The sequence below is a fragment of the Zootoca vivipara genome, chromosome 15 (assembly GCF_965207765.1).
Source record: "Zootoca vivipara chromosome 15, rZooViv2.hap1.1, whole genome shotgun sequence".
Lineage (NCBI taxonomy): Eukaryota > Metazoa > Chordata > Lepidosauria > Squamata > Lacertidae > Zootoca > Zootoca vivipara.
This window is the reverse complement of record NC_142598.1, coordinates 20,295,496-20,354,883: the sequence shown is the minus strand read 5'-3', so window position 1 is coordinate 20,354,883 and position 59,388 is coordinate 20,295,496. Positions and strand designations below refer to the sequence as shown.

The window sequence follows — 59,388 nt, the reverse complement described above, 5'->3', positions numbered from 1 at the left end:
TCCCCAAAGGCAAAACAGGGACAAAACAGAGATTGTGATTCATTAGAATCAAGATAATACAGACTCTGCTTAAGAGACAATTCTTTAGTGATTGAACCTGTCAGATTGTGTACAAAGATGATTGTACTGTGTCATTGCAATGGACACATATATAATCAGTTTGGGAAGCGCTGCTAGCCTTTGTCTGCACAGTCTTTGGAGTTAGGTACACACTCACACTTCATGGATTACTTCTGCCAGCCATCTGCTAACCTGGTGGCCAGCCCAGCTGTGCTTGCTGGGACAGATGAGAGCTGTGGCCCAGAACATTTGCAGGCCAGCTGGCTGGGCAAAGGCTGCCTTATATTCCGCTGGGTTGCATGGATGAGATGTGAGCTTAAAGTTGTATTTTATACTGCTAAAAGATGATGTCTTTTTTATCTGGTTTGGAAATGACTATGGTATCATTCTTTATTGGTATAAGAAGGAACAAGACAATACAGACTGATATACATTACTTGGGAACTTTACAAGATTTGTATTCCTTGTTGGATTACGTAGCAGAAGTTTCGTGTTTGCTTTTATACCTGCTTGTTTTTATTATCTACTAGCTGGCCCTGCACACGTTGCTGTGTGTTAGTCTGTGAAATGGAGGGTAATAGTCCCCCTTCAGATCCCCCTGAGACTCAGAGTCCCCCTGTTTTACAGGTGTTATGTTTAAACAGGGGTATCCCTGTTAATCCCCCCCACTTGAGGGCGCTGTTTTAGTTTGTGGCCATCTAAACCAGGTGAGGGAAGCCAATGGGTCTCAAACCCTCCATGAGTTAGGGACTTGGCCTGCATTCGAAGACAGGCACTGATGGATTGAGCAGGCAAGACCAACAGTCCAATGGTCAAGAAGGCGGTTTCTGCACATGCCGTAGAGGGAAGTGAGAGGCAGGTGGGGATTGTCAACCTGGGAAGGTAGCCCAACTAGGAGAAGGAAAACTCTGGTCCTAAACATCCACTGCCTTTGGAGATATCTTCGGGAGAAGAAAAAGCTAAGGAGTAAACCCTACGCACAAATCCCGAGTGGAGTCCCAAAGATGGTTGGGTGGTGCCTTGTGCATCTCCTTCCAGTAACTCCAGCAGCCAAGCTGGTGCCAAACGTATTGCTCTTGCTTTCCTTTGGACCATATCAGTGAAGCCTGGGACCTCCATACATGCTGCCCAGGCTTGCGCCCCAGAGAGGTCACTTTGCTGCTGCTAACACAACAGTTTGACCTCACCCCTGGAGGCATACTCCATTGTCTGCCGAGACAAACCAGCAATAAATGTGGCTAAAAACCTGGTGGCTGAGCCTACGAGTCTGCCCCTTTATATACTCCTAGAGTAGACTAGAGGTAGGCAGCTTTCAGCCCAAGCTGCTTCAACAAGCCCTGTCCCTGTGTGGTCCTTGGCCACCAAATTCTTCATTCTTCCTCTGGCCTGGCCTGCACAATATAATCCCTGCTTACAATGATTTTTTAATCATTCAGGAAACTCACCTGTGTGTAGTGTTCCTGCGCCATATGTCAGTTTAAATCATTAATTAGGGGCACTTAATTAGTCTGCTGCTGTTCTGGAGTAGGATTCAGTTTAGATTGTGCCACAAACCTACTTTGCCTCCCCCCCACCCCAAAAACCCTCCAGACTTTTTTTTTTGCAAGAAGGAAAGTGACTAGAAAGGATGCAACATCATCAAACCTCTCTGCAAACAAATTAGGATGAACTCTCAATAAACAGGTCACCTGGAAATGTCATTATGTCATTAGGAGGTGAACTGAGCTTTCTTTTATTTTATGTAATTCAAAGGTGCAATACCCCACCCATCCCACATTCTTTGCGGGGAAATAAAGAACTATATGCATAATCTGGGCTGGCTGGTCAGTCAACTCCTATGCATTAATTACACCTAATTTCAGGAGGCTAAACTACCCCAGAAAATAAGGTGTGACTGATTAAAATACCTGAGCTTAGACCACAGTCTTTGTTTGTTGGAACATATTGCCATGCATAATCTTGTTTTTCAAAGTTCAGCTGCAACCCAGATCCCACTGCTGTAGAAGCAGATGTATTTGGAACAGAACTCAAAATCTGCATAGCCGTCTTCCAAGAAAAATGAGTTGCAGCTGAACTTATCCTCTGCGTCACTCACCGCTGCAAATACTTGGGCTTGAACCGACATTTTCAGTTAAAGGAGTCTGATGAATTTAGGAAAATAGTATTGACAAGAGATGAAGCTCTAGGACTTCTTGACAAGTTAAAAATTAACAAATCTCTGGCTCTGGATTATATTCACACAAGAGGTCTTTAAAAGCTCAAACATGAACTTGCTGATCCAACAAATATAGGGGCTACTCTCTGCAATATACCCAAATGCTTTGCTCCTGTTACCCTGGACACATAACGTCTTCCTCCTAGAACGGTGTGGGTGTGTGGGTGTGTGTGAGAGAGAGAGAAAGCGAAAGAGAGAGAGAGAGCTGCTTGCCAATTTATTTTAGGAGAAAGTCAAACAGACTGCGTAAGAGCTTCAACACTGTGCCTCTGGTACAATGGCCTTGCTACATTGGTGTCACCATGATCCGCTGGCACAGGCAGATTTTGGTTCTGACCAGGGGTGGACTTTGTTCATCTTTCATAATATGGCACCCTGTGCAAGGCCAAAATGTTACGTCCCCAAATGCACCTTCTCAATTATAAAAAGGTAAAGGGACCCCTGACCATTAGGTCTAGTCGTGACCGACTCTGGGTTTGCGCGCTCATCTCGCATTATTGGCCGAGGGAGCCGGCGTATAGCTTCCAGGTCATGTGGCCAGCATGACAAAGCCGCTTCTGGCAAACCAGAGCAGCACATGGAAATGCCGTTTACCTTCCCGCTTTGTTTTTGTTTTTTGGAAGGTGGCTTTTCACTCCTTGCACTAGATGAAGAGGGATGGGGATACACTGCAACTTTCCCTTGAAAGTCTTAGAATTCATAGAATCATAGAGTTGGAAGGGACCCTGAGGATAATTTAATCCAACCCTCTGCAGTGCAGGAATATGCTGTTGTCCCATAAGAGGATCGAACCTGCAACCTTGTTATCAGCACCATGCTGTAAGTGAGCTTTTGTCTCTCCTCTGCTTCTGAATACCAGCCAGAGCCTAGAATGCTGGACTAGATAAGCCTTTGGCCTGAACTCACGGGAAGGTGGGCAGGCAGACAGGTGGGAGAACAGCAACAACATGAGACCTTGAATTGAGATAATAAAGAAGCCACTTGGGAGTTTTCGTACAAGAAATTAGCAAATAAAACTAACAAGGTACAGTATCTATGTAAGGGAATGAAAAGCTACCAAGAAACACAAGTTTAGAAAAGAAAAAGGCCCGTTCAATAATGACATGCAGAAATATTGTGCAATTTCCAGGAACTGAGGGATTACAGAAGGATCCCTTTCCACTGAAAAGCACTAGTTTGTCATAGAATAAAAAAATTCCTTCAGTAGCACCTTAAAGACCAACTAAGTTTTTATTTTGGTATGAGCTTTCGTGTGCATGCACACTTCATCAGATCTGATGAAGTGTGCATGCACACAAAAGCTTATACCAAAATAAAAACTTAGTTGGTCTTTAAGGTGCTACTGAAGGAATTTTTTAATTTTGTTTCGACTCAGACCAACACGGCTACCTACCTGTAACTAGTTTGTCATAGGATAGCTATGAAAATTCTATCTACGGTGCTTAAAATTGTAATGACCAGAGATGCAGGAAATAATGGCAGATTTGAGGTGTTCCCACTCACTTTCTGACACCTGGGTGTGAGTGCGAGCCATCTCTCTGAGGGCCTTGCCCTTAAAAAACTAAAGTCGTTCCTGGTAGAAAACTAGGACACCAACGAGAAAGGTTTAACACAGTCCCCTCCCTGATGTGCTGGCTTACTGATTGCATGGAACTTGAATGGTCATTACTTAACCGGGGACAACATTCACAAAGATGCCCGCCGCCCTGCAGTTCGCAGTACAGTACTGAAGCCGAGAACACGACTGCCTCATTCTACCCATCTCGTTCAGAGCAATGTGCACATTCGCACGTGCTTGTCGCGAGCCCCGCCAGTTGGGCGTCACAACCATAGCTGCCAAGTTTTCCCTTTTCTCGCGAGGAAGCCTATTCAGCATAAGGGAATTTCCCTTAAAAAAAGGGAGAACTTGGCAGCTATGCACAACAAGCAGCCAGCAACTCGTACGCGCGCGAGGATTTAGCGCCGGACCTGCCTGCCGGCGCGCACGCAAAGTCGCCGCCAGGGCGCGCTAGATAATTCAGGTGAGCGCGTGTACACAGAGAGCAGGTTGTGTGAACGAGGCCTTCACTGCACCAAATCCTCAAAAGTCTGCCAGCCGGCTTAGGGAGGTTCAACGCGGGTTTGCTTTCAGGGTGAGCGTGGCGGAGGGGTCTCCTCCTCGCAGCCTCCGGAAGGCTGGCAAAGCAAGTGCTCCAAGTCGGGGGTTGCCCACCGCCACATTACGTCCAGGAGGAGGAGCTCCCCAGCAGGAGCCACCGCCCCTCCGCCTGGGGGAAAGGCGGAGCCCCAGCCTGACATCACAATTCCCCTCCCATCCGCGCCGGGCAGGACAGCAGGCAGGCGGCTGCGGAGCGCCTGGGCGCCTTTGTAGCGGTGCCGTCGCTTCCCCGGCCTGCCGAGCGCGCCGCGATGCTGCGCCCTCGCACGCCGCGCTCGGAGCAGCACTGAACCAGCGGCGCGCACCATGAAGGAGTTGCCCGGCGCCTCGCTGCAGAAGGCTTGCCGCCTGCTCGTTATCTTCTGCGTCCTCCACCTCCTGGCCGTCGTCTTCTACTGCTTGGCTGGCAGCACCCTCAGTTTCCAGTGGAGCCTGGAAGCGGCGGCGCCCCGCGGCCCGGCGCCCTCCCGGAGGGGCCCCGGGGCGACGGTGCCCAATGCCTCCAAGCCGGACGCCTCTTGCCCCGAGCCTTCTCCTCATCTGGGTAAGTCCCGGGCTCGGCCGGCCTCTCACTCTCCAGTTTGCGTCCTCGTGTCCCCCCCCCCTTCGCCAGCCCCGACGGCCCTTTGCCCACCATGCTGCTGTCGCGGGTCCCCCCCTCTCCTTAACTTCTCGCCTCCTGAACCCCACGCGCTTCCCTGACTCTTCCTCCCAGCCCCCCACTTTCTTCTCCCACCCTTTCCTGTTCCTGTCTCCTCGACGGCCCGTCCTTCTTTCGGAAGCCTCTTCTCAACCCAGGCGCGGATTCTCGTGCGCCTCTACTTTCCCTTTTATAAACATCCCATTTTTCTTTCCTTTGGATTAAACGTAGCGGAACTTTCCCCCGATAATAAACAGCTAGCGCGCTGGGTTCGCAAGTTTCTTCCCTAGTATGGCTTGTTACACAAACTGGGCAATGCCTTTGCTTGGCTTGGTCTCAACTGTCTAAAAACAGTGCGCAAGCTTTTGAGTTCTCCAGAGTTCTTCGTCGGGCTAAATAGTACATGAAACGCGGTGGGTGGGTGGGTGCCGAGGGACACAATGCCTCATAGCTTTTGTATCCCGTGAAGAGGGGCATCTTTTACCCCATAAAGTCTGTCTGCGCTCTTATTTGGAAGAGGGGGGCCCAGCGGAGCTAAGCGGGACCTCTGCGTAAATACGCACAGGATCGGACTGCGTGGCTGCTTAGCTCCATTGCTCACTTTCGCGCAGGGAACTTCCTTTGAGTTCAGTGGGACTCAGTAAACGTGCCTCGAATTGGGCTGCTGCTGGTAACTTCCTCTTCTGCTACAGCCACCCCTTTCCTCCCTCAAAGCTCCCCCCACCTTTCCGGAGTCGCTCTTTATAGCTCTAGATCTGACTTGCTGAAGTGCTGCTGCTACTGAAGCAGCCCCACAGTGCAACTTCTGACAGTGTTTGTGAAAGGAATATAAGTGGATGAATCACATGTGCCACGTTGCTGAAGAGGGGGCTTCTTCCTTGTCCCTAGACAAACATGTTCTCTTCCCTTACTAAAGGAGAGGTGTCGCTGGTTGAGCTTCTTAATTTTATGCGAGGACAGCTTTCTGGACCCGCCACAGAACCCTGTGAGCAATCTCCATTTCTGTTTTGTTCCAGATCTTTCCCACTGGAAAGAGAGCGAACCTCTTTAGCAAGTGTGCCAAAAGTGGTCCAGGGTATGGCATATCGCCCCCGCTATACCGTGCACTGCTATAATATTCCCCTGCCTCTAGTCTGCTGAGCCAGGAAGCAGCAGAAACGCAGGCCTCATAGCTGAGCCAGTGGGCATGCAAATCTACCTACGTACATTTGCTGCAATACTTCCATGTTCATACAGTTTGCTTTATTATTAATTTTGCAGATTTATAAACTGCCTCCCTGAAGTTGTGTACAGTAATTTTATAACCTAGTTGTGTTTTCTTTATACCATTCGTAGCCTCCTCTTCCTCGGAATTAGTTTGTTAGGCATCATTTAGGAGCCAAACAACTTGGGGGGACGTGCTAACCCAGTGGGTATGTTTCCTTTGAATAACTGATCCCTACACAGCAGCAACAGGAACCATGTTTCTGTAATGTCTTTGCTCTCGCCTCTCACCTGCCCACGTTTCTGCATTCAGTTTTAATCTTAAGGGTGATTGCCACACCCTAGCATCACTAGGCATGCCATGGGTGAGCATGCTGGCGTCTCAGGAAAAACGAGTCAGAAGCTTTTCAGAATTGCCAGTTAGGTCTGCAGGTTTGGGGGTGCGTGTCCAAATGGTCGCCGTTCCAGTTCTAATATCCAGGGCTGTCTTAAGCCTATGCGGTGCTGAGGTGCAAAGATCCTCCTGGTGCCCCCCCCCCAGTTGCCCAGTCCCAGGCGCGCAGGAGGGTGGAGCCGCCCGCCTGCCTCAGCATCTCGCTGGCCTGGTCACCCCTGAACTCGTGGCACAGAGCAGCAGAAGAGCCCATCGTGGCGCTCTGACCAATGGGTGGGCTCTTCCCCGGATGCAACTCTCAGGCCCCGGACTCTCAGCCTGGCGCCCTACACCCCTAGTACCTATGAGTAAGACGGCTCTGCTACCGGTAATACTTTTAACACCCACATTGCTGTTTCTAGTTTCACTTCTGTGGAATATTTCCCTGATCATCATGCATGTGCCCTGGGTGTTCCTTGAGCTCAAGGGTGGCTAACCAGTTTTGGTTCGGGTGCTGCAGTCACCCTCTTCAGCTGAGCTGTACAGATCGGCTTAGGAGGAGCTATTACTGCTCCCTGCTCCTCAAATGAATGATTTGATTACTAGAGGGAGGAACATTTGCTTTCTTATCAGGTCGCTGAGCTAGGCCATGGGCATAGCCAGGATTTATTGGAGGGGGGGGGAAACAGGCTTTATGTTGGGGGGGCAGAACTGAGTTATTTGTGATGCACTTGGTCAGTTAAGTATTTTTATTGATTTGCTTGATTGGCGGGGGGCAGCTGCCCCCCTAGCTTCGCCCATGACCTAGGCTGATAGGTTTGAACTTTTCTGCTCAACCTGCTTAATTCCCCCCCCCTGCTGCCACAAAAACCAGTGGAGTCCTGGAGGGTCTGGGGAAAAAAATGGGTTGCTCTCTCTCTGTTGGGCTCATTGGGTGTGCTTTAAGCAGTCGTTTTGTAAGGTTTTCAGATACCGTCCATGCTGAATGTTTGTCCCTGACCCCAGAGACTGTGTTTTCCTTGGCAAGTGCTGGATTTGTTGCCTCGCCTTTCTTAAAGTTACTTTTTTTTGTTTAATGCCCCATGCATAGTTACAATGTGAATAGGATAGATACTGTGAGAGGAAATGTATACTGTACAATACAAATAGGATAGAAACACTGTTTTAAAGAGAGAGAGAGAGGAGGAGGAAATGTATACAGTGGTACCTTGGGTTGCGGTCCCAATCCGTTCTGGGGTGCTGTTCGCACCCCGAAAAGTCTGCAACCCGAGCGGAGCTTTCTCGCATGCGCGATAGAGCGCTTCTGCGCATGCGCGCGCGGCAAAACCCACAAGTATACACTCCCGGGTCCGCCGGGTTCGCAACCCGCAGTGGACGCAACCCAAGGTATGACTGTACATTAAAAGAAACAAGAACCCCATGTCGGATTCTAGATTTTCTAGATCCATTTCAAATAGGGTTTAGGCCTGGTTTTGGCACAGAAACTGCTTTGGCCGCCCTTTACAGTATAATGATCTCTGTCAGGAGAGGGACAGGGGGAATGTGTCTCTGTTAATTCTCCTTGACCTCTTGGCAGCTTTCGATACCATCGACCATAGCATTCTTCTGGAGCAGCTGTCTCAGAGGTGGGTGACACCACTTCGCGGTGGTTCTGTTCCTACTTGGATGGCCGTTCCCAGAGGGTGTTGCTTGGGGAGTGTTCTTCGGCGGGGCTCCTCCTCAGGGTTCAGTTTTATCCCCTATGCTATTTAACATCTATATGAAACTGCTGAGGGGGGTTAGCTGAAGGTTTGGTGCACATTGTCAGCAATATGCCGATGGCAGTCAGCTCTACTTCTGCAGGTGAGGCAGCGGAAGTGCTGGACCAGTGTCTCGCCTCAATAATGGATTGGATGAGAGCCAACAAACTGAAGCTCAGTCCGGATAAGACTGAGGCACTGTTGGTGGGTGGATCACTAGAACCGGATGGCTGGAAGGCAGCCTGCTCCTGATGGGGTTACACCTCCTCTGAAGGAGCAGGTACACAGCTTGGGGGGATACACCTGGATCCTTTGCTGTCGCTTGAGGCTCAGGTGGCCTCATTGGCACTGAGTGCCTTCCATCAGTTTTGGCTGGTGGCCCAGCTGCATCCCTATCTGGACAGGGATAGCGTAACAACTACTCTTGTCTATGCTCCGGCAACCTCTAGGTTAAATTACTGCAGTGCGTTCTACATAGGGCTGCCTCTGAAAATGGTTCAGAAACTTCAGCCAGTGGCCATGTTCCTCACTGGAACAGGAAGGTTTGAACATATTACACTAATCTTGGCCTGACTACACTGGCTGCCAGATAGTTTCCTGGCCCAATTCAAAGTGCTGCTTTTTGACCTATAAAACCTGGACCACAATATCTCAAGGACCTTGATGGGCAATTTTGAGTGCGTAAGGTGGGCTTCATCTTTTCTTTGACGCCTCAAGAGGCAATTGTCAGAGTTTTGTTCTGACACTTTTGCAGGTCTTTTCACAGCCCAAGGTGCAGCAGCTGTAACTTTGCAAACCTTGGTTGAATCCGATTCCCACCGCTGCCCCCCCCCTGTTATTGTGGGATATGGTGCTGTTTTATTTGTTGAAAACTGATTCATTGTTTCAATTGTGTGTTTATGTTTCGTTAGCCACCCTGGGAGCAGCAGCTGGGAAGGGTGCGGTTTGAATTAAATTAAGAAAGAAATATCTGGCTTAAGTTATTTTCCACTTATCCAGCTTCTAGAGATTTTATAATATATTTGTGTCCTTTATGCTGTCTCCGTTAATTGTACCCTATTGTAATTGTACCCTACGGTAGTCCCGTTCCCACCCAGCCATTACATATATGTCTAGTATCAAGGACTATATATATTAAAGTGATGCTTCTTGGGCTTCTTTTTAGCATCTTAGACAATCAGGCTCCTGCTGATCTCTCTTGCGGGCACTGTTGTGTTCCATACCCACTTCAGTAGTGGGTGTTCCCAGAACTGGGTGTTCCCAGACATTTGCTACAATTTAGGAAGCCCCTTTTCTTCTCTTGCCACAGTTCCTGAAACAACAACAACAACAACAACAATTTATTATTTATACCCCGCCCATCTGGCTGGGTTTCCCCAGCTACTCTGGGCGGCTTCCAACAAAATATCAAAATATATTGGTCTGTTAAACATTAAAAGCTTCTAAAAGTCTGGCAGATGTTTTTCTTTTTGACATCTGGTGGGAGAGCGTTCCACAGGGCGGGTGCCATGCGCTGGACCTCAGTGTCCGGGCAGAACGATGGGGGTGGAGACGCTCCTTCAGGTATTATAAACAATAATTTATTATTAATCTTTGCTTTGTTCCCAGTTACAAATGTGTTCCGGTATACAAATTTTAACAACAATAGCTTTTGGAATTTGATGGTTTATTAAGTACTAAAATTATTGGTTTCATTTAAAACTTCTGGACAGACTGGTACCAATCGAGAATGTTGCCAAGGAACTTGATTCAGCTGGCACTCTGCATGTGCCCCAGAACAATGTGATTCCTTTACCTTTAGGTAACTGTGCAATCGGCCTTTTGAGAGGAAGCAAACCTTGGCATGGACTGCTTGCCCTTGTTGATAAAGCGAGGACTTGTGTGCATGGGACTGAACTGTGAGAAATCTGGGTGTAAGAGTGTACTTGGCAGAGTTTAATGCCCAGATAATGTCTTCCCTGTACATGGAAGGTGTTTTCTTTCGGCATACATAACAAAGCTTGCATATGCAAACTGCTGAAGGGTGACTGCCTTGGCGGGGCTTGGTAGTGTCCATTATGCCATCAGGTTAGGTTAGTTCGGAGGGATTCTTCTGGAAGAACTTCTGGGGTCAGGGTGGAGAACAGCGGTGGAAACTCTGGAACATAAAGTGTTGCGGTGTAGTCTGTTGAATTGCTGTGGACATCAATTTATAGCAAAGTGTTTGGAGAACAAAAGGGATTGGGTAGGGGACTGCTTGGATGCTTGGGACTGTGAAATGTGAGAATTCTAGATAATGCTTAACTCTGCAGCTTATCATTTGTAGCAACTGCCAACACAGGCACACACCTCTGCTTCAGAGTTAAACAACAGAGTTAAACATACAGGGGTGCCAACTTGAATAAAAAATGGGGGGGAGGTAAGTCCCACCCCTCATATTTGATCACAAGACATGGCACGCACGCACCATTTGAATGGCAGTGCCCATCAACTTTGGGGAGGGTTTCCAAAGTTTTATGGGGACAGGGCTGAAGGGGCCTTGGTCCCTAGGAGTTGGCTCCTATGGTGCCATTTGTTGTTTAGTCGTTTAGTCGTGTCCGACTCTTCGTGCCCCATGGACCAGAGCATGCCAGGCACTCCTGTCTTCCACTGCCTCTCGCAGTTTGATCAGACTCATGTTGGTGGCTTCAAGAACACTGTCCAACCATCTCATCCTCTGTCGTCCCCTTCTCCTTGTGCCCTCAATCGTTCCCAACATCAGGGTCTTTTCCAGGGAGTCTTATCTTCTCATGAGGTGGCCAAAGTATTGGAGCCTCAGCTTCAGGATCTGTCCTTCCAGTGAGCACTCAGGGCTGATTTCCTTAAGAATGGAGCGGTTTGATCTTCTAGCAGTCCGTGGGACTCTCAAGAGTCTCCTCCAGCACCATAATTCAAAAGCATCAATTCTTCGGCGATCAGCCTTCTTTATGGTCCAGCTCTCACTTCCATACATCACTACTGGGGAAACCATAGCTTTAACTATACGGACCTTTGTTTGCAAGCTGGTGTCTCTGCTTTTTTTGGTGCCATATATTTGTATATTCTGGCGTATAAGGCGATTGGGCGTATAAGACGACCCCCAACTTTCCCAGTTAAAACATAGAGTTTGGGATATACTCGCCGTATAAGAAATACAACTCGGTGTATAAGACGACCCCCGACTTTTGAGAAGATTTTCCTGGGTTAAAAAGTAGTCTTATACACAGGGATATACAGATATATATATATATATATATATATATATATATATATATATATATATATATATATATACCCTGTTTCTCATATTTTAAGACATACCCATAAAATAAGCCATAGCAGGATTTTTAAGCATTCAAGGAATATAAGCCATACCCCGAAAATAAGACATAGTGATAGGCGCAGCAGCGATGCCGGCTGCGGCAGGAGGAGGAGGAAAAAAATAAGACATCCCTTGAAAATAAGCCATAGTGTGTTTTTTTGAGGAAAAAATCAATATAAGACGTGTCTTATAATATGAGAAACACGGTATATATATACACGCACTACAACTCCCAACACCTCTGACTATTGACCATACTTCCAGTTCCCACATGGGTTGTTTTTGTCATGCAAGACCAAATCCAGTCTCAAATTGAGAGACTGTATTCCGATTGGCTCTTGGCCCTCAACCCCGCCCCTTAGGGCGGCCCAAACTGTCTGCACTGGTTGTGACTCAGTGTCCCTTCCATTTAGCATCATCCTCAGTCTAAACGCATTCTGTGCTGAGGTGTGCCTTCCCCTCAGTAACTTGTGTCTTTAACAATGTGTCTCGAAGTCTCTAGGCTCATCCCCATTTCCTTTTGCGCTGGGATTTCTAGGTCCATGTCCTGTTGCTTTTTTTTTTTTTTTTGTCCCATTGCTTTCGCTGAGAAAGCCACAACTTATTATGGGCAGCTTCCAGCACACATAAAACATAATAAAATGTCAATCATTTTAAAAAAACTGCACAAAACGGAAATGTGAATGAGCTCCCTATTTGGCTTATCTTTTTGTGTGTGGAATCTCTTCTCTTTGATCCAAGCTGGTGTCTTAGTCTCCTCTGCCTTTTCTACTTCATTCTCTTGCTTATTTTCTGTTTTTCTTACTTTCCTCAGGTTAGTCAGGAAACTTCAGGGCGCGACGCAAGCCTCATGTTCTCCCTAAAGGTGTATTTTTTCTCTCACCCTCTTTTGAAAAAATGTATTGGGAGGATTCCAAAGAACCCAAGTTGTTTGTTTAGACACTGCATGGAGCTCAAGTGCAATCTCTGAGGTTTGGCATGCCTTCCGTCTTCCCATCGCAGCCAATGTCCTGAATTATCAACAGTCTGCTTTTCAGTATTGGCAGAATGCCTATACTGTATAAGTTTGGTGCCCAGTTGCTCAGAGAGGTCTGCTCTGCAGCTACAGTGAAGCTTTCTTTCTCCTCACCTTGGAATAGATAATTATTAGCATGTTGTCCTTTTCTTCCTCCCTCCTCTGTTGCTCAAGTAATGCAGTTCTTCAGCCCCTGTGGAGTGCAGACATGGTTTCGAGCAGTTACTTAAAGGACTGCTATTATCCAGCCTGCCCAGACTCTGAAGATCTACTTAAGTGTCTGTTGGTAAAGGAGATCCAGGCAGTTGCGGTAGGGACTTTTTGGCAGTGGCCCCATTCCTGTGATGGTAGGCAGGCCCCATGCATCACGGTCTTGAAGAGGGTCTTAAAAGACTTAGGTAAAGGGACCCCTGACCATTAGGTTCAGTCGTGAGTCGTGACTGACTCTGGGGTTGCGGCGCTCATCTCGTTCTATTGACCGAGGGAGCCGGCGTACAGCTTCCGGGTCATGTGGCTAGCATGACTAAGCCGCTTCTGGCGAACCAGAGCAGCGCACGGAAATGGCGTTTACCTTCCCGCCGGAGCGGTACCTATTTATCTACTTGCACTTTGACATGCTTTCGAACTACTAGGTTGGCAGGAGCTGGGAACGAGCAACGGGAGCTCACCCCGTCGCAGGGATTTGAACCGCCGACCTTCTGATTGGCAAGCCCCAGGCTCTGTGGTTTAACCCACAGCACCACCCACGTCCTAACTCTTTCCTAAATCCTTTGGTGATTGATATAAGGAGGGGCTATAAACTAGAGCAGGCACGTCCAACAGGTAGATCGTGATCTACCAGTAGATCACTGGACGCCTGTGGTAGATCACTGGCAGATCACTGGCTCCCCCCAAAGAAGCTCAACAACTTTGGCTCCCCTAAAAAAAGCTCATTTTTTTTGCCCTGCACCCCCCCAAAAATGGCGCTTTCCTTCTCCCTAAAAAAGCTCAACAACAACTTTGATCTGAATGCCTTAAAAACAGGCCTTCCTCCTCCCCAAAAAAGCTCAACAACTTTGACCTGAACCCCCAAAAAGGGGGTAGATCACAGCAAGTTTTTAAATCTGTAAGTAGATCACAGTCTCTTGGGAGTTGGCCACCCTGAACTAGAGCTATTGTGCCAGAGTCTGACTTTTTAATATATTTTCATATTTTCTAGTCTGGAATGCAGGAATATGCTGTTGTCTCATACAGAAATTGAATCTGCAACCTTGGCGCTATGCTCTAACCAACTGAGCTTTTGTTTTGGTTTACTTCTGTTTTTGATAGTGCTATGAAATGGCTATTTAAATGGTTTTGCACAGTATCTGTACTTGGGCTTTCTCTCTTATATCTATTTTGAGCTTCTTTGTGGAGCAGGGTTCTAAAAAAAAGCAAATTATAAGTCTTTTAAAAATGCAATTCATTTGGAAGCTCTAAATGAATGTTTTGGAGTTTGTTGACAAGTTTGGCAATACTGTATTCCCTTTTCTTTTTCTCTCTTACATAGTGTGCTAATAGTTGATAGGTTTTATCACTCTCCCACTTAGTTAGAAGTACAGTCATACCTTGGTTTAAGTACACCTCGGTTTGAGTACTTTCAGTTTAAGTACTCCGCGGACCTGTCTGGAACGGATTAATCCACTTTCCATTACTTTCAGTGGAAAAGTTCGCTTCAGGTTAAGTGCGCTTCAGGTTAAGTACAGACTTCTGGAACCAATTGTGTACTTAAACCGAGGTACCACTGTACAGTTGTTTATTGTAGCTCATGGCTATTAGTGTTTCTTTTTTAAAATTAAGTCCAACCAAGCTCTCTAACTTAGCTTATATTTCAAAATCTAAATTAGTTCTATATGTGGACTCATAGTTTATTCATTTTGATCAGTTTCTTTTTTATCTCTCTCCCCCCCCCCCATAATTGGGAAAATAGCTACGGTATATAATTAAACCACAAATATATATTCTGTAACGTGCCCAAAATTGTTCCCCAGTCAAATTCACCTATGAAACTGATTGCAAATCTTTATTGTTTTACTATTCCTTGTTTTATGTTAGTATTTTATCATATTAAAGTGTTCGGTTTACATTGGAAGAGACCAGTTTTTATTGTACTGTATTTGCATACTCTGCTATTACTTTGGGCCTTATCTCTATGTTATGCATCATAGCAACAGTAAATGAAACCAGAAAGACCTTATCTGCTGTAGTAACTCTGAGGGAATGTGAACTAAAAGTGCAACTCTTTACCTTAGGATTGTAAAAACGGCACTTGTTTGGGGTGTGGAAAAAAGAAACTGTAAGGAGCAGTTCCCATTTATTGAAACAGATCAATGTTAATCCACCCTTGGAAAGTAAAAGGGAGCAAGACTTTCTTAACAAGACTTGCATAAGCATGCAACACTGTTGGCATCAGACATAGGGCCCTAGTTCAGTGGTAAAACTACCGCTTGGGATGCAGAACGTCTCGGGTCCAATCGCCAGCATCCCCAGGTAAGGAGTGTGAGAAAACACCGCCTGAAACTCTGGAAAGCTGCTGCCAGTCAGTGTAAGCAATATTGAAGCAGACCTAACTTCCTAACGTTCAAAGATTAGAAACACTGCCATTAATTTGGCATTTATTGATGTGTAGAGTGGGGTGGGGTGGGCAGTGTTAGAAACTCTGATATATAAGCTAGGCAGCAAATGTCTCCTTAAACCAAGGTTGCAGCTGCCAAAATGGAATGTATACTTGCCATTTTGGGGCAAGACAAGATCTAAAGTCTTATTTTTCCAATGATGGGCTGAATGTGATGATCAGTTAAACATCTGGCTAGTTCAGGTCACAACCTTGAGCTAGGTTAAGAACTTGGGTGAACTTTGAGAAGATACACTGTTTCAGTGTATCTGAAGAAGTGTGCATGCACATGAAAGCTCATACCTATGACAAACCTAGTTGGTCTCTAAGGTGCTACTGGAAGGATTTTTTTATTTTGAGAAGAAGTTATTTGATCCAGGGACAGTCCATATATATATATATATATATATATATATATATATATATATATATATATTGCCCTGTTATTCCTACCTCTTTTTCTCAATGGTGACACCTGCAGCCAATGGAAAGCTGTGCACGCCTCCTCCGTGCCAGAAATAGCGTTTGCGCATGCACGTGCACACACACACACTCTCCCACCCACCGTGGCGTCTGCGGGACCATGAGCCGGCCCAAGCCACAAAAAAATTGCTGACCCCTGGTTAAACAAAGCAAGTTGCTTTTTCCCCTCCCCAAGATTTCCCAGTTCCCATACCCAGTGGACACTCCAACATTCTGCAGTTTTTGGGGACTTCGGAGCACACTTAATCCTCGCTGGTGATGTAAACAAAATCTGCTCCTTTTCCCTTATCGGGTATCCAAGACCCTGTACAGTATAGAATCCTTAAGTGGGTTCCCTGTCGGTAGGAGAAAATAACAGAGGCCAACCGGAGAATATTGAGAAGCAAAGCAGCTAGTAAGCCTGATCTTTTTTAAACTGTTGCAACAGGGTCCTCACCCCTCCACTCAGGAGGGAGGAGGAACCCAGAACAAAGGTGTGCACGCCCTTATATAGACTTTTGAAATTGCCCACCCTGTAGCTCAAGAACACCCCCAAAAGCATCATACATACACCCCAAAAGGAGGCGGTCTACAACAGAAATCCTGTCTGCCAGAATACCTGACAATGGCCAGTGATTGCTTACTTGGGCAGCCTGCCCATTCTTTCGTAATGGTAAATACTTTAATTCCTGAATCCAGGTCACAGGCTCACCCCATTCATACACAAAGATGCCCTAAAGACAGGTAAGCAAAAGACAATGGAGAGGCTTTTGCATTTCCTGTCTCCTTGCAGAGAAACATTTGAGGTCAATTTGGGAGAGTCAAAATGGTTTCAGGATTGTTCTCCTGTACTATTTCAGACACGTGGTTTACATACTTACGTATGTGTTTGCCGTGTAAATTTATGAACGTTTAATTTTTATATTTGAGACCGCAAATTCTTATAACACTGGGCTCTCGGGTTCCCCTCTCTCCATTAAGCCATTTTTTAATTTTAAAAACACAGGCATACCTTTGGAGTCCCTGGAGTATGTAGAAGAAGCTTGTCTCATGTGCAAGCGCTTTTTTGCCTCCAAACGGTAACCGCTTGACTGTCTGAGCATGCTGTTAGTATGCATTCCCCACCCCTACTTCCCGTTATCCTCCCTGTTATTATAAGCTTTGTGTGTTTGTGCCCGCCAGGTTGCCTGTATTGGTGTGTGCCTGTTTATACTTGCATTAAACATGTATGATGATAGATGGATGCCCAATGTGTACATCTTTTCCACTACTTTAAATTGCAAGCAATGAGAGCCATTGTTTTAGCCCATTTTTTAATGCAACAATGGTCTGGTTTTGCTAAATGTCTTGCTAGAAGGGCTTACTATGGGTGAAGTTACTACCGGTAGGTCCAGAGCTAAAGTTGCAGCCACAATAATCTTGGCTTTGCCTTTTGTGTGTTCATGTGGTGGAGATTAGTGCCTTCACTGAGCCTAGGGCTTGCTGATCAGAAGGTCGGCGGTTCGAATCCCTGTGACGGGGTGAGCTCCCGTTGCTTGGTCCCAGCTCCTGCCAACCTAGCAGTTCGAAAGCACCTCAAAATGCAAGTAGATAAATAGGAACCGCTACAGCGGGAAGGTAAACGGCGTTTCCATGTGCTGCTCTGGTTCGCCAGAAGCGGCTTTGTCATGCTGGCCACATGACCTGGAAGCTCCCTCGGCCAATAATGCGAGATGAGCGCGCAACCCCAGAGTCGGTCACGACTGGACCTAATGGTCAGGGGTCCCTTTACCTTTACCTTTTATCTTCTTGGAAGGATGCCAGCAAGAAGGTCTTTGTTAACGTCACATTTATGTAGATTGTGTTCCTGTTGTACATTTACTTTGAGCTTGATGATGCTAATGTTCTACTCTTTTCATGTATCCCCAACGCTAGTTTATCCATAATCCATTTATGCAATAACGAAGGTAATCATTAGCAACTCCCCTTGTGCTTTCCGGTCTTGCTTTCTTCCAGGCTAGAAATGCAAAAGAAATACTAAGATCTATTCCCGAAATGGCACCTCCTTCCAAAGACAGGAGTGGAATACATGAAAGTGGAAAGGAATCTAGGAGTTCAGTGTTTGGCGCAGTTTAATTCCCCAAATCTTGATTAATTCTAACTTTTATTGGACCCAGGAGTTTAGGATGTCTTGCACTCCACAAACTCATAGCAATATGCTTACAAAACAAAAATAGCACCTTAGAGACCAACTAAGTTTTGTGTGCATGCACACTTCTTCAGATACACTGAAACAGAAGTCACCAGACCCTTATGAATAGTCAGAGGGTGGGGGTGGGGGTATTGCTCAGAAGGGTGGTGGGAATGGGTGATTGGCTGATAGGAGTGGTAAACCTGTTGGTGACTGTTAATGACTGTTACCAACTGCAATTGGTCTTGCAGGAAAAAGCAAGGGGTGAGGTGCTAAAGAAAGCTTTATCATGTATAATGAGATAAGAATCCAATGTCCTTATTCAAACCAGATCTCTCCATGGTTTTAAGCTTGTTAATGAGTTGCAATTCAGCAACTTCTCTTTCCAGTCTGTTTCTGAAATTTTTCTGTAATAAAACAGCTACTTTGAGGTCTTGTATAGAATGTCCTGGGAGATTGAAGTGTTCTCCTACTGGTTTTTCAGTCTTATGGTTCCTGATGTCAGATTTATGTCCATTTATCCTTTGGCGTAGGGTTTGGCCTGTTTGTCCAATATAGAGAGCTGAAGGGCACCGTTGGCATTTGATGGCATACACAATGTTAGAAGATGAGCAATTAAATAGTCCTGAGATGGTATGTTTGATGTTGTTGGGGCCAGTGATGGTGTTGTCCGGGTGTATGTGGCAGCATACATATGCTTACAGAATCTACTCAGAAGTTCCCTTGAGTTCAATGGGATTTATTCCCAGTATGTATTAGCTGCAATCCTGTGTATGTTTGCTGATTAAACTCAATGGGACTTATTTCCAACTAGGCATGGGGTTGTGTTGTTGATCATGAATGTGAATCATTTTACAATGAACATTTTTGTTGTGAAGCAATCAAATTAATCTTTCTGATGTTTGTTCAAGGTCTACCAACAGTTATAATTTTCAGAATAATGTTTAAAGCAGAAATTGTAATCAAAATAAAGCAAAGCCGCAACTAATTTTAAAGGTACTCCTATAAACAAGCATCAGGGCATCGTGACTTTTAAGAATATTTGATTTTTGATTTGGCTGCAATCAAAAATCAGACGGACAAATATTTGACTAGCCAGTTGTCTGGTGTGCAAACACTAAATGATAGTCATAAAGTTCCTTGTTTCTGTGTTGCAGGTTTGGGACTCACAGCATCGTGCTATATCCAACCTATGTATAGCAAGCAACGTGTGTGTGTGTGTGTGTGTGTGTGTGTGTGTGTGTGTGTGTGTGTGTGAGAGAGAGAGAGAGAGAGAGAGAGAGAGAGAGAGAGAGAGAGAGAGAGAGAGAGACATTCTAAAGGAACCTAATGTAGTTATTTTCCAAAGCAATGTGGCTTTCCTTGACTTAGCTTTCCATGAATTGCTTTGCTGAGCTGCTTCTGACTGAACTCTGATACTATCGTAACTGAAATGCAGCACTGCAACTTGTTGTTTTGACCTTGTGCTGTTGAGGAGACTAAATATATCCACTGCCTGATAAGGACTCTGCAGTATGGAAATTTCAGATGGGAGGCAGGCTCAGGCCTGCACAACTTGTGAGCCACTAAGCCAAACACAGTCCACAAGTCACATATGCAGACACCCCCTCCCGTGTAGTGAGTATTCAGAGATTCTGTGCTTCTGCACATGGAGGTTCCATCTAACTATCACGAATATTAGCCATGAATTTGCCTCGTTTAAAACCAATGATGCTAGTGTGGCTGCAGCAAATTCAATATGTTAATGATGCATTGTGTGAAGTGCTGTTTTTCTCTTCTCCATCCTAAATCTGCTGCCTATTTTTCCTTGGGTGATCCCAAGTTCCAGTACAGTACAGTGGAACCTTAGTTCTCGAACCCATGGGAAGCCGTGCCTCGGTTTTCAAACGTTTCGAAAGCCGAACGGGCTTCCTGAACGGATACTGTTCGAGAGAACCGAGGTACCACTGTATCAGAAAGTGTACTTGTAACTACCCTGATTCTTTAGTCACTTTTAAGGGAGTGGACTGAGGCTCTGCATTTGCTCTGCAACCAATGCTCTCCCAGTGCTGGATTGGGAAGCGGAGTATGCCCAGTTTGCCACAATTCATACCTTGTTGTTGTTGTTGTTTAGTCGTTTAGTCGTGTCCGACTCTTCGTGACCCCATGGACCATAGCACGCCAGGCACTCCTGTCTTCCACTGCCTCCCGCAGTTGGTCAAACTCATGTTTGTAGCTTCGAGAACACTGTCCAACCATCTCATCCTCTGTCGTCCCCTTCTCCTAATGCCCTCCATCTTTCCGAACATCAAGGTCTTTTCCAAGGATTCTTCTCTTCTCATGAGGTGGCCAAAGTATTGGAGCCTCAGCTTCAGGATCTGTCCTTCCAGTGAGCACTCAGGGCTGATTTCCTTAAGAATGGATAGGTTTGATCTTCTTGCAGTCCATGGGACTCTCAAGAGTCTCCTCCAGCACCATAATTCAAAAGCATCAATTCTTTGGCGATCAGCCTTCTTTATGGTCCAGCTCTCACTTCCATACATCACTACTGGGAAAACCATAGCTTTAACTATACGGACCTTTGTAGGCAAGGTGATGTCTCTGCTTTTTAAGATGCTGTCTAGGTTTGTCATTGCTTTTCTCCCAAGAAGCAGGCGTCTTTTAATTTCTTGACTGCTGTCACCATCTGCAGTGATCAAGGAGCCCAAGAAAGTAAAATCTCTCACTGCCTCCATTTCTTCATACCTACCCCTTATGAAATACTCCATTTTGGTGGACGTGGGTGGTGCTGTGGTCTAAACCACTAAGCTTCTTGGGCTTGCCCAAGGTCAGAGGTTCGAATCTGTGCAACGGGGTGAGCTCTCATTGCTCTGTCCCAACCTAGCAGTTTGAAAGCATACCAGTGTGAGTAGATAAATAGGTACCGCTGTGGCAGGAAGGTAAATGGTGTTTCTGTGCTCTCTGGCTTCCATCATGGTGTCCTGTTGTGCCAGAAGCAGTTTAGTCATGCTGGCCACATGGCCTGGAAAGCTGCCTGTGGACAAACGCCAGCTCCCTTGGCCTGAAAGTAGAGATGAGCGCCGCAACCCCATAGTCAAATTTGACTGGACTTAACTGTCCAGGGGTCCTTTTCCTTTACCTACTCCATTTTGGTGCATTTCCCCCCAAAATGGATTTTTAACCAAATTGGAAAACCTGTCCTGCAATTATATTTAGTGTGGCTTCAGACATGCACTGGCTATGTTGGAAGACGTAGGGTAGGGTTTTTTTTTATTCATTGCTGCTAGGCACATGAACACAGATGGACCTGTGAAGAGTGTGAATACTGGAAATGTGCTCAGATGCACTCCGGTATTTAGCAACCTTGTTTGTGTGTGCAGAGCCAAGCCTGACCTTTAACATAGACACTGTATGCTCATACCTGCTCTAATTGAAGAGGGCGCCTCTCGAAAGACTCTCATCCATGTCTGTCATCATCCACTAGTTTTTCCAGAATTGTGGCTATAGGCGTTTGGTTGCAGATGGAACTGTATTTATAATGTTGAAATAGTTGAGGCTGTTGAAAATCTGCTCCGTTGCAAAAACTGGGGGGGGGAACTCCCAAATTAAGCAAGCCCACTTATCTTGGCTTTTCCTGTTCCTGGACTTCTCTGTGCTTTATATCTTGGCACATTCTAAGATTACCTTGATTTGTAGATGATTAATTATATTGCAGAAGAGCAACTGTGCAGGAGTTTGCTGCTTTCCATATTATGTATGCTGTGTCAGAGTGTCCCAGGAAGGCAAACTTTGAGCCTGAAAGAATTATCCCTGCAGAGAGGGGATGCCCCTTGTCCTTCAGGAGTTTGATGGGGTGTTCACTATTAATCAGTTCTGTCGCAGATTGGAGTATGTACAAATGTAACATTCTTTGAGTGATTTTCCTCCATGCTCTTTTACTGTCCCGGTGGTTCTAGCCCAGGGGTAGGCAACCTCAGGCCTGTGGGCAGTGGTGGGGCACGCCTCCCGGAGGGCGGGGTTTTGGGGGCGGGCGCCCGCGATGGCACCCCTTGGAGCCCGCCACTCAGGGCGGCCCGCCCCCACCGCCCCTATCTTCCTACGCCCCTGCCCGTGGGTCGGATGCGGCCCAATGGCCTTCTCAATCCGGCCCGCGGACGGTCCAGGAATCAGCGTGCTTTTACATGAGTAGAAAGTGTCCTTTTATTTAAAATGCATCTCTGGGTTATTTGTGGGGCCTGCCTGGTGTTTTTTACATGTGTGCTTTTATTTAAAATGCATCTCTGGGTTATTTGTGGGGCATAGGAATTCATTCATTTTTTCCCTTCAAAATATAGTCCGGCCCACCGCATGGTCTGAGGACCAAATCTGGCTTTGAAAGCTGGAAGCCAGACATAATAAAGGAAGCTAGGGGTGTTTCCAGGCTATCACTATGTTCACATACCAGCATATTCAGGTGGCACAAATATTGACGATTGGAAGGTCTTGTGCCACAAACCAGTGTTCGAAATTAGCCAGGTACCAGACGCATTTTGCGGCCAAGTGAAAGTGCTGGGCACCAGGATGATGCCTGACAACTCCACCATCAAGTGACTTTTCTTCTTTAAGCTCTTCACTTAGTTCAAGGTAGTCGTCTGAACTGGCCAGAGGTGTAACCTGAGACTCAATCACAGCCAGTCCATCATTTGAAAAAAAATAAAATTTTAGAGCTATCTTGCACCAAAATGGCAACAAGACATTCCATTTTGGCGACTCTAACCTTAGTTTAAGAAGCCATTTGGTGCTTAGCTTATATACCGTACAGTATCTTGAGTTTCTAACACTGCTGGCTCAATATAGGGGATCTTTCTCTGTCCTTGTTTTCCCCGCCTCTTCTGCCCTGCTGCCCCTCCCAGGCCAAATGCAGTAAGTAACTGTTTATTGCCCAATCTTTTACAGTGTATAATAAACAGTTACTTACTGCCTTTGACCTGGGAGGGGCAGCCAGGGAGGGGCAACACTGTAAAAGATTGGGCAACTTTAACCCCACTCTATGTATCAAGTCACATGTTTTTATTACAATCAATGACCAGCACAGCCTATGTAAATTTAGCTAGAGACTTGGAAATGATTAAAGAAAGAACCGGGAAGTGGAGGAAAATCTCAGCAAGATAAAAGTTGGCTTCAGTGTCATGTATGCCAAGCTCACATATGGGTTTTCCATGCCTCCATGTTCAAAATTTCCTGCTCCTTGGCCTTATCTGTGCTTGTTTTCTTTTATCTGCCCAGCTAGAATGATTCTGTGACAGCTGGTTTTATTAAACTGGCAGCCTGAACATGTGAGTGCATTGCCCTTCTTAGTTCCTTAAGATATGAAAGGAAATGCCAAGAAGCAGATTTTTATTTTTATTTAAGGTGGACAGACTTTCTTTGCTCACATCCAAGCAGAATATCAAAAGCAGTCATTTGCTTTCTACCAGTCCTACCCCATGGGGATGTGTGCCCCCTCTTTTGTGAATGACCCATTACCTCTGTCCTAAACACACGCGTGTGCAAGTCAGTGGTTGATCATCTCTGCTTTGCAGAAGGTCCAAGGCTGAAATCCTGGCAACTTTGGGTAGGACTGGGAATTCTCCTGGTCTGAGACCCTGTAGAAGTGCTGCTGAACATAAGACAGCTCCTAGGTTCCCATTTAATACCAGTAGGATTTTCCGTTAAGTAGACACACTTAGGAGTGTTCTCACAGCTTCCTAGCGTGTCGCAGAAGTGTGAAAAAAGTGGATTGCACAACTTCTTCTCTCTGTTTCTGTTTCTTTCTCTTTCTCTCCTATTCTCTCTTTCTGCCTCTTTACAGCATGAGGTCAGGCAGCCCTTTTTCGGTGATGATGCCATAATGATGGGATGTTCTTGCTGGAGGGGACCCATTCATGACCCTATTTAGGCCATGTTTAGGAAAGTTTTTAATGTTTGAAGTTTTATTCTGTTTTTAGTCCTCTGTTGGGAGCCGTCCAGAGTGGCTGGGGAAACCCAGCCAGATGGTTGGGGTATAAATAATAAAATTATTATTATTATTATTATTATTATTATTATTATTATTATTATTGTTTGTTGCACTTTAGTTAGAACCTGCCCATCACCAAGGAATTTGAAGATGTATGTGGGGATATGAAGGTGCAATGCAGTTGGTGGGTTTTGTTTTGTTTTTTAAACAACAACAACTGAGAATATTGTAGTGTTACTGACTTGGCTCATTTCTGCTAGTTCTCAATTGGTAGTTTTGTGCATACACCTGTAAATCTATTTGATTGTTAGTTGCATCTCCAGCAGTAAGGATGTGTAAGTCAAGGTAGAAGTCCTTTATTTAGCCCACTATTTCCCAGACTTCTGATTACAGAGGGACCTATATTTTGCAGTTAAAATGGAAAGTGCACCTCACTTCTGCATCTGAAAGGCTTGCTTTTAGAATGCCTTGGAGTAAGAACTACACACTTACAGGCGAATCTACCTTTTATGCAGCGGCACTCTGCGCAATGCCAAAATTTGGTGCCCCCCCACCTTTCGATGTTTGTCATTGTTGTGGCACCTCCTGCGGTGCCTCTTGGCTCGACGTCCAGTGTGGGCAAACCAGTCATATTCCCCTAAATCTGCCTGTTTTATGTCTGTGTGCATCTCTCTTTTGAGTCAACAGTGTGATGCAGCAGCTAAAAAAGCCAATGCAATTCTGGGCTGCATCAATAGGTGTATAGCATCTAGATCAAGGGAAGTAATAGTACCACTGTATTCTGCTCTGGTCAGATCTCACCTGGAGTACTGTGTCCAGTTCTGGGCACCACAGTTCAAGAAGGATATTGAAAAGCTGGAGCGTGTCCAGAAGAGGGCAACCAAAATGGTCAAAGGCCTGGAAACGATGCCTTATGAAGAACGGCTTAGGAAGCTGGGTATGTTTAGCCTGGAGAAGAGAAGGTTAAGGGGTGATATGATAGCCATGTTCAAATATATCAAAGGATGTCATATAGAGGAGGGAGAAAGGTTGTTTTCCGCTGCTCCAGAGAAGCGGACACAGAGCAATGGATTCAAACTACAAGAAAGAAGATTCCACCTCAACATTAGGAAGAACTTCCTGACAGTAAGAGCTGTTCGGCAGTGGAATTTGCTACCAAGGAGTGTGGTGGAGTCTCCTTCTTTGGAGGTCTTTAAGCAGAGGCTTGACAGCCATCTGTCAGGAATGCTTTGATGGTGTTTCCTGCTTGGCAGGGGGTTGGACTGGATGGCCCTTGTGGTCTCTTCCAACTATGATTCTATGAGTGTGCCTCTATAAAGAGGCAAGTTCAGACCAGGCATTCATGCAGAGATGCAACATACTCTCCTCTGAGGGTGGTTAATTCTAGTGTGTGTCTGAATCAGAGGGCTTGACTGATAAAAATCTCACCCAAAGCTGTGAGGTAAAAGAATTTCCCACTTCTGCTGAAGGCTGAATGGAAGGAGGCAAGTCCAGGAGACAATGGATCATGCAGAGATGGAGGCAGAGATGTGTGTGTGTGGATCAGCACAGAGATGGATCATGCAGAGATGTGTGTGTGTGTGTGTGTGGTGTGTGTGTGTGTGGTGTGTGTGTGTGTGGTGTGTGTGTGTGTGGTGTGTGTGTGTGTGGTGTGTGTGTGTGTGGTGTGTGTGTGTGTGGTGTGTGTGTGTGTGGTGTGTGTGTGTGTGGTGTGTGTTTGCTCATGGAAAACTTCAGATATTTCATTATTATGGTCCACAGTTTGGGAATTAACAAGTCTACCACTAGCGCATCTAATTTCCCTTAAGAAGGTTGAATATGCCTGGTGTCTCCTCCTATGTGAGTCTATTCCAGTATCCTGAGTTGTTCATGTTGTTTTTGAAAGGCTGCTGGATTCTCTGTGTTTGTGTTAAAAGTGTGCTTTGGAGCCAGGCAGGTCCGTTGGCAGCTTACAATACCGGAAACCCATTTTGCTTTAGAATTCTGGTAAAGGAGTTTTAGGAGTTGTAGTTTCGGTGGCTGAGCTAAACCCCAAAGAGGTTTCGTTTTGCATGTGGTTAGTACCTAAAGTTTTAAACACACACACACACACACACACACACACACACACACACAGTGAAAATGTTCAAGGCAGTTTAAGAATGACTGTATACATTGCTGCCTTGAATCTTTAGTATCTACTGTATGTGTTGGTTCTAGATAGAAGTGGGTGGATGACGGTTAGGCAAAGTGATCATGTTGACTTCTGTTTTAAGAACCCTTTTGGATCAGGCCAGCTTGCCTTCTGGTCCGGCACTCTGTTTTCACAGTAGCCCACCAGATGGCTATAGGAAGCGTGAAAACAGGATGATGTCATGTCATGTCATGCCACGCCCCCCCACCCCACATTTCATCCATACTTGGTCTCCTACCTGGCCCTGACCATTCCCAGACTGAGCCTTGTGTGCCTTCAGACTATGATCAATACGGTGGAACCTCGGGTTAAGAACTTATTTCGTTCTGGAGGTCCGTTCTTAACCTGAAACTGTTCTTAACCTGAGGTACCACTTTAGCTAATGGGACCTCCCACTGCCGCCGTGCCGCCGCCGCGCGATTTCTGTTCTCATCCTGAAGCAAAGTTCTTAACCTGAGGTACTATTTCTGGGTTAGCGGAGTCTGTAACCTGAAGCGTCTGTAACCCGAGGTACCACTGTGAGTCATTTGTAGTGCATCAACACATTTCCATTTGACAACTCCTCTTCCTGAGCTGTTTCTGTTGTACCTAGGAACTGCTGTGTAATGTTAAGAATTCCTGGTTGTGTTTGCTTGTTTTCCTCTCCCCTCCTCATTCATTTTTCCTTTTGTGTCATGTCTTTCAAACTGTAACCCTCTGTGCAGGGACTGCCTATAGATATAACTATTCACTGCTTATAAAGCTGTGCCACAGAAATGTGGGACCCTATGAGGCTTTATACACAGCAGATGTAAAATATTCGTATTTTTGGCATACAATGAGTCTACTTACAATGCACGATCAGTTTGGAGATGAGCAGGCATTCAACATAAGAGGCATGCCAATGAAAGCAAAGCTCAGTCAGGTTGGAACTCCTAAGTTCCACATAGAAATCTGTTTAAAACACATTCCTCCTCCATGCGTATCTGTAGTTCACAGTGTTAACTACACTGTAGTTTATAGCCTGCACTCTCTTGCTGTCTCATCAGGGCTTGAGATGTATCAAGGCCTCAGAAGTAGTTCTTGAATGTTTTGGCTCCCGAATGCTGCAAACCCAGAAGTGAGTGTTCTGGTTTGCAAATGTTCTTTGGAACCCAAACGTCCGACACAGCTTCCGATTGGCTGCAGGAGCTTCCTGCAGCCAATCAGAAGCTGCTCTTTGGTTTTCGAACATTTTGGAAGTCGAACAGACTTCCAGAGCGGATTCCATTCGACTTCCAAGGGACGATTGTATCCAGTTTAGCTTTATGGTAGCATCTACAATGGGGACTGGAAACTTTGTATCCACCCATAGCTTGACCTTTGTGACCCAAATACAGATAGCGAGCATTTCTCACAGGGGGTCTGTTCCCGCCCCCTGCATGTGTTGGCAGTGCGCGTATAAGTGTCCCCCCATTACCCCCCCAATTTTGCCCTGTTCTGCCCTCGTTTTGCCTTCTTCCGGATCCAGAAGGACCTGTGTGTTAGCGATTGTGCATCACTTGAAGGCGCCTAAAATGGTGGCCATTACTGAATCATCAGGCTAAAATTTCTCTAATATGTTGTCCTCCATAAATGTATCCATTTGAAATTCTGGACTCCCACCCCTGTTCTTTAGGAGACTTTTTGCAAACCTATCATTTTTTTTTAAAGGCTCCAACGATCTCGCACCATTGTCTTGTCTTTGACTTGTGCTTTTTCCCTTCCTCCCAGTTGGCCCTTTGCGTGTGGAGTTTTCGCTGACTGTGGATTTGAAGAAAGTGGCAGGCGAGAACCCAGAAGTCAGGGAAGGAGGCCGCTATACCCCAAAGGAATGCAAAGCGCTTCAGAGAGTAGCGCTTATCATCCCGTTCAGAAATCGAGATGAACACTTGAAATACTGGCTGTATTATCTTCATCCAATCCTTCAAAGGCAGCAACTTGATTATGGTATATATGTCATTAACCAGGTAAGAGATTGCAAGATTCCAAATAGCCTGTTGCGTTTGCAAAAGGAGCATGTACATGTTGTCACTTTCTTTCAGACATGTCGGGGACTTTTTGCTGAGTGAATTGTTAAAAACGGTATTGTGGTGTTTGATGCCTCATGGTTGGTTTAACTCTGCTAGCAACAGGAATGTTGTGGAATTGTGCAAATGTAAAAACAAAGAAAGTTTAGGGAAGGTTTTCCTCACCCTTGTTGCGGTATTATAATATGCTCAGCTAAAGATTCTGATGGTTAAGGGTTCCTTCGTATAATACATTTTTTACAACACTTAGACTTGGTCATGGTATATGAGCTCCTGCAAAACATTTCCTTTACTTCCTTCATATAGAAAACAAAATCTTTACAAATCTAATTTAGCTTCTCCTCAACTTCCCTCCCCTCCTTCCTGTGGTTATTTATTTTATATCTTTTTATTACTGCATATCCGATTCAAATATACTTACAAATTTTCCCTCTAAACAAGAAATTTAACAAAAAGCAAAAAAGAAGGAAGGAAAAAAGGGGGGATTAAGAGAAGTGGGGGAAGCCCTCAGCTCATATTAAAATACATGAAAAAATAACCATAAATATATCTGTATTAATTGAAACAGATAGATACCGGTATATGCAGTCCACACAAAACTGACATTTATAAGAAATGTGTTTTATAATTATAATTTATATAACCAACCTTTTCCAAAAGATCTCAGGGCGATGTACAATATTAAGAACACATTTTGTAGAGCCTAATAATAAAAACATAACACAAAGCACAACAATAGACACCATAATAATAAAATAATAATGTAGCAAGGTGAGTGTATATCCTTCCGATTTTTATATTTCTGTTTGCTAGATCTGAGCTGTTTAGGGTCATTGGGCTGACAGAGCCACTTTGTACCTTGATGCTAAAACAGTGGCAATAGTTTGTTGGTACAGCGAGAGAAGCCTATAGCATCCCTTGGCTACAAGTTGCCCAGACTGAGGGGATGGCTGTGGATCTGTGAACTGTCTGTGTCCAGGGCAGCTGTCTACCAGCTCCATCTGGTACACAGGCTGAGACTGCAGACTGTCTCCCCAGAGTGGTGCATGCTCTGGTTATCTCCCGCTTGGACTACTGCAATGCGCTCTATTTGAAGGTGACTCAGAAGCTACAATTAATCCAGAATCTGGCAGTTAGACCGTTGTCCAGGAGCGACCGCTGGGACCATATAACACCGGTCCTAAAGGATCTTCACTGGTTCCCAGTACATTTCCGAGCACAATTCAAAGTGTTGGTGCTGACCTTTAAAGCCCTAAATGGCTTTAGGGCATTTCCACCCCCATCACTCAGCCCAGACATTGAGGTCCTCCTCTGAGGGTATTCTGCTGGTTCCCTCACTGCGAGAAGTGAGGTTATTGGGAACCAGCCGGAAGGCCTTCTCGGTAGTGGAGCCCATCCTATGGAATGCCCTCCCATCAGATATCGAGGAGACGAAGAACTACATATCTTTTAGAAGACATCTGAAGGCAGCCCTCTATCGAGAAGTTTTTAATGCTTGATGTTTTACTATGTTTTTAGATATGCTGTAAGTCGCCCAGAGTGGCTGGGGAAACCCAGTCAGGTGGGTGGTGTATAAATAATAAATTATCATCATCATCATCATCATCATTTATAGGACTTGTAGCACCGGATTGGTCATTTTTGTGTCAACCTGAGGTCCCAAGCCAAAGGATTTGGGAGTTGTACAACTATTGCAGTTGGGACTGCCTGCAGTTCCCTTCTCTAGCCCAAAGTCTTGGTTGATACTGCAGAACTTTTAACTGATAGGCTTGTATTATAATGGACTATACTTAGTTCTGTTGCATCGACTGAATATCTGTGACATTTAGTTGCATTTTGTTGTACTGTACTTGGAATGAGTTTACACATTATATTGAAAATTTTAGTTGCCTCCTCTAGTTATGATCACAGAGACTGCAACCCCACTGTTAACTTCCGGAGTTTTTGCCGGCCTGCTCAGAGTTATCTCTTGCTGTCTTCTTTGTCTTTGCGCTGAGCTTTGGGGAAGCAGAATGCACCTGGGTTTTTTTGGGTTTTGGTTTTTTTTTAGCTTTCTTAATCTTCATGAGCCAAAATGATGCTTTTTTCATGTGCCAGTTTCGTAGGGTATGTACATCTGCATAACACAACCGTCTCAGACTTATTCCATGGAATAACAAATAGTTCTAGATTCGGGGCACTTTTTTTTTAGCAGTTTAGGCAGGTTTCGTTTGTATGAGATTTCAATAAAGCAGTTCTGAAATTACACTGATGACCTGGGGGCAGGTTGTTTGTTAGCTTAAGAGACAACCTTCATTGTTTGCCATCAAAAATATAACGTGCGTTTCCCCATTTGGCTCCCAAGACAACCAGCAGGAATGTTCATTTGCAAATTAGAATAGCCTGTTTTTAATATTGGTTTATGGCATCTCATCTTCCCTCTTGCTTTATTGCTCAGGGATGGGACCTGATTTCTCAGCAATGGTTATGTTCTAGGATTGTCTTATCAGTTTCAGCTCTGGCTGTGTTGGGGAAATCCAGGACACCCTTGCTTCTTTTATTATGATGGTCGGTGGTACATGGACTTATCTGGTTAGGGTCATTGACTAGTGGAGGGTTCCAAAATGGTGGCTTAATTTTTCAAGACATGCTTCTGGAGGTCATGCAGTTTGAGTATCGCTGGGATATACATCTGATGGGGTCTTACTCTTTGCCATCTGATACCCCTTGAGGAGCAATTGAAAATCCCACCTCTGAGCAGGTCTTGCTTTATAGTTCCTACTACAGATGTCTTAAGAAGGAAAATGCTTATCACTATTTGTTCAGTTCTGTTTGGTCCTTAAATTTTTTTGTTTGCTTCAATCGGCATAGGATGGGATGTAAGGCCATTTAATTGTCTTTCCCTGTGGCTGAATGAAGGTTTCTAGTTCTTTTGCTAATGAGTCATTTGTGCAGACATAGAAATAAGTTTCTATGGGGTAAGTTGATGGCACCCTGATCCAAAATATGCTTGAGTTGGAAAGAAATTCCGTTGACTTTAACAGAGCTTACTTACAAAGGTTATTAGCGTTCAGGGCTCTGATGAAATTCTGCAAAAGGGGGCTATATAATTTGGAAAGAAAAACAGGGGATGGTGGATAACAGTAAGCATACATAGGCTAGGTGTGTGCAGAGTATAATTGTGTCGCTGCTTTTCCCCATTATGCTGCAGAAATCATACAAGTGTTACCCAGCATCATGACCTAATTTGTCAATGAAGCATTCACTTTAGTTAACTTCATTAAAGCAGTGTTAGTTTTGTGTGCATCAAGCAACATTGGCAATGAGACTAAATTATCCAGATGGTATTTTTCTTGGAAGGGTTAAGAGGAGCTTTTAAAACCTGCTACGTAAGAAAACGTTCTTATTTCTTTGCTCTCTTGACAATTGCTTTCTCTCTCTCCCCCCACCCCCTGTCTGTCCTTTCTTTGCATCCATTCTTCCTTTTATTCTTCCTTCCTTCTAGGGGGGGAAATCTTACCTTTCTCTTGTTAAACCTGTCCTATAGCAAAGCAATCGCTGAAGCAAGGAGAGTTTGTATGTGAGCGATTGATTCTTACTCCATCTGCGTCCTTCTGTACTCTGCATCTTGTAGGAGAAAGGAAGGAAGGAAGGAACGTTGACCACCCTACTGCTTCAATGGTAACGTCCCACCTCTTAACTTTCGGTGCAATGCAAATTCAAACTTGAATCTACTGCAGGTTTACCATTGACTTTTGGAACCTCTGAAATACATTAAATTGGGCTGAATACTGAAATGGAGATGTGGGGTGGGGTGGGGTGGATGTGATGTGAGAATATGTAAAATGGAAGTTGGGCTGCTGTAGCCAGTGGAAAAAACTGGGTGCTAATTGCCCCTCTCTAGTACGCAACTAAGGGACATGGGTGGTGCTGTGGTCTAAACCACAGAGCCTAGGGCTTGCCAATCAGAAGGTTGTCGGTTCGAATCCCCGCGATGGCGTGAGCTCTCGTTGCTCGGTCCCAGCTCCTGCCAACCTAGCAGTTCGAAAGCACGTCAAAGTGCAAGTAAATAAATAGGTATTCGGCGGGAAGGTAAACGGCATTTCCATGCGCTGCTCTGATTCGCCAGAAGTGGCTTTGTCATGCTGGCCACATGACCCGGAAAAACTGTCTGCGGACAAACAGCGGCTCCCTCGGCCAGTTAAGCGAGATGAGCGCTGCAGCCCCAGAGTCGGCCGCAACTGAACTTAACGGTCAGGGGTCCTTTACCTTTACCTTTAAGTTACTTGCCTTGCAGTCACATCTCACTGGTGCACCTGCTCTCTGTTTGTTGCACAGTATTCTGGCTGAGATGATTGCTCAGTGGACACTCAGCAGCCTGGTTTGCACAATATACTAAGCTATGGTTTATAAACCATGATTTAGTTAACCATAGTTTAAAATGATCCAAACGTGCCCTGCAACTTAACTATAGGTTACATATTATGGTTAGCAAGCGCTTGTTAAGCAAGATTTGCAGTCAGTTTATAAAAGTTGGTTTACATTAACTTTAGCTTATAATTAAGCTATAAAACGGGCCTGTTCTACAGCACAGAGATTTGCTTTTGGGTTCCATCTAGCTTTGAAATTGCATTGACTTGTCTGACAAGGAACTCTTGTGGGCCTGGCAGGAGACTCCTCTGCGAAAAGTTCAGGGGAGCATTATAGGGTTTACATAGCACTTACACCACTGGCCAAGACCTCTGCATGCATTTGAGTGTGTTGTCGAGCAGACTTAACAACCCCCTGAGGCAAATGGTTGCAAACATCAGCCTAATTTTCAGGGATGCTCCCCCATGATAGATAGTCTTCTCACTGGACAAGCCTTGGTAAACTTCTGTGAGCATCGGAGAGCCCTGGAACACAGAGCGAAAAGCATTAAGCTACATTTATTGAAAGAACAGAGCAGCTATTTACTTGTTAACTTAAGAAATCCTGCGTCTGCTGTTGCAACTTCCTAATGCGATAATAAATGAGAGATTTAATTAGCAAAGGACATGAACTCTCTCCTGCAAAACAGAGGCAGGATGGGAAGCCTCTAACTTCTGAGCTCTGCCAACCTCAAGGAAGTAGCAACGTCCAAGTCTGAACTGAACTCGCCAAGCGTGCAACGCCAATCTTATGCTCTTCATTCTTTCTTAGATAATATTTGTGCGGGATAATTAATGAGCACCAGCTGTTGCACATGTTGCAATTTTGGAGCAAAGAACTCTGTGTGGGATTGGCCGACTTAGTAGAGCCAACGGGATTTATGTCTGCCCAGACTTGACAGAAACCTACAGCTGCTGCTCCGGGCAAAAGTCCAGCTGGCTCTCTGAACCAACTGGTAATTAGTTTGAGGCTTCTTAGTTGAGGAGCACAGTGGAGGTGTGTTGGGTATCCTCAAATTGGCGCCTGTACAGTAACTCTTGCAGCCAGCTTTGCTGATTTCTAGTGATATATAATATATAGTGACATAAAATGCCGAGGGCTTGCCCATACTCTCACTTGTCCTGTGCCTTAGAAAGGTCCAAGTGGTTTTCCATTTGTCCCTTGCTAACCACCACCACCCCGGAAAACTCACTATTTAGCGTGAAATTGGAGCAAGCATCCATCTGGAGAAAACTTGATTGACATTTGTTCTGTTTCAGCTGTTGTTGGCATCTTTTTGTTTCAAGTGTGTGCCCTGTGGGGCAAAGTCAAGCCGCAGGAGAATAACAGCGCCGGCTGAGGCTGCAGAGGCTGGCAACGTGTAGCTGCTACCTCCCGTGTTGTTTTTGCTGGTTTAGCAGCACTGAAGCGATCTCCCTGGGGCACAAGCCTGGGCAGCGTGTATGGAGTTCCTGGGCTGCCCAGATGACAAGACCCTGTTCTCGGACCCACTGACATGGTCCAAAGGAAAGCAGATTATATACACAAATTATCAAATGTGGTGACAATAATAATAGTACAACAAAACAAAACGCCACCACCACCACAAACTGGCTAGTCAATATAAAACCAAATTTACTGGAATAATACTGTATATTCCTGCGTATAAAACTACTTTTTAACCCAGGAAAATCTTTTCAAAAGTCGGGGGTCATCTTACATGCCAGGTCGTATTTCTTATACGGCGAGTATATCCCAAACTCTATGTTTTGACTGGAAAAGTTGGGGGTCGTCTTATACGCCGGAATATACGGTAGCTAGAATAGAGATAGGTTAGTAACCATTCAAACAACAAACATATTAAGGTGTCATGTGCAAGTCAAGACCTGGAAATACTGTGAACGTGGAATGGATATGTTCGGTTTCTGATAATTGGTTCTCATGGGAAACTTACAGATTCTTGCTTCACACAATTAACTCAAGGCAGTGTCAATTTACTCTTGGCAGAAAGCCAAGGTCTGCCTGGCCTGGCAACAACTCTCTCATTGGTTAATGACTAGCACTGAACTCTGTTATCTAGGAATGCTAGCACAGTTGTTTCTTGTGGGTGTTAGGAGTAGGAGTGCTGCGTATGGTTGGAGAGAGAGAGAGGATTTATTTTGCTTTGCTTTGTATGCAGAAACTCTGCTGGTTTTCTTTTCTTTTAATAAATCCTGTAAATAGTTATTCTGCGTCTAGCCGACTAGTCATTTCCACCTCAACTAGCTTCTGCACTGTGCAGGAAAACTCTGCTACGTTTGGGCTAAAGCCATTAGACCTATGCCTGACACTTCAAAATTCTAAGAGGATAAAAGGACAACTGTATCTAAACAAATACATGCACAGTAAACATTATATATATTATGGATTAATCTATATGTGGATTAATGAACCATTCAACACATGGCAAGAGTCCAAACATGGAACAGCAACCCCATGCCGCCACAACGGAGAGGGTAGCACAAAAGAGAATATGAATCTCTCAATCTCTGTGTGCATTTTTTTGTTATTAAGACTCGAGAAAAAGGAAGAGAGAGAAAACCCACATTTTTTTCTGACTTTGCCTTTCCCCTGTGGGTTTGGTCCTTCACATCTCTCTAGGGCAGGCTTCCTCAACCTCAGCCCTCCAGATGTTTTTGGCCTACAACTCCCATGATCCCTAGCTAGCAGGACCAGTGGTCAGGAATGATGGGCATTGTAGTCTCAAAACATCTGGAGGGCCGAGGTTGAGGAAGCCTGTTCTAGGGGTTAAGGGGCTGTTTGAAAGGGCTGGTTACCCAGCAGAAACCACTGGGCTTGACAGTTTTCCAAAACTCTGGGGCAAGTTCTTCTCTTGTGTCCCTGCAGATGGAGGATAGAAATGTGATTTCTTTGTTGTTACCCTTATTTCCCACCCCACCTCCCCAGGTCTACCAATCTTTGTTCGACCAGGACTTTAAACTTTTTTCTCCCTCTGCCTTTTCCTTGCCCTGTTAAATTTGCAAAATAAGAAGAAAAAGAATGGCTAGAGCCTCTGCAAGCTGTACATTGGTTCCAGATGAACTCCCCTCCCCCCCTAAGGAGGCATGTTTTGCCATACTCTGCTGCTGGCCAAACTAGATAATTCTGTGGGTTTGGGAAGCTGGATGTTTGCCAAACCTTTAAAAAGCAATGGGGAGTGCAATTTTGGAGGGAAGAAAATACTTGGGGGTAGGATCCACCCAGTCTCTCTCGGAGGTCCAGAGAGGCCCAGGCCACTTCCAGCATTTGAGGCTGTAGCCACAATATATATATATATATATATATATATATATATATATATATATATATATATATATATATATATATAACAGAAACACACAGAAACAAAACAAGGCACCAAAAAAAAAAGTGGGTGGTTTGGACACATTCAGCATGGTCTACATTTGTGCCATCAGAACTGATCTGTTTCTATATATTTCCCTATATATGGAAGGTTTCAAATGTTTAATGCTTTATTATGTTTTTATATATGTTTTGAGGCTCCCCAGAGTGGCTGGGACAACCCAGTCAGATGGGTGGGGTGCAAATAAATTATTATTAATTATTATTAACATTTACAAACCGTCTCAGTTCTTTAACAAAACTATATCTGTTAACAAAAAATAATAATATATATTTTACCAAATATATGGAGGAGAGTTAAGTGGCTGGCACAGCTGCAAGTGTCCCAGATATGTTGTCAAAGGGTGGCAGATGATGAAACTGGAAAAATAAATAAATATTTCCTATGTGAATGTTCTCTTGCCCAGCTGAATGTCGGCTTTGACCTGCTTTTCATATTTACATCTTCTTGAACTGTTTCAAAGTGTTCAGTTTGTCTACGTTACTTATATGGCAGATGGATCAGCTGACCTAAAACCACCTGACCAAACTTGGATGGACTGCAAATCTATTTTGATTCTGCAGCCCAAAGCAGAAGTTGTGTGTGTTGTGCAAACAGACAATGGCTCTGTTGCTTCTGTATGGAGTAGATGAAATTTGGGCAACACAGTTTTGGACTGTTCCTTCCCCCACCAAGGAGGAGGTCAGTGCAAGACCCACAAGGAACCTTACTGCTGTCTTGTCTTGAAAATGGTTTTAAGGTAGAGTTTTATTTTCTTGGTTCAAATCTCTCTCTTTATGTTCTGTTTCACTTCGTCAGGTTTCAGCGCTGTGTCCAACCCCACATCTCCATTTCTTGTTACATATGAACTAGTAGATATTCTGTCCCCTAATTTGTTTTCTGTGTTGATTTTGCCTCAGGAAAGAGCCTGCCACCAAGCAGCAAGCAAGTTACCCCAGAACATTTTAAGCCAAGTATTTTGCACTTTTTTTAAAAAAAAAGGAAATAGTTCAAATTCTGACCCAAGAAACTGAACCCTGCAACCTGTATACATTACGCAGATTTAGTAGATTTTCATACTTTCAGGTTTTCTCCGCCCTCCCCCCCCCCCAAATTCTCCAAGCTCAGAGCCTTTGGTTAAAAAACAACAACCCTGTGCTTCATGGAAGTGCTGTGGGTGCCAGCAAAAAAAATGGCAGCAAAAAAGAGGTGACAGTACTCTCCATTGGTGAGTACCATGACCAACCCCCCTGCCCTGCTTATCTGTATAATGTTTATTTAGAAAAAAAGGAAAATTGGAAGTGCAAACATACATTTACATACAGGTAGGTAGCCGTGTTGGTCTGAGTCGAAACAAAATTTTAAAAAATTCCTTCAGTAGCACCTTAAAGACCAACTTAAGTTTTTATTTTGGTATGAGCTTTCGTGTGCATGCACGAAGAAGTGTGCGTGCACACGAAAGCTCATACCAAAATAAAAACTTAGTTGGTCTTTAAGGTGCTACTGAAGGAATATTTTCATACATTTACATATACATGCAGAAAAGCACACACGCAAAATCACAACCTGGTAAAAATAAATATATTGAAGAGTATTTCACCTTACATTTCAGTGAATGTATTTGTGCTTCAGAATAGCTTTTGGGTTTTTTACAGCAAAATCCTCTGTATGCCCTATTGAGTTCCGTTGAGCTTACTTTCTCAAAAATTTGGGTTTAGGGCTGCAGCCTAGAATTTTGGTGGCTTTTCATCCAGCCATTTAGTTGACAGGAGCTTAATGGTTCTCTAAATAATTTCAGGACCTTGAACCCACCCAAACCTCTCTTTGGCAAGAATTTAACATTGTTGCATTATTACCTTGTTGCATTTAAATAAATTATAAAGGTGTCAGTTCATTAAAGCATAATCAAGGTATGGAAGTATACAGAAGTGAAAGTTGGTTGTCTCTGGTTAGATCACTTTTTCTTAAGTGCGTGTGAAAAGGAGGAGGATATACATGAAAGAAGGCTTTTATATCCGAATCCTTTGCTCAAGGCACTTGGCTTGTGATTTCCTTCCTGCAATTTTCCCCCTGTGGTTATATTTATTGCACTGGGGAAAGAGGTGGGGGGAGTTGGAACTAACACAATTCATTCAAAGAGGGGATTAACCACTAGAAAACAATGCCAGGGAATCCAGACAATCTTGGTTTGTTATGTTTAAATTTCCCTAAAAGGAAGCGCAGTCAGCATAAATAAACATTTTTAATAGTGCGTTTCCAATATACAGAGAGCTTCATATACAGGTGAAACTCGGAAAATTAGAATATCATCGAAAAGTGCATTTATTTCAGTAATGCGACTTATTATTATTATTATTATTATTATTATTATTATTATTATTTGCAAATGCTTTCTTTTTGGAAATTCCACAGTAATAAAACAAATAGTTACAATAATACAAAAATAAACATCGTTATTACATTTCATTAATTACATTCCATTTGTAATTGACCCGCCTAACGACAAATAGCTACAATTACAACAAATAAAGGCTTGACATATCTTGCTTTGCATGTCATGCATCTATCTCATATATTGGTTTCACCTTTTAAGTTGCATTACTGAAATAAATGCACTTTTCGATGATATTCTAATTTTCAGAGTTTCACCTGTACACTAAGGCAGGTGCTTATGAGCAGCCAAAGCTGCAATGGGGCCTTCATTAAATCCACCTAATGAGTTCATGGTTTGTTAGTTATTTTTTGTTGATTTTCAAGATGGTTATATCAAACCAAGCCTATCTGCTGTTACATTGGTGTAGGTGAGCACTTCATACAGTATCGTTATATATTATATAACTAAAGGGATGTGAGACAATTGCCAAGTTGTCTATGTGCATGGTCTATGACATCCATATAGATTTGGCTATTTCTGGCAAAGAGATGTACATATTTTGATGCATGGTAAATTGAATAAAGTCTCACCATACTGCACTAAAATATGTATATTGTGGTTTTGCTTTACCCTGTATCAATTGTAGATTGGGCATTATCTTTTCTGAGATTGCAACAGACCAAATGTTCTTATGCCAAGATTGTATGGACAGGTTGTCTAACTCCTTCCTGTGCTGCACTCTTGAATTCATGGATGAGATGAGATTTTACCTGAGGTCTTCTCAACTCCCCCTCTTAGCTGCCCACCTTAGTGGGGAAAGAGGAGAGGGACATACAGGGATACTACTTTGGGCAGCAACCAAGTCATCTTTGTGTTTAGTTCGTCCACAATCTACATCATTTTGTTAACCCTCTTTATTTTTGTGGCCATTCAGCAAGGGGGCTGGGGACACGGCAGCAAGGCCAGGCTGAGCTACAGGGCCCAGAAACCCCCGGCAGCAGGCAGGGCAGGAATCCATTTTTTTGGAGGGGTGCCTGGCTCACACCCCCTCAAAATCCTGCACCAGGGGCTACAACCCTCCTGGTCCTCCCCACGCTACAACCCTGTAGTAATCTACTAAATGGACCAATGTTCTTGTTCAGAATAAGGCAACTTCCTGTGTCCTATGCAGTTATCTTAAATGTCTGCTGTTTCCCACTGTACACATTTTAACGTAATAAACTTCATCCAGCATATCTTGACTGTTGTATTTTATCCTCTAAGTCACTTCTTTCTTTCTTTTTTTTTTGGGGGGGGGGGGCAACTGACAAATGTAGTACTGTAGTAGCAAATCTCTCTCTCTCTCTCTCTCTCTCTCTCTCTCTCTCTCTCCCTCTCCCTCTCCCTCTCCCTCTCCCTCTCCCTCTCCCTCTCCCTCTCCCTCTCCCTCTCCCTCCCTCCCTCTCCACCAGGCAGAAGGCTGTCGTCTCAAAATGCCTACCAGTAATTATTTCTGAACTGAATGTTACTCTACTACTACTACTATTAAAACTCCTGTTCTGGAAAGTATACATTTAAATAGGATTTAAAGAGGGTGAAGACCTAGCAATACAATTGTACTGCCACAAGAGAGAGTGAGTTGCAGGAATGTTGTTGTTTAGTCGTGTCCGACTCTTCGTGACCCCATGGACCATAGCACGCCAGGCACTCCTGTCTTGCACTGCCTCCTGCAGTTTGGTCAAACTCATGTTCGTAGCTTTGAGAACACTGTCCAACCATCTCGTCCTCTGTCATCCCCTTCTCCTAGTGCCCTCAATCTTTCCCAACATCAAGGTCTTTTCCAAGGATTCTTCTCTTCTCATGAGGTGGCCAAAGTATTGGAGCCTCAGCTTCAGGATCTGTCCTTCCAGTGAGCACTCAGGGCTGATTTCCTTAAGAATGGATAGGTTTGATCTTCTTGCAGTCCATGGGACTCTCAAGAGTTGCAGGAATAATAAGCCTTAAATGAGAAAGAGCACCTGTCGTCTCTTCAGTAAGGTTTCTCCTCTCCTGCAGCATGGCACTTTCCAATGCTAACCTTGAATGCTAGCATGAATTGTGGTTTCAGTGTTATCTGCATTGTTATCAGTGTCTTTCTGCATGGAACGCTTGTTTGCTTGATGTGAGGTAGACATAAATTATTAGCTGGGCACACACCCACACCCAAAAGGTGTTTATTCGGAAGCTGTGAGAAGCCACGGAAGCTGTGGTGCTGCCGTTAGGATCTTGGAGGGGTGAATAGGGCTATGCTTGTGGGGTCGTTATTATAAAGCTTTTCTGTCCGTACAGGTTCAGTGCCATTTCACATAACCCAACTGGAATGGTTGCTTTCATATGTCTGGACTTGAGCCATGCCGATAGCAAATGGGTCGTGAGATTACGTCACTATGGTGAACAAGTGCAAACTTGCTGATAACACTTTGCTTTGTTAAATTCATCTCCTGCCCTTCTCCTTTCTGAGGACTTGGGAAGTAGCAATTTCAGAGGCGAAACTATAATAGAATATTAAATTAATTTAACAGTTACATAGAAATGAGAGAGGCAATGCAATGTAGTGTCCGGCTGGACAGACTTTAAGCTTGCAAGCTCTACGTTGCTTTTACTTCAAACCATGAAGTCCACCCACTAGAGCCAAACACCGACTTAAAGAAACAGCCAGCATGCACTTTGAATTAAGGAGCAAGACACATTTCAGCCCAGGATTTTATTTTCATTACTAGAACTGAGCTCACAAGTCTTTACTCAAATATTCATTCTAGGTTCCCCACCCCAACCCCCAGCTTTCTCCATTTCAGTAGCCTAATTTGGTGATGGAGTTGCTTGTGTTAACCAGTGGGGAGCCATAAATCCTTTGTGATCTACTGCAAATTACCCAGAGATCTGCCAGTAGATCCTGTTTTACCTTTGCCACTCCAGAGAGCCACTGTCAATCAATGTGCTGAGCTATACACATAGGCAGCTTCCTATGTGAGTAGTGGATAGAACATCAAATCCCACTTGGTCATGAGATTCGCTCTCTCTTTGCCTTACCTGCATCCACTATACAGTTGTTGGGGCTAAAATGTGAGACCCCTCTAAAATGTGGTTAATTAATCTCTGTTTAACCCTAGTAAGCTGAGCACCAGGTCAGGCTCATAGCATTTATGAAAGCTATTCTGCCTTTGAATTTGCTTGTTGTTGTTTAGCCATTTCGTGACCCCATGGCCAGGCACTCCTGTCTTCCACTGCCTCCTGCAGTTTGGTCAGACTCATGTCCGTAGCTTTGAGAACACTGTCCAACCATCTCGTCCTCTGTCGTCCCCTTCTCCTTGTGCCCTCAATCGTTCCCAACACCAGGGTCTTTTCCAGGGAGTCTTCTCTTCTCATGAGGTGGCCAAAGTATTGGAGCCTCAGCTTCAGGACCTGTCCTTCCAGTGAGCACTCAGGGCTGATTTCCTTCAGAATGGATAGGAATTTGCTAGACATACATAATTTTTAGAACAGTCTTCTCTACACTTTGGGAAGCAAAGCAACCCCCTAATAAACTTCTGAAATACTTTCTCATGAGACCCTTTTCTCGAATGAGCATCACATTTTAATTCTCCTTTCTTACAATTTGGCTTTTATATTTCTATAGTAATCAAGAGCTGCTTTTTTTTGTGTGTGGAGTCGCCCTAGCTGGTTTTCCTGAAGGGTTAATTGAAATAAGAGAAACGTGTGGTTTCAGCCATGCCCTTATACCCTCCTTAAATTGGCAAGGACACTTTTTAGTTTCGCTGATTTAAGGATTAAAGAATCCTGGAATTCTTGCCAAGTTTGTAAACAACTTCATTATATTTTGAAAGTCAGAGGAGAGCAGATTACAATTTAGAAACTCTGAAAACAAACTGACAATACATTATTGCAGAAACCATTTACTTATTAACATAGCTATAAGAATAAGGCAGATTTAAGAGCACCTTCAACTATCTTTTACTCCCTTGTACCGCATTAAAAAAAATAGTATGAATTACATGAAAATTAGGGAACTCCCAAAACACAGCTGCTCCTGTCCCAATCTTTTTTAAAACAAAACAAAACAGGCTTTTCCTTGTATTTCCTCTTATCAGTCTCCACAGGGCTTCTTGCTTATTACTTGGTTCCAAGAATAATATCCCAGAATGAAACTGAGAACTCAGAATCCTTCCTCTCCCACTTCACTTCCTATGGAGAGAAGGTTTACTAGCTACCCTCTAGAACAGGCATCCCCAAAACTTCGGCCCTCCAGATGTTTTGGACTACAATTCCCATCCTCCCTGACCACTGGTCCTGTTAGCTAGGGATCATGGGAGTTGTAGGCCAAAACATCTGGAGGGCCGCAGTTTGGGGGTGCCTGTTCTAGAAGATGCCATGTTTTATTTTGATCATGGGATCTCGCCAAGTACACAGCTAATCCTAAATCTAGGACCTCAGGTAGGTACCACACCACATAACGCCATTTATTGTGCTCCTCAGGAGGAGTAACTCTTTTACACATATTTACAAATACAGTATAGTTATAAGAAGCACAGCTGCATCAGATGTTCAGTACTTGTATTGGGTGAGATCCAGGTTGCCTCCAATATCTTCCTCCTCTTCTATAGGACTAAACCCTTTTATAGAGCTTAGGTACCACTTCTAACCTATCACTTACTGGGAGGAAATGAGTCCTTATCAATTTCCTATACAGTGGTACCTCGGTTGAAGAACAGTCCTGTTTACGAACGATTTGGTTTACAAACTCTGCAAAACCGGAAGTAGTGTCCCAGTTTGCAAACTTTACCTCGGTTTTGGTTTAAGAACGGAATTCCAGAATGGATTAAGTTCGTAAACCGAGGTGCCACTGTATTAGTACAATGGTACCTCGGTTGTCGAACAGAATTCTGTTCCGCAAGACCGTTCAACTTCCGAAACGTTCGAAAACCGCAAAGGGCGGTCGGCAAAGTCAATGGAGAAAAAAGAAAAAAGCGCAGTGGAAGCCATTCAACTTCTGAGGTGCATTCAAAAACACAAGCAATTACCGTATTTTTTTTCACGCCATAGGACACACCTGACCATAGGACACACCTAGTTTTTTAGAGGAGGAAAACAAGAAAAAAAATTGTTGTTGAGTTTCTTGGAAAATGGGGAAAATCCTGTTTTATGGTGTTCAACTCACAGTTCTGCAGCTTCTCTAGGAAAGGGACCCATTTCTACAGTTTCCAGACAGATAATCTAATCAGCCAGTCACATGTCGCTGGGGAAACAAGCAGCCTCTCTCTGCAGACAACAATTGAGGCCTGGGCAAGGGGCCTGGGCGGGGCGGGCAGGAGCTAGCTAGCTTCCTTATCTCCCTCCCCGATCATAATTTTAAGCTAAACTGAACAGAAAAACATGGTGAAGGAAACGTTTGAGAGAACTTTGCCACCCGCATGTCAACGTTACTGCTTGTGAAGGGCCAGGCCTATAATAAATAGTAAATGTTAACCAGCTTTTATTGACTGTGCTTAATAGCCCTTCTTTTTCTTACATTAGGGCGGAGACGCAACATTTAACCGTGCAAAGCTTCTGAACATAGGATTCACAGAAGCTTTGAAAGAATACGAATATGACTGCTTTGTATTTAGCGATGTTGACCTAATCCCTATGGATGACAGAAATATATACAAGTGTTACAGTCAACCCAGGCACCTCTCTGTGTCGATGGATAAATTTGGATTCCGGTAAGAGATCAATTGCTAACATGTATTCGACGCTAGCAAAAAAAAAAAAAAGTCACATAATAATAGCATGGCTGTTAATATCAAGGGTGGATTAATGTTAGGAACCTGTATCCATGTCGGCTTGCCTATTCTGCACTTGGATGTTTTTTTAGATACTTTACTTACTGTTCTTCAGCCAAGAGGCTCTCAGAACAGTTTATATAAATAATAATAATGCTTTTTTTAACAACAACAACAACAACATTTGCCTCGTGGGAAGCAATGCCTGAGATCCATTTTAGATGTAATGGGGAAGCCTTGTTTCCCACATGAATGAACTGTGGTGAACCCTTGTTTTCCTGCACACTCACTTGTCTCCTGGCACTTGACAGAGAAGAGGGGAGAGAGTAAACGGCTTGAACATGTACAGGAAATTATGGTTTATTGTCGTGGCTGAATTACACCTGAAGATGCTTGCAGGTTATGCATGCCACTTCATTAGGAACAAGTTTTGGAGATAGCAAATGGGCTGCTGCCATATTGGTGGGAAGATGATTACCTGAAAAGTGAAGTCTTGAAGTGTGTAATGTGCTAAGGGGGAAAAAAAGAATGCTGATAACTATGCAGTTAATTACATTCTGCTGTATTTCTGATAGGGCAGGAAATGAAAACTGTCCAACTTACCTGGGGTGGGGGAAGGGTTTAAGTGAATTCTGAGCTTACTACATCCTTTAAGACAGTCAAGATTTTGTGTGTGTGTTGAAGCACATATTTCTATGGCATTTATTGATGTTACACTTTATAATTGTTTTAATGGAAACCACCCAGAGTGGCTGGGACAACCCAGCCAGATGGGCAGGGTACAAATAATAAAATTGTTGTTGTTGTTGTTGTTGTTGTTGTTGTTGTTAATGCAATTATTAATACTTTAACTTACAAGTGCAACTAGACGAGCAATCCTAACATCTTGGTGATAGCTAAAACTAGTTTTTTTTTTTAATGAGTTGCCTTTCTCTCTTTCAGCTTGCCTTACAATCAGTATTTTGGAGGAGTGTCTGCTTTGAGCAAGGAGCAATTCCAAAAAATCAACGGCTTTCCCAATAATTATTGGGGCTGGGGTGGTGAAGATGATGACATTTATAACAGGTAAGGCTCCTGTGCCTCCCAATTAATATAGATTTCTTTCACTGTTTGGAGGAGGAGGAGAGGGGGATGGCTCGTCTGGCAAACTGAAATGTTTGAATAAGCAGGACAGTCGTCATAGTGTGACATTGAATCCCATTCCATGTGTGCACTCACTATAGGAGGCGCTTCTTTACATCCCACAGTTGGCCAAGAAAGCGGCCGCTTACAAGCATGTGCCAGGAAGTGGTGAAAGAAATCCCGCTGGCTACGTAATCTGTCCCCAGCTGCCACACCTGCCTTTCTGGCTGTGACATTAGCAAATAGCTTAACTTGTTTGTATTTCAGCGTGAACTCCAGACATTAGCCTGCAGCGGCTTGTATCCAAAGAGGGCCAGGGAATGGTGTTCCTCCATTGTTTCCTTTTCCTTCCTGGCTCGCTGTCAAACGGAGCTGGCAGAAAGCAGGAGATCCTGGGACAGTCTGGTGCTCTACACTGCGCCGGGGTCACTGTTCTCCTTGTCTCTTTAGCGCTGCTCACTAAGCTGGGGAGCAAACAAGAGTCTCTCTTCCCACTGTCAGGGTCAAGCCTTTGGCAGACAAGTGTTTCCATTCAGGCTCTTTGAAAGCTTGCTTCCTCTTCACTAGTACTGTAGGGAGGCATGCTGCTAAGTCTTTGGAAGTTCCACGAAGTCTTTACAGAGTAATGCCAGGATGTTCATGTCTTCGGAGGATTAGAAAACATGGGGAGTATGGCTTGCAGGCACAGCAGTATGGGAATTTAAGATGCTTAAGTCTTAAATGCTTTTTTAAAAAAATGTAGACTGTGTTTTACGAATACTGTCAAAGGAAATGAATTCACTGTTTCATTTTCTCAAAATAAAGTTACTGGGGCTCTGGGAACCCTGGTCAGACTTCCTATTCTTTTAATTCAAAGTGGGCTGAGCACAGGATGTTGGAACTGTCAGAAGCCAAAGGAACTCTGAGCATGCTCAGAAGTATCCTTATTGTATATTTTCATTTTATTTAAAGAACGGGCGTTCCAGTAATGGTAGAGGGCCGTGATGCTAAACGTTAAGCCAAATGTTAACTCTGTTAAAAGTTAAAAGCAGAGTTACAAGACCAAGAGTACCTCCTTTTCCATTTCCACTGTTGCTCAGAAACCTGCTTTTCAGCCCTCAAGCCCTTTATTGGTAGGCTGAAGACATGTTTTTAGCTACTTCCTATTTCAATGCTCCTTAAGGTGAGCCATTCTTGACATGAGAAAGTAAACAGCTCTTGACAGTTATTTATTTAGTTAATAAAAAAAATTCCTTCAGTAGCACCTTAAAGACCAACAAAGTTTTTATTTTGGTATGAGCTTTCGTGTGCATGCACACTTCATCAGATACAGATTATCAGATTCATCAGATTTAGTTAGTTAGTGCCACTTCTACCCCCCTCACTCCCATAGCTGAAAAACACAATCTAAACACAAAAGTTGGGGAGTTGGGAAAAGTCGCCCAACAAAACTAAAAGTCAAATGAAATGGGTTGTACAGACTAAAAGCCAGGCTGAACTGTAAGAGTTGGGGGGGGGGCAGGCATGGAGACTTGTAGGCCACCCAGAGCAAAAGCATCCTGACTCTTGCTTAAAGGAAGAGAGCCCCCAATTCCTTTTGGAAACGGTTCCATAGTTGAACTGTTCTTACCACTTCTTAAACTGCAGTGCACAAAACTAAACACCAGTGCCCCAGATGGTGACTGTGTACGCACATCCGAAGCACACTTTGCCTCTCAAAGAATTCTGGGCACTGTGTTTTGTGAAGGCTTGCTGGGAACTGTGACTCTGTGAGGAGTAAACTACAGTACCCAGAATTCTTTGAGGGGGTGGGGAAGTACTTCAAATGTGTTTTAAAGGTATAGTGTCTATGCAGGCAGCGTCTCACTAATGTGGAATAAACAGGAACTATTACTGCTTATGACTTGGAAACCACAGTTTTGTTAACGTGGCAGGAGCCTTTTGTGTGGGGGGGGGGAGGGCAACATAACCTGGTCTGGGAAGAACTTGGAGAACATAAAGGACATTACATTATAGAGCAGGGGACAGGCAGAGAACAGTTTGTTGAACAAAAATTATTGTGGAAGCCTTCCAAGAGTCTTGGCACTTAATCTGTATTTCCTGATTCTGCAGCTGCCAAATATCTCTTGGATTACTAATTATGACTGGGAAAAGTTACATTAGAATTTGAATTTTTAAGAAGATATTGACTTCTTTCTGGATCAACCTTCAGCCCAATACAGTGAGGTAGTGCCATCCGAATTCACAGGGACTGAACCAGCATGCAGACAGAGTAAAAACTGGTCTTTATATCTCCTTTCTATATACTTGTGAAAGTGACACAGAATGCTGTGTGAAGCATTCTGAACGTTTGGAATTGTGCTGTAGATCAGTGTTTCTCAACCAGTGTGCCTCCAGATGTTTGGGGACTACAACTCCCATCATTCCTGACCACTGGTCTTGCTAGCTAGAGATGATGGGAGTTGTAGTCCCAAAACATCTGGAGGCACACTGGTTGAGAAACACTGCTGTAGATAATGATGAGATAAGTGTGCTATAAAGCTATAGAGAAATAAGTGATAATGTTATTTCACTTTCATTTGAAATATGAAACTTTCAGCTGGACTGTTATGTTTCGTTCCATGGGCATCTTCAAAGCAGGGATGAGGAAACTGATGATGTTGGACTTTATAGCACTCTTGACCATTAGCCATACTGGCTATACCAGGGGTGTTCAACAACACCTGGAGGGACACAGGCTTCCCATGCCATCCCTGGTTTAAAGCATGGTTGTGCTTTTATATGAAACAACAGCCTCTCCATTTGTGTTCCTTTTGCAGGATTGTTTTCAAAGGCATGAGAATCTCCCGCCCAGATGCTGCAATTGGGAAATGTCGGATGATTCGCCATTCGAGAGACAACAAAAATGAGCCCAACCCACAGAGGTAGGTCCTTCTACATTGCATTCAGTACAAACATTTTCAAATAGTGCAGGCATCCCCAAACTTCGGTCCTCCAGGTGTTTTGAACTACAATTCTTATCTTCCCCGACCACTGGTCCTATTAGCTAGGGATCATGGGAGTTGTAGGCCGAAACATCTGGAGGGCCGCAGTTTGGGGATGCCTGAAATAGTGGTATTGGGTGGCAGCCGGTGGTCTCTTTCATGCTGCTAGGGGGCTTTCTGATCTAGAAGGCTTCCTTCATTGGGAGGTGATTTCCATCAATTTCCCCCCCTTGCAAGCTCCCATACTGTTCAGGAAGTTCCTTCAAAGCAGACCTTGGAGGCTCACAGGGGGCAGGAATTTGCAAAGTAATAATAATAAAATTGCCTACCTTGCTTTCTGCAAATGGTAGCTGTGACTGGGTGAAAGGAGCTTTCCGTCAGCATGAAGACAGAGGGCCTTCTCGGTAGTGGCGCCCACCCTGTGGAACGCCCTCCCATCTGATGTCAAAGAGAAAAACAACTACCAGACTTTTAGAAGACATCTGAAGGCAGCCCTGTTTAGGGAGGCTTTTAATGTTTAATAGATCACTGTGTTTTATTTTTCTGTTGGAAGCAGCCCAGAGTGGCTGGGGTATAAATAATAAATTGTTGTTGTTGTTGTTGTTGTTGTTGTTGTTGTTGTTGTTGTTGTTGTAGTTGTATACAACACATCCCCATTTTGCTGGCTCTCCGTTAATTTCAATATCTAACAGTAAAGAGACTTGTATGGCCTGCTCATATTTAGAATTGGTTGCTGGGGGGAGCAAGGTGGGGGGCTGTCTTTTTACAACGGAAAGATTTTACAAGTGAGGGGTACTTAACCCTGTCATTCTTCATCTCCCTCTGCTCAGCAGTTCAACTATTTTCCTCTCTAGCCCAGCTCCACCTCTGCGTCAGAGCTGAGCTTGGGAGAGAAAGATGCTTGAAGTGATAGTTCACAAGGAAGTAATTTGGGTTGAGGGTTTTGTTGTCTACCTGCACACACTTTTTTTGTAAGAAAGCGAAACTATTACTCCTCTTTTAGATGTGAATGAAGCAGGCACACGGGTGGAAAAGTCTGCTCCCTACCATCATGGCTTCTAGGCTCTAAGCCCAGGCATCCCCAAACTGCGGCCCTCCAGATGTTTTGGCCTACAACTCCCATGATCCCTAGCTAACAGGACCAGTGGTCAGGGAAGATGGGGATTGTAGTCCAAAACATCTGGAGGGCCAAAGTTTGGTGATGCCTGCTCTAAGCCAAATGAAAAGCAAGAGATTGTTTTATGCCACTTTTCAGCCCTGAGTCCTAACGCTTCTTTGCGAAACTTGAAAGCTTGCACCATATCTTGAAACTATTAGCTGGTTCTTTTTTTAAACAAAAAACAAAAAAAACTTGGAGCTGCCTCTAGGAATCACTTTATTTTTATATACCAGTATATATATTAAATTTTTATTCACTTTTCTTTTTCTATCATTACATGCATCTCATATCAATAACATTTATATTACATCACCTCTTCCCTTCCCTCCCGGGCTTCCCTCAGCTTCCATTTCTGGTACGTTTCCCCCTTATTACATACTGCTGTGTCTTAAAAGTCCACCATATCATTTCTTTGTTATTTTAAATGTTCTTTGTTAATAAAGATGGGAGTGTTTATTTAAATCCTGCCATCAAGTCAATAGTCTTCTTTTGTTTCTGCAAATATATTATAAATGGTTCCCAGTCTTTTTCAAAGTCACTGTTGTCCTATTAGCTGGCTCAATAAAATACCATCTCCTAGATTTCTGTCTGATATCAGCACAAAAATGTTTATGTTAGGTTTGAGCATTTGGGACATAAAATATTTTGTTCTCTTCGCATTAGCCCGAATGCCCTTTCGAGGAGGCAAATGAAGATTCTGTTTGCAAATTGAGATTTCCCAACATTGAATCTCTCTTGTTCTTACAGGTTCAACAAAATTGCTCACACAAAGGAGACAATGAACTCTGATGGCTTAAACACTCTGAAATACACAGTAGAACGAACTGAGAAATTGCCATTGTATACAAAAATCACAGTGGATATAGGATCACCAAAAAGCTAGCATGGCAGAGGTGCGACAGAAGACTTGGAGAACCCTAAACAGGGGCTGCTCATCCTATCAGAATTTTATCCCTGCTTTTTATTACAATCAACGTGAAAAAAAGGATGCCTTATTTTGCCATTCTGAGGCCTTTCATTTGGATGGACAATTAAGAATTTTAATCTTAAAACTCTTGCTATGTGTGACTCTCTTTTAAAGTTTAGAACTGTTTGTAGGAGTTCGTAAATATGTCAATTTTTCAGGGAAATAGTAGTGACATATGGGCAAAATCCACTGGGAAGTTTTGCTGTGCTAGCCCCATGGAAATGTTTGAAAGCTGCCTTTGTGCCTCAGTGGGGCTTGCGCAAGAGAGCGGCATCGTTGACGGTGCCCATTGCTTACTGCCATGTTCTCCACTATAAATAACAGTAGCACAAACTTGGGGAAATACTTCTGCTCTAAAATGGATGGTGTATTATGCAATTATGGACCATTCCCCCCCCCCCCCCAATTCAATTTTAAAATTAGGTAATGTTTATGAAAATTCAGTGCCGTGGTTACCGTATGAAGGACTGGAAAATGCTGCTAAAATTGTTTTTGAGTTTACCTCTTTTGATACAGCTCCCCATTCTTGCCGACAGGAATGTTCTTGTCTTCATAGCTATTGAAACAACCTAAAAATAAAAAAAGAGGGAAGAGAAATAGGATTATCAAAAAGGGGGTGGGGTGGGGCTTCGATTCTGTTCTGCTGGCAGAGGGAATTTTAATAACTTGGGTCTCTTTTTCCTGAAAAGTGTCTTTGCATGGCAAAAAATTTTAGGCTCTGACTCTGAGAGCAAAGTTCTCAACCCAGTTATCTGTTTGGCGTAGGTTTCTGTCCACCACAGAGAAAAAGCACAGTGAACGGGACTGCACAGTATTTATTTGAATCCGAATTGATCTTTCCAGCCTCCTTGAAGTTGATCTTGAAGTCCTCCTTCTGTCTTGGAGCAAACTGAATAGTTGGAGAGATCCCAAGTTCAAATACGCATGCTATAGTCCGGAGATCATGCAATGCTTTCTCCCTTCGGTGAGGGAAAGAGGTAGAGGGGCAGAATGCGAGCCTGAGACTTGGGGCCAAACCTATGAGATGTGGCCCATGGATGCACGAAAAGCATTCTGCATGCATTTTGCCCTGTTAAAAATTCACTTGCTTACCTGAGTCAGTCCATCTGTGTGTAGTGTTAGCATCCCTGTTGTGTGCACACTCAGCCTCTTGCTCACTGGCAAACTACTGCCACACTTGAATGAATGGGCCAGGTATTGCTCAAGGTAGTGCTTCACAAAGCCTGAAGGGCACTGCCTTGTGTATTGGAAGGTCAGGCGACATTCACTGTGCTTCCCAGTTTGCAGTGTGGGCTTGCCTCTAGAAGCACGCAAAGTAGCAGTGTGTGCAGTGCAGCCAAAGATTTCATAAGCCAAGGAAGCCCGTTTCCATTTGTAAGGCAACGGCACCTATGCAAATAGGTAGGATTTCAGGGAAGGTGCAGCAATAGATAGACTAAGGATCTGGGGTTCACTAAATAAGCAAACTATATGAAAGCACCTTATTAAGCAGTGAGTAGGAATTTGCCACTCTTCGGAGGGGGGGGGGGAAACGGGTTGGCTGCACTATGCAGCTTGGGCCTAGGCTGCCTCTGTAGTCTGTAGCAGTGGATGAACTGTTGATTTGTGATGTAACTCCCTTGCTTGAGGTCAGTGGGCCTGCAAAGCGTCATTGTCAATGATGCCTGTAAGTCCTTGACATTGGGGGGGTGGGGTGGAATAACTTGCATAAGTACCATTTCTTGATTGCCTTATTCGTGTATGCTGAATTTCATATTCCTTTTTTTACTGTTACAATGCAATCTGTTTCTCACCGAGGAATGGCAAAAAGGTCTGTAATTCTGGGTTCATAAGGTAGTCTCTCATATATATTTTTTAAAAAAATATTTTGTCAGATACGTTTACTATTCTATTGTATAAATGTCAAACAAAAAAAGTTATTTTTCCTTGCAGTGTTGTGTGTTAAAACGTGAAATTCGCAGTTTTTATTTTTGCAACATGTTATTGAAAGGTTTGCAGGGGGTTGTATATAAAATAGCGCCATGAGGCAACATGTTAACACCATCAATACAAGCTGCAGGCAAAGTCACATTTAAACCAGACTAAAAAGGGGGTTTGTGCACTTTGATTTGTATAAACCAGGCATCCCCAAACTGCGGCCCTCCAGATGTTTTGGCCTACAACTCCCATGATCCCTAGCTAACAGGACCAGTGGTTGGGGAAGAAGGGAATTGTAGTCCAAAGCATCTGGAGGGCCGAAGTTTGGGGATGCCTGGTATAAACCATCCTTGTGAGGTTGGTGTGCTCCTTAAAAGGGTGGCCTTTTTAGTATATTGCTTGAGGAGATAAAGACATCTAAAATATTTTTGTGAATTCTCAAAATAGCCGTCTTGCATGCCTTTGAAACTCAGGCCCTATTTGGATGTTGTGTTTTCTCCCTGCCCTCTCTGTACTGTCTGTGTGGAGAGGTGACATGATCGCAGTGCTGTTAGGTTACAAAATTTAGAATCATAGACTCATCGAGTTGGGAGGGATCCTGAGGGTCATCTAGTCCAACCCCCTGCAAGGATGGAATCTCAACTAGATACTTCTTCCAGAATGTCAGAATCTGTGTTTATAGCATCAGGCGTGCTCAAAACCATCATTCATCCTCATAAATGAATGAGGATGGGTTTTAACTTTAGCTTTCTCCTGCACAGCCTCCTATTTCTGTGGAGGCCCATAAGTCATTTCACCTCATTTTTAATGCCTTGCATATAGGAGCATAAACAAGGCAGAGACTTGCGACATCTTATAAAGGCCAACAAATATGCCAATAAGCTTCTGTGGAGCGCTTCATCAGATGCATGAAGTGTACTTCTGAACTGGCAAGCAGTTTCCACGTTCCTCAGAAATCTCCCAGTATCTCCTCAGGCGACAGCAGCAGTCGCCGCTGGAATACTCACTGTTCCTCACGCCCAACCTAGTTTTAAAAGGATGGGGAACTTAACCTGCTTTCCTGCACTCTTGTAACCTTGGGACTTTTCCACTCCACTTCCTCAGCTGTGCTGCCGAAGGAAAGCTACCCACAATTCATCTAGTCCTAGACAAACTGAGTTGGAGATCTGCTGCTGTCACTATAAGTTCTGCTGCTAGGGGAAGAAAATATGCTGGTGGAATTCTGTTCTGCAAAACCAACTTGCCCCTGCTTGGAGACAGATCCTCTGTTCTGCAGTCATCCACCACGCTTCTCCAACTCATCCTATTGCACTGAGCATGGGCGTAGGCAGGGGGGGCAGGAGGGGGCAATTGCCCCCCCTAGAAGCAGGGCCACTGGCCAGCCTGCCCCACTGCCCGCCCGGTGCCGTCTCCCTTCTCCCTGGCTGGCTGTGGGGCGGGCGGCGGGAAAGCACCAGAGCCGCGCAAAGCGTTTGGCTGGCTTTCCCTCCCTCCGCCCCACAGCCAGCAAGGGAGAAGGGAGACGTCCCTTCTAGCCGGCTGGCTGTGGGGCGGGCGGAGGGAAAGCCAGGCAACCGCTTTGCGCGGCTCTGGGGCTTTCCCTCCACCTGCCCCAGCGATTGCAGAGGGGGAGGAGGGGATCGGAGCAGCCCGATTTCGGGCTGATCCTGGCTCCCCCTCATCCCTTCCTATCGCGGAGGGGGAGTCAGGAGTCGGAGCAGCCCGATTTCGGGCTGCTCCGATGTGGCCCCGCCCCCGCCCCTTGGCCCCGCCCCTTGGCCCCGCCCCTTGGCCCCCTGATTTTCATCCTGGCTACGCCCCTGGCACTGAGGCTATTCAGCGATGTGAACTACCATAGTTTGCTGGCTGCGGCTGATGGGAGTTGTAGTCCAAAATACCTGGAAGGAAAATATTAAGGACTTCTCTCCCACCACCCCAAATCCCCATGGCTCCTCTCTCATTCTGTAAATCACAAAAAAGAAGTGAATATCTAAACCAGGCAATCTTGCCTTTACTCAAGAGCAGCATCCCTCTGATCATTTGAGAGAATCTTTTTTTAAAGATTACCGTAAATATCTCTGAGGGGATCTCATGTGTAGTCATTAATTTCTCTTCACAGTGAGAAGGGAGGATACAACCCTGTTCTGTGGAGAATATTGTTCAAACAGGTCCTGAGTTTCCTAACTTTAAGAGGTTTTGACTTATTCTAATTTGATAATTAAGGGGGAGGGAGGAATACAAAAAATTGAGCCCTTTTTATTTAGTTGGTAATTTTTTATTTAGCTGGTAGTGTGTGTGCGTGTGTTTCATTCATGCATGTTGGGTTTAACTTCTTTATTTATTTCAAAATACTGAGCCAAATGCTTAGCCTTTTACCATTGGGTGTGTGGGAAGAGGGCAGAACAACTTAAATATCTGTAATTGGAAGTGTATGCCTTCCTCTCATTTTAAATATGCTCACTTATGTTTGGAGTTGACTGCAAACACTCTGGAATGTGCCTTAATTGAGAAGTAACCGGGGATTATTGTTTTTTAAGTCAATCAAATGTTAAGTGCATTTTGAACCAGGGGGTCTGCTCAGGTATTTCTTATAGTGGATATACATCTTGCTATAGTAATTGACTTGGGTTGTTCTCCATCCCTTTCACCTAAGTATTTGGGGAGGAAACCATACTGTGCTGTATATTTGCATGGAGCATTCCCCTGAACCCTGATAGCAAGCAGCCCCAGAAGAAATGAGTGGGCTGGGGAAGCAAGAGTATTGAAATGCACACACTAGCACAGGCATCCCCAAACTGTGGCCCTCCAGATGTTTTGGCCTACAACTCCCATGATCCCTAGCTAACAGGACCAGTGGTCAGGGATGATGGGAATTGTAGTCCAAAACATCTGGAGGGCCGAAGTTTGGGGATGCCTGCACTAGCACCACAGTCTAGCTCAGACATATTTTTTTCTTGCAGTGGCGGGGCAGTCCACCCATATAACCCAAGACATTTGCATCCGCACCATACATTCAAAGCACTATTATACTACTGTACTTGAACAGACAGGGAGAATCCCAAGAACTGTATCACAGAATCAGTGAATTGTAGAGTTGGAAGGGACCCCAAGGATCATCTCATCCAACCCCCTGCAATGCAAAACTCTGCAGCTCTCCCATACGGGGATTGAACCTGCAACCTTGGCGTTAACAGCACCATGCTCTAACCAAACTGAACTATCCAGACTGACTGTAGTTCAAAGGTTTGGGGAAACTAGCTCTGTGAGGCCAGCACCCTTGACAAACTACAGTTCCCAGATTCGTCCATGTCTATTAAAGAGGTATGGTGCTATTTTAAATGTATGGTGTGAATGTGGTGTCGTTTATAAGGATGAAATATTCACTTTCCAAATAATAAGTGAACAGGCCTTGGAACACAGCTGTATGCTCCAGTACGGTGGGTTTTGTTTTTTTTAAGTTATGGAGAATAGTGCCTCCCTATTATTTTAATGTATCCAGTAGTTAAGGAAACTAAAAAACCAAGCAACCCGTGCCTGTTGTTGAAATGACCGGTCTTTTAGCTCTGCGAGAGCTACTGGGATACCCACCCTCCAGAAATAAAATTGCTCTTTCTGGAAATTTCAAGTTAGTCTTTCTTCCTCAGAAAGCAGGTATGTAGGTTACGTATTGCAAGCTGGAGACACAATAGTTTTTAAGAGACTTAAATATTAAGCACATAAGAAGGGTCTTGCTGGATCAGGCCAGTGGTTCATCTAGTGCAGTGTCCTGTTCTCACAGTGGCCAACGGGATGCGTGTGGGGGGAAACTAAAGCATGTTGTTTGCAAAGCACTTTGCTTCCCACGGCAGATGCACATATTATTTTTGTCCCACTGTTCTACCACTCAGGTCAGTTTTTTAGGGTTTGGGGAGTGATATAGACACACCCGCCCACCAAAACAAATTAAAAGCGTGGTAAAATTGGGCGGAGCATGCACACACCTCTCTTACACTGCCTTTAACTCTCAGAATAAATTGCCCCCTCTCTCTCTGGCTTCATTGGACTTTGGAAGGCTTTAAAAACCCTGTCCAAATCTGGTCAAGGATGTCGTTAGGGGGAGTGGGCACATAATCGTACTATGCAAGCAACTTTTTATGTTGCACATCATAAATAGCTTTGATGTGTGTTTTTGTCTCTTTGTGTGAAGATCGGGGGGTGTGTGTCATAGAAACCACATTGAATTACCTGAGAATACGTTTTTGTGCTCTCGGCTTCAAAGGTTTTGATGAAAGTGCCTTTAAAATATGTTCATAGCAAGGGGAGGGGAGGGGCAGGGGGGAGGAATTGCTCCACAGAGCAGCATTTGATAAATTAGCATTGCTGTGGCTTGGTGACATATTTTATTTTGCAAGAAACTACATTAAAGACATTGTGTAAACAATAAAAGTTGGTGTTTTTAATTCTACAGAACGTTTCTGCTCTTATATTTTCAATCCTTTGGTGGCGCTTCTCCCTTGGCTCCCAATCCACAGATGTTAAAACATAAACTTGTTTTTAAAATTATGGAGCTTCAGAGAACATTGTATGGTTGCATGTGATTTTGTTTTCTATGTTCACAATTGGTTTGTTAATAGGGATTATTCTCATTATTGAATGGTATCGTTGGCCTGAGTTCTTGGTCCCAATCCGGGATTGGCAGTTCCCATTTAAATTAAGTCCTCTACTGAAATTAAGGAAAACTATTGTAATAATTTTTTATTCGTTTTCAATTGCAATCCAATAATAGCCTCATTATAACAACATCGGTTTATAATACAATTATTAATACCAATCGTTCAAATACTGAATTATATAATCTAGATAAAGTGGCTCCCCGCGTGCTAGATTTAATGAATTGAAATTAAGGGAAACTATTGTTGCCACTGCAGTATGACTTTTTCTGTCATCACCTGTCACATGAGGTCATGTGTTGCAGCTCCTTTCCCTCCCCAGTGTTGGGGCGCCATTTTGGATTGTTTTTGGGAGGTAAGAGTATATTTAACACATGTTCAAAGGCCAACTCTTTAATTTTTTGAGATTAAAATGGCCCAAAATTAGTGTGCGGTGAGACCATTGCTTGTTGATTCTATCTGGTAAAAGGCAAAAAAAAGTAAAGGACCCCTGGACGGTTAAGTCCAGTCAAAGGCGACTCTGAGGTTGTGGCGCTCATCTCGCTTTCAGGCCGAGGGAGCCGGTGTTTGTCCAACAGCCAGCTTTCCGGGTCATGTGGCCAACACTATACCGCTTCTGGTGCACAGAGGACCGTGATGGAAACCAGAGAACATGGAAACGCCGTTTCCCTTCCCGCCACAGCGATACTTAATTATCTACTTGCACTGGTGTACTTTTGAACTGCTAGGTTGGCAGGAGCTGGGACAGAGCAATCGGCGCTCACCCCGTCCGCGGGGATTCAAACTGCAGACCTTCCAATCGCCAAGCCAAAGAGGCCCGGTGGTTTAGACCACAGCGCCACCCGTGTCTATCTGGTATAGTAAGATGGTCCACAAAGGATGGTCAGCTCTCAACCAGGTCATCCATGACAGCAGGCTATGCAACCTCTGCTTAAAAACCTCCAGGGAAGGAGAGTCCCCAACCTCCCGAGGGAGTCCGTTCCACTGCCTTAATACCTCTTACTGTCAGAAAGTTCTTCCTAATGATTAGCCGAAGTCATGGGCCACATTCCCTTGAGAAAAATCTGTTCAAGTGTTCCTGGGTCCGAAAAGGTTGGCGGCTCCTCCTCTGTGGGTGTTCAAATGCTTCCCCTGTGTCTTCTGTGTGTTTATAACTTTTGATCACCCAGCTGGTAACTGTTCAGCTCCAGGTTCCTAACATTAATTAACTAGGCCTGCTCTGTTGGGTACTTGAATGAAGCTCCTGGCCTCTGGAAATCTTGACTTCATACGCAATACATATTTAAAGCACCATACTACCTCCCCACAAGTTTTCGTGAGAACTATAGTTTGGTAAGGGTGCTGGCAATTGTAGCTCTGTGTAGACTAGGGAGCTGGGTATGTTTAGCCTGGAGAAGAGAAGGTTAAGGGGTGATATGATAACCATGTTCAAATATATAAAAGGATGTCATATAGAGGAGGGAGAAAGGTTGTTTTCTGCTGCTCCAGAGAAGCGGACAAGGAGCAACGGATTCAAACTACAAGAAAGAAAATTCCACCTAAACATTAGGAAGAACTTCCTGACAGTAAGAGCTGTTCGGCAGTGGAATTTGCTGCCAAGGAGTGTGGTGGAGTCTCCTTCTTTGGAGGTCTTTAAGCAGAGGCTTGACAGCTATCTGTCAGGAATGCTTTGATGGTGTTTCCTGCTTGGCAGGGGGTTGGACTGGATGGCCCTCGTGGTCTCTTCCAACTCTATGATTCTATGATTCTATGACTACAGTTCCCAGAATTATTCTTTTTAGGAGGGAAGTAACGAGATTTAAAGTGCTTTAAATATGTGGGCCTATGCAGCCCTTATTATTGCAACCTCCACCTTCAGAAGATTTCACCACACATTGCCTACATGCTTTGCACCCCCTAGGACTAGAAACCTGCCTTAACTTTTAAAAAGTGATTATTCAGGACTTGTACAGAATTGTGTACAGCTCTGGCTCTAAACCAGCAGCATGGGAGAGCACTGGTGGAGGAGAAAAAGATGAGTTATACGGAAACATCTTTCATATGGTTAATGGTAACATTGATAGCATTCTAAAGCAAAAATGCATCAGAAGTTCTATTCAGGCCCTAGCACTAAGGGTATGGGATCTCCTGTTTGTAAGGACCATGTTTTTCAGGTTATAATAAACCACAGGCCCAGGCAGCAGAAGCCAGGACTTCCTTCTCCAAAAGTGCTGGTGGACGAGCAAAGAATAAATTTTGAAAATGGCCTGTGCCACTACCGCATTGCTGAAGGGGAAGAACAAAACTTTCCTACAATATCCAGCAATTTTTTCCTGAGAAGGGAATTCCTTCCATCCCAACTACCAATATAGCAAGTACCGTATTTAAGATTTTGAGGATAAAACCAAGTGCCAGAAGTGGTCCTCAGCTGTGTATTACCTACTGTAACAAAGCAAGACATACATATTTACCAGCATTAGTAAGCAAAGCTGAGGACATTTTTCCCTCTTCAAAGGTTTCCGTCTCTTGGGAGCCTGCCTGAACATGGGAACTTTCCTCCTCAGTAAAACCACAGGTCCCCCTATAACT

The 59,388-nt window shown here is 44.2% G+C and overlaps 1 protein-coding gene and 1 long non-coding RNA gene across 3 annotated transcripts; one reads left to right on the top strand and one right to left on the bottom strand.

The window, feature by feature from the left end:
- The first annotated feature begins 4,601 nt into the window (after window positions 1–4,601).
- On the top strand, window positions 4,602–52,173 carry B4GALT1 (beta-1,4-galactosyltransferase 1). 2 transcript variants are annotated; one of them, XM_088659051.1, is made up of 8 exons: window positions 4,602–4,977; window positions 27,847–28,082; window positions 28,292–28,296; window positions 31,763–31,802; window positions 43,796–43,983; window positions 44,986–45,108; window positions 47,964–48,068; window positions 50,035–52,106. In XM_088659051.1, the coding sequence occupies exons 1-8, from the start codon at window positions 4,740–4,742 to the stop codon at window positions 50,168–50,170; spliced, it is 1,071 nt and encodes a 356-aa protein (XP_088515177.1). In that variant the 5' UTR covers window positions 4,602–4,739; the 3' UTR covers window positions 50,171–52,106. The 2 variants fall into 2 exon arrangements, with proteins under 2 accessions (XP_088515177.1, XP_034996619.1); XM_035140728.3 differs by lacking the exons at window positions 28,292–28,296; window positions 31,763–31,802 and having other exon boundaries at window positions 50,035–52,173.
- A 2,349-nt stretch (window positions 52,174–54,522) lies between these two features.
- LOC148683408 (uncharacterized) lies at window positions 54,523–56,614 on the bottom strand. Its single transcript, XR_015947358.1, has 2 exons — window positions 55,090–56,614; window positions 54,523–54,946 (listed from the first exon to the last, which is right to left on the bottom strand). It is a non-coding gene; the product is annotated as an uncharacterized LOC148683408 (long non-coding RNA).
- Between the last annotated feature and the right edge of the window lie 2,774 nt (window positions 56,615–59,388).

Bases quoted from the DNA above. Each gene is read 5' to 3' on its own strand.
- B4GALT1 (XM_088659051.1), top strand. From the start codon at position 4,740: ATGAAGGAGTTGCCCGGCGCCTCGCTGCAGAAGGCTTGCCGCCTGCTC. The intron at 43,984-44,985 runs GTAAGAGATCAA...TCTCTCTTTCAG, and splicing joins ATGGATAAATTTGGATTCCG to CTTGCCTTACAATCAGTATT. The intron at 45,109-47,963 runs GTAAGGCTCCTG...TTCCTTTTGCAG, and splicing joins GATGATGACATTTATAACAG to GATTGTTTTCAAAGGCATGA.